This window comes from Leptosomus discolor, chromosome 21 (genome assembly GCF_034619465.1).
Source record: "Leptosomus discolor isolate bLepDis1 chromosome 21, bLepDis1.hap2, whole genome shotgun sequence".
Lineage (NCBI taxonomy): Eukaryota > Metazoa > Chordata > Aves > Leptosomiformes > Leptosomidae > Leptosomus > Leptosomus discolor.
In genome coordinates this window covers 7,496,315-7,564,172 of record NC_141411.1, presented here as the reverse complement: position 1 = coordinate 7,564,172, position 67,858 = coordinate 7,496,315, and the positions used below count along the sequence as shown (strand labels likewise).

Here is a 67,858-nt window from a genome sequence, read left to right as displayed (position 1 = left end):
GGTTTGCGAAGGGCACTGCCCTGGCCGGTCCCTGCCCGCCTGGGCAGAGCGACAGCACAAAAGATGCGGGGTGCAGCGTCAGAGACGGAGGGAGAGAGGATGGGTGCGGGGCCGTGCGCGCTGCTGCGGGTGTGCATGTGCGTGTGCACGCGTGTGTGTGCTCCAGGACACCTCCCGCTGCTGCCTGCCCGTCTTGGAAGCGGGCGGTGGTGATTTTCTGCCTTGCTCCGTTGGAGAGGCTTGAGAATCGGGGCCGGGCTGTGGTTCGAAAGGGTGGGGGAGCCGCAGGGAAGGTGACAGCAACCCCCGGTGCAGGTGCTGCTGGGGTGCTGCGCAGGGGCTGGGCTGGGCTGTGCCGAGGCGGGGGTGTCCGAGCCAGGACACTGACCCGGGAACCGAGTGATGCCGGTGGCCGGGGGTGGAGATTTCCTGCTGGCCGGACTCTTCCCGTCCTCCATCCTGCGTTTCTCTTGGGGTGAAGCCTTTTAACAAAAGGCCCAGCTCAAGGCCGAGATGCTTTTTGCCTGGGAGGTGGAGTGGGTGCTGCTGGGGTCGAGGACTGTCCAGTGCCCAGGGAGGGGATCATGACCAGGAGGTGACTTGATTATGCAGCATTGCAGTGGGGCTGGGGTGTGCCTGGCGAGGATACGGGGAGCTGGGGGGAGGTCCAACACTCCCCCACCCCTTCCTTGAGGGAGCCCGCTGGCACCCCACTGGGTGCAGCCGGTGGGTGCCGGGCAGCTGGGGCGATGCGGTGGCAGAGGTGAGGCGGCAGGACAAAGGAGGAGGGCTGGCAGCAAGGAGGCTGCGAGACAAAGCAGGCAGGTCGCAGCACCATGCAGGAAGGTGGCTCCTGAGGCTGGGCCGTGTTCCCTGCCGGCTGATGATGGGTCTCCTCCTGCCCTGGGCCGGGAGCAGAGCGAGGTTGTCCTTTGTGAGCACTCGTGACACCCCGCCGGTGGAGGAGTCTCCAAGATCCCCCCACCCTCCGAGCAAACCTGCCCGCAGACCCCACCTCCCTTGGCTATCAGAGCATGGAGGAGGCTGAATGCCTCCGGGGTGTGGCAGGACACGGATCAGAGCTCCCCTTGTGTCACTTTATAATGACATGAATGTGCCGGCTGTGCCATTTCTTCGGGCACAGTGTCTGTGCTGCTGGGAGGAGCGAGGTGGGACCCAGGGAAACGCTGGGGACACTGGGAAGCGATGGGGGCTTTGGAGGAAGGTGCCATGTGCTGCTGGGGTTAAACGGCTGGGTGATGGGGATGGTGCAGCTGATGGCAAGAGGTGCTGCAGCCACCAGACTGGTCTCTGGGGCCTCACAGAACCCTCAAGGGTGGGATGAGTGAGAGCAGAGGGGCAGGGATGGCGGGGCTGCGCTGTTCTTGCGGGGACCCCAGTTCCTGCTGGTTCTCCTGGCCTGTCGGGAGAGATGCTGTGGTGTTTCACTGTCAACTTCACAGGTTCCCATCTTCCCCTCGGGAGCCCCCCACTTGCCCTGCTGGCACCGGAGGTCCAAAGGACCTGGGTGCTGAGCCACTGGTTGGGGTGTGGTGGGGGCGAGTTTAGGCTTCTTGCAGGCCAGGAGTGAAATGGCTGGTACCTGCTGCAGCGCTGCTGCCGGTGGAGGGAAAAGCAGGCCCAGCGGCTGCTTCTGGCCCAGGGGCTGGTTTGTACCTGCACCTCGTACCTGCACCATCTGCCCCGACTCCCGCCCTCCCCGCAGGCAGGCTCTGCCTTCTTGCCCATCCACGCTAAGCCTGGCCTGTCACTTCACGGGCATGCCTGAGCTCGCTGGCTCCGGCAGACGCTGCTGGGGAGGGAGCGATGGGGCCGAGCTGCTGGCAGCTGTCGGTCGGGTTCGGTGCCCGTGCCCTGCACCGGCATAACGGTCTCAGCCGGGAAGCTGCCACCCGCTGTGATGGTGCTGAGCAGGGCACCTCGCCCCTTGCTGCTGGGGGTATTTCCTCAGAGACTGGAGAAGGCAACAACTGCCGTTTCCTTCTGTAGGTGACCTTCAAATGGGTGGCTGCGATGCAGGCAGCTCGGCAGCTCGCCACTCATGCCCTCCATCTGGGGGCACAGCTGTTGGTTGCAGGCTTGTGCCTCCCCTTGGGCCTCTGCGGCACCCCTCCCTGCGGCACCCCTCCCTGCGGCACCCCTCCCTGCGGCACCCCAGCTCGCCATCAGGTGCTGTCAGCTCTTGCAGCTGCAGGGAGCCAGGGGTGCAGTGAGGGAAGCGGGACTTGCTGCGCTGGTTGCAGGAGGTGGAACCCAGCCCCATTGCGCGCGAGTGGTTTTGCTGTGTCAGGAAGGGCTGCTGGCACGTATTGACCCAGAGGCCATTAAACTCCTTGGCCAGGGGAGGCCCGAGAAGCTGGGCTGGCTGCAGAAATGCTTCCTAAGGGCGCTTCCAACTTGTCCAGCTCATCAGAGAGCAAGTGGCACCCCTATGCCAGAGCTGCCCGCGGCACCCGAGTGCGCCTGGCTGGCTGCGGAGGCTCAGGAAACGGAGCTTGTGAAATTGGGGAAGGAAGTTGAGTCGGATTTCAAGTTTATTTAAACCCTGCAACCTCCAGTGCTCTGCTGCTCTCATAAACGCTCCTGCCATGATGCTCCGTGCTCCACACGGGCAGCCTGGTGCTGGCTGTCTCCTGCCCCGGGAAGCTGCTCCCACCTTCTCCTCAGGAAAAAGGCTGGGATGTGCCGCTTGGGATGCGACAGGCTCACGTGCCCTTCACTATGTGCCCTGGAGGGCCTCAGCTCAGCAAAGGCCAAGTGCCAGGATCAGCTGGGCTCCTGGCTGTGCCAGGGTTCTGGCACCTTTGCTGCCACGTGGCCGGGCCTCCTCTGCCCTCCTGTGCCTTCTGGGGTGGTTTCTGCAAACCTGAAGTGTCCAGGACTAGCTGGGACTGGTCCTCGAGGAGGTGGAGTTGCCCTTCCAAACCAGCTCCTCCCGGGACAGTTTTTGGGTCTGGGTGGAGAGCTGATGTGAGCCCAACTCGTGCCATGCCAGTGCACATGCTGCCCAGCATGGAGAGTGGTACAGCCTGGTACCCACTGCTGACCATCACCACGGTGCTGCTGCAGCTCTGAGCCCCTTTGGCGTGGTCCAGGGGGGTGCTGTGGGGTGGCTCGTGCGACACGAGCCAGGTCTGGCTGGTGTTGGGCTGGTTTTGTCACAGGGCCGCTCAGGGAAGAGAGGAGGCAAACTCACCCTGCTGCATGGGATGTGCCTGGATCCTGTGGTCATGGGGGGCACAGCCCAGCCCTGGGGTGCCCCATCTCCCATTTGTGGTGGCTGGAAGGCTCCCTGGCTCGCAGTCCTGATCCCAGAGAGGAAATCTCTCAGGAGGCTGCTGTAGTCTGGGGGTGCTGGGCAAGCAGAGCACCCCAAGATTCTTTCTAAACCTCTGCCTCCACCAAGGGCAGCTCAGCCATGGCTGTGGGGGCCCCCCCATGTCCTGTGGTTATTTTGCTGCTGTGCTGAACCCATCTGGGCGAGCTGCTGCTCTTTGGTTTCATTTTGAGGCTTCCCAGCCCCTGTCCGATGCAGGGGTGCGCATGCCCTCAGAGGTTAAATTGGCCTCCCGGGTCTGGAGAGGGATGTGGTGGGTGGGGGGCCCCACTGGGTCTCAGAGGGAAGCGCCGAGCCCAGGTGTGTGGGTGCAAGGGGTTTTTCTGCGCCTGGCTTCAATCAGGCGTGCGCTCGCTGGCTTTTACAGCGGAAATGTTAGAGAGGGGATGGAGACGGTGCTGGTGCGAGGGGGGAGCAGGGCTGCACCCTGCGGTCCCACGAAGACACGTCATTGCCTGCGGCATCTCTCGGAGCAAACCAGCTTTAAGAGGCTTTCTGTGCCTGCACCCATCACCCAGCAGCAAGGGGTTTAAGTGTGTCATGCCATGAAGTCTCAGGAACTTGGGAGGCTGGGATTGTCACTAAGGCAGAGGACAGAGCCAGCTGCAGGTTTCCTGCACCAGCAGTGAAATCAGGGGCAGGAGAAAATTGCAGGAGATGAAACCTTAAACAAAGCTGTCGGGAACATGGCTCCTGGCCCCCGGAGAGGGAAGGCGATACCCCCGCTGAGCCTGCCGCTAACCGAGGAGCCAGCCCTGGCTGGGCGGCTGTCATGCTGTTCCTGCTGGGAGCGGGGGACTGGCCCCGGTGGTCCCAGGGGGCTGTTTTGCGCCAGAGGATGTCAAAACAGTCCCTGTAACAGCCACAGGTTTGGGATGTGGTGGCTCGTGAGGGCAGCTGCCGCCAGGCTCTGCTGCAGGAGGTCAGCACGCTGCGGGGTGGCTCCCCGCCCTGGCTGGATGCTGGGGAGTTTTTGCCACCCCTTCCCCTCCAGGCGTGCTGGGAGCTGCTCCAGGGCTGCCCTGCCGTGTCCCCGTTGGCTCTGCACTGCTGTGAGGCCAGGGGTGACCAGCAGCTTTGTCCCACTTGCCACTGCCCCTCTGCCCTGCTCCATGTGGACACAGCACATGTCCCCATTTCCAAGTGAGGGTTCAGGGCTGAGGCCGACGTCCCAGGGATCCCAGCGAAATCCCTTCCCCTCCTCTGCAGCTCCCTGAGGCCAGGATGGGGGCGGGGGGGACGTTTCTTGTCACAGCTTGCTGTAGCTGAGCCTGGCCCCAAGCTCCACTGTCCCATGGTGTCCCCCACCCCATGTTACCCCATGGGGCTGTGAACCCCACCCCACCCATGCCTCTGTGGTGTCCTGGGAGGGTGGCTCAGCAGCCCCCTCCAAGCTCTGGGTCTGTACTCCCAGTGTCACCAGCCCCACATGTGGGCCAGCACCAAGGGCAAAGCTCTGGAGACTGATACTGGGGCGGCCCAAGGGGCAGGCTGCCCAGGGAGGTGGTCGATGCCCCATCCCTGGAAACATTCTCGGTCACGTTGGACAGGGCTCCGAGCAACCTGATCTGGTTGAAGATGTCCCTGCTCACTGCAGGGGGACTGGACTCGATGGCCTTTAAGGGTCCCTTCCAACACAAACTATTCAATGGTTCTATTCTATGATTCCTGCACCAGTCTGGCCCTCCCCAGGGCAGAAACATTTAATAAAGTTCCTTCTGCCCGCTACCCCCCGGGCCTTGCTGCAGCCGGGGTCCTGCAGGCTCTCAGCTCCCTCCCTGGAGAGTGGCGCAGCCTGACCTTGAGCACCAGGCACAAAACTGTCTCCAACTTCTTCCCAGGGCTCTTCCTTCCTCCTCCACCACAGCCTGGGGCACATCTGGGTGCTGGAGCCCAAGGACCCAGGTATGGGTGCTTGGGGGAGAGGGATGGAGGTGCTGGGGACAGGAGGGTCAGTGGGGCAGAGTGGGATGCACCGGGTCTGTTTGTCACTGTCTTTTCCAGAAGTTACAAAGGTCCTGTGATCTTCATGTGAGCTTCTGCGTGCTGCTTGGTTGGCAGGAGCGGGATGTCTCCATCCCTGTGCTGGTCTGGGAGGAGATGAGCGACGCTCGAAAAGGAGGAAAGGCGTCATGTCGGGGGAGAAACGCTGGAGCTGGGCTCCTGGTCCTTGCCTTTCTCTCTGCCCTCCAAGCACTAAGCAAGGGCCCTTCCTTGGCCCGGTGTGGCAGGGCTGGGAGGCACAATCTGGCCCCTGCCTGTGTTAGGAGTGGGGGTGTCTGCTTGCCTATTATTTAATGCCGCACCTGCCTGAGGAGGATGTTGGGGCAAAATGTGCCTGTTCCCTTCCCAGCTGTGGGACCAGGTTTGCTCCTGGGTGCTTCATAGCATCCCCTGTCCTGCTGGCTGAGGGCTTGGAGCTTTTGGGTGGGTTTTTTTTTTGTGGAGGGTGGAGAGGCACCTCTTTTGTGCCACCCACTGTCCTGTCTTGTGGGCCAGTTGCTCCAGATGTCCCCTGTGGGCCCTGGGGTTGCACCATCCTCTGCCAAGATCAGGCTGTTTTTCCAGTGGCAATCGGAGCGTGACTGGGTGTGGGGGGTGGGGCTGGGACATAAGGACCTCACAGGGGCACCTGGGAAAGGGAGAGACCTTGTGGGTGTGATTCACTGGCTTGGGAGGAAGTGGGAGCATCAGTATCGGGGTGCAGAATCGGGAAGGGGGAGCGTGTCCATCCGTCTGTCTCCGTTGGACCTGTGGCATCTCTATCTCCTCACAGGGTCAGGCCAATGGCCCATCAGGCCCAGAGTTTCCAGGCGAACGATGGTTTCCTATTGCTCTCCAGTAACTGCTGACGCTGCTGCTGAGCCGGTGGTTTTGTGGCCATTCCCGCGCAGTCAGAGGGGAGCGGGGCCTCTGCCGGGTTGTGCGTCGAGTCGCGTGTGTTGCCACACGCGTGTTTCCTTGTGCTGCCCATCCTGCCTGGGGTTTTGGGGCCCTGCACCCCTTTGTGGGTGTCTGTCATTTGCAGACATCCTCGTGGTGTTTCCCAGCCTCTTCTCCTGGGCAGGTCCAGCATGGAGCTGATGGCATTGCTGGTCACTTATGGGGGTGAAGGAGTTGTCCAGGGAGATCCCAAACTCAGTCCACACCTGCTCCCCTCTAGGCTGGGTAAAGCATGACCCTGTGCTTCCCCCAGGCCCCGCTGGTCTCTGTCTGCTGCCTTGGGCTGGGTGCCACAGCCACTGGGTCCCCATGTGGGCAGCGCATCCCTTGTCCCCGACCCACGGTGGGTCTTGGCACGGAGCAGATGGTGCGGCTTAGCGCCGGTGTGCTCCTGCCAGAGCTAATGAGCAGCACATGGCAGCTGCCAAGGCCTGATTTAAAGGTTTCCCTAAGCCTGGGAAAGCCTGGAGCAGGAGGATTAGGGGGACTCCGCGGGGTTCTGGGGTCCAAGGCGCCGGGATTTGCTCCACAGGGGAGCGGGCTGCACAGCCGGGAGCTGGGCACAGCCAGCACATCCCTGCAGAGCACCTGTATTGGGGTCGCTTCCTTGGGGGATGAATGTGGGGTGGAGGTGTGTCCCTCCACTGAGCCATGTCCAGCCCGTCTCCATGCACACCCCAGCTCTGTGGGGACCTGCGTGTTCCCAGGCTGCCCGACGCTGTGGGGGGATGGGGACCCAGCAGCCAGGGAGCTTCGGCTTGCCCCCGGTGCTGGTCCAGCCATGCTGGCCATGGCCCCCTCTGCTTTGGTGGCGTTTGGCTGGAGCGTAGGCAGCGAGTGCGTGGCGTGGGTGGCTCTGCAGGCAGGCTGAGCCCCTCATTTTCCCATGTTGGGCTCACTCCTGCTAGGAGGTGCCTTGCTATATCTCTTAATTGGAGCGCTCGCTGACCAGACCTGGCAGTCCCCAGGGAGCCTGATTCAATTTTCTCTGATTGCTGAGCCACTTCCCTGCTGCGGTAATTAAATGCTTAACTTTGTCTTGATTTGGGTCCAAATCAACCTGTGTGCAAACAGCCAGCCCTTGGCAGCCAGCCCTCTCCTGGGACCTCATGCTCAGGGGGGGAATGAGGCTGGGGGCATCCCTTCCCGAGCAAGGGGGCAGATCCTCCTCTGCAAGATCAAGGCATGTGAGCTGAGGCCTGGGAGCCACTGTCTGCTGGTGAGGATGGGCAGCCCCGCTCTTGCTGTGCTGGCCTGGAGATACGGGAAAACCTGGAGCACTTGGCTCTGATCTTACCGTGGTGATGCTGGCAGCACCCAACTGCCTGGGGAGCTGCTTGGCCAGGTTGAGTGCCCCGTACAGCACCACGCTGCACCCCAAGTGCCCCACACTGTCTTGCCTGCTGGGTTTGCAATGCCCGGGGTGTCCTTGACCTGTAGGATGGCCTGGGGGAGCACAGGATGCTGTTAGAGCTGCTCTCCTCCTGCCTGCCCTGTGCTCCTGCGTGGAATTGCAGGGCAGCAGCAAAGCATAGGGGGCAGGTTTGGGGAAGACAAGAGCGAATCACGGGGGGGAGCGAGGCTGGCAGATGGGCTACGTGCAAGTCTGGGCTGTCTGGCAGATGCTCCTGCAGCTCTGGTGCTGGGGATGCTGGAGGGAGTGTGAGCAGGGCGAGTGTGGGTGACGTGGGGATGGGGCAGTGGGGGAGTGGGGACGGGAGCAGGGTGAACACGGGGGATGCAGGGATGGGAGTGGAGCGAATGCAAGGTCACGTGGGGAGGGGAAATGGGGCGAATGTGGGTTATGTGGGGGGTGGAGTGATGCGGGAATGAGAGTGGGGTGAACGCAGGTGATGCAGGGAGTGGGGATGGGAGCAGGCTGAATGCGGGCAATGTCGGGAGTGGAGCCAGGCGCTGTCTGGGCTTGCTGAGGCCTCCTGTCTTGGCAGGAGCATCCACGGCAGCTGGGCGGCACGGCTGGTTGGGGTCTGCCAGCTCCAACCTCTGCCAGCCTGCACCGACAGAGCTGCCTCTGGCCGGCTGGGTGGCTGTGCCCCGGCCCCTCACCTGGTGCTGGAGCTGCCAGCACCGCAGCGGGCAGCCTTGCCCCTCGACCAGACAAGAGTGAGTGGCTCTGGGGCCTGGCACAGAGAGGGGAAAATGGAGTTTTCCACCCGGCTCTCTGGCTGGGCTCCCTGGGAAACCAGCCCTGCCTGGCTGGGCAGCCTCCTCTGCTCCTCAGGAGGGGAGAGGGACAGCTCCTTGAAGGGGGTCTGCAGGCAGGCACCCACCTTCCCTCCGAGGGTGGTCTCGGAGGGACGGGAGCTCCCTGCGGCGTTCTGCCCATCCACAGTTGCAAGGTTGTAAGAGGCAGCGAAAGGCAGCTGTGGCTGGGGGGTCGCCCGCACGCTCAGTCTGGAGGAGCTGCCCTGCCGACCCCTGCCGGAGCTGAGAAATGGGGGTGAGTGGGTGTGTGCTTGGCCTCTCTGGGGAGCTGGGACAGCCCCTGCTTGAGGTGGGTGATGCAGGGTGATGGGGCTGGGGGAGGCTGGATCCTCTCTGCCCCCATGCCCACCCTCTCCTGCTGGGTGGTGGCAGGTGGGACGGGTGCGCTGCCCCAGGGGTGCCTGAGTCTCGGCAGGGTGGTGCAGCCTGGAGGGAGGTCAGCGTGTGCCTGGCTGTGGGTGCAGGGAGTTTGGTGTGCAGGGATGTTGTAGCCCTCACTGTGGGCAGGAGAGCTGTGGGAGCATGTGCTGCCACAGCTTTGGCAGAGTGCTGGGGGCAAAGGATGCTCAGGAGCCCCTTGGGATTGCCATTGTGGTGGGCTGGGAGTGGGGAAACTGAGGTAGTTGGGTGAGGAGGCAGGGGGACACAAGGACATGAACCAGCAGTCCATGTCAGCCGAATTGAGCCTTCCTGTGCAAGGAAACAGCCTACCTTCAGTGCACAGAGGGAGGCTGGGTGGTGTGTGTCTGCTGCAGCCCTGACGTGGGGATACTGGCTGTGCCTGGTGTGGTGAACCCCATCCCCTCCACTGGTTGCAGAGCGTGAGATGCTGGGATGGGCAAGTCTTTCACCACGGCAGCTGCTCCTGCCGGGGTGGAGGGACCCCAGAGCTGACCCTGTGAGGGCTGCCTGTGGGAGCTGGCTGTCCCGCGGTGCCCATCCAGCGCTTGGCTCCCAGCCTTGCTCAGCTTCCCCCTCCCCGGACGAATGCTGGCATAGGGCAGTGGCACTGAACAACTCTGCCTTTGTGCTTTCCACCGAGCACCCCTCAGGGTGCGGGACCTGCTCCCCCCCTTCCTCCCAGATGCTCGCTCGCCCTGGCAGCCCAGCCGTGGAGACGGCGCTTTCACAGCCTGCCAGCCCAGCAGGGAAGAAGGAGAGCCATGGAGAGGCTCCCAGCTGAGATCCCCTTTGTGTCCCCATGTGGCTTCAGGCTCTCCCTGGCACACATGCCACTCGTGCTGCTGGGTTTGGATGCTGATGCTGGAGCAGGCAGGCTCCTGCCATGTCACCCGTCATCGCCCCAGCAAGAGCTGCCGGTTCGGGAAGGAGCTGTCTCCACCCCTGCCTGCGCCTCTGTCTGTCTGTGTGTCCATCTGCCCCCAACCCTGTGTTGGGTGCCTGGGGCTGGGAAGCAGCCAGGTTTGCTTGGCAGGAGCACTCAACCAAGAACCGTGCAGCTCCGTCCCTTCATGGTGAGCTGAGCATGGTGGGGACAGAGGTGGTGGCTGCTGTGGCCCTGCCGGCTCTCTCGTCCCTGAGTGTGTTGCCTGTGATGAGGCTGGTTTATCAGCATGGACAGGAAGGAGATGGGGCTGATGCCAATCATCTTGCTGGCCCCAGGACAGCCTGTGTCTTCCCCATGCCGGCTTTGAGCAGAAGCAGTCACCTGTGTCTGCGTGGGGATGGCTGGTGCAGGCTGCCCGGTGGAACTGGGGCTCTGATCCTCTCCTGCTGAGCTGCGGGGTGGCAAAACAGCACTCCACTGGTTAAGTGCTGGTTTATTTTGGTTGTTGCTTAGCAGATAAGTCCCTAATTGCCATGTAACCATAGAAGCCTGTGCTAAGGGCTCCCAGGGGGTCAGCCAGGCTCTCTGTGGGTGTCCCAGCCCTTTAGGACAGGGCACCCCAGTGTGTTTGGCTCTGCAATGGGTCCTGGTGCTGAGCACGAGCCGTCCTGGCTGGTGGCCCATGACCAGGCCCAGAGCAGGTTGGCTGACTGTGTCCAGATGCAGGCGAGGGAGTAGCTCCATCATCCCACAGGCTTGGGCCCTGATAGCATCTCACTCAGTTCTTGCAGACCCACGGACAGAGGACATGGCCGTCATCGCCTTTTTAATAGAGCTAGGGACAAGGAGTGCCAGAACGCACTCGCGTGGTGACTTTGACACTAGTGTTGCTGATCTCTGTTGCAGAGGAGGGAAACTTGAGGCAGAGCATGGCAAGTGCTGCCAGCTCCCCCAGTGCCAACTGGTGGGGATGAGGACAGGGCCAAGAAGAGCCCGTGCTGTTTCTGCAGATGCTTATGTCATGTTTGGCTGGAAAGCCGCCCAGTGGAAAACGGCCTGGGTGTATTGGTCAACAGTGGGCTGAACATGAGCCAGCAGTGTGCCCAGGTGGCCAAGAAGGCCAACAGCATCCTGGCCTGTATCAGGAATAGTGTGGCCAGCAGGAGCAGGAAGGTGATTGTCCCCGTGTTCAGTTTTGGGCCCTTCACCACGAGACAGACATTGAGATGCTGGAGCGTGTCCAGAGAAGGGCAGCGAAGCTGGCGAAGGGTCTGGAGAACAGGTCTGATGGGGAGCAGCTGAGGGAGCTGGGGGTGTTTAGTCTGGAGAAGAGGAGGCTGAGGGGAGACCTCATCACTCTCTACAACTACCTGAGAGGAGCTGCAGTGAGGTGGGTTTGGTCTCTTCTCCCAAGTAACAAGCGATAGGACGAGAGGAAATGTCCTCAAGTTGCGCCACGGGAGGTTTAGATTGGACATGAGAACAAATTTCTTCACAGAAGGGGTTGTTAAGCATCAGAACAGGCTGCCCAGGGAAGCGGTGGAGTCTCCATCCCTGGAGGTATTTAAAAGACATGTAGATGTGGTGCTGAGGGATGTGGCTCAGTGCTGGGCTTGGCAGTGCTGGGTTAACAGTTGGACCTGTTGATCTTAAAGGTCTTTTCCAACGTAACCGATTCTATGATTCTGTGTTTGGAGGAGGTGTCATGGTGCCTGGGCATGACTTGAACTACACATGAATGCTCACCTGGCCTGACCAGGGTGTGGCTTTGCCCAGTTCCTGGCATGGTGCTGCTCCTCTTGGGAAGGCAGGGATGGAACCCTCCGCTGTGGGAGAGCCGGGATAGTTGGACGCTGGGGAGCAGGAGGAGCAGCTGCACTGTCCTGGAGAAACCCTCTGTGATGTCTCTTGGTGGCCACGTAAATCTCCTGTGATGCTGGGTGACATTTCTGCACCATCCCAAGCAGAGTTGTGGCTGCTGGTGCTTGTCCCTGCCCTCCTGCTCCGCTTGCCCTGCTCTTGTAGCAGGGCTCCGTAGTATTTGCACACCAGCTGGCAGCAGCTCCCGAGGACTTCCCCCGGTGATGCTTGGCTGACTGCCTGGAGAGCAGGACCCTCTCCAGCCACCCTGGGAAGACGGGACAGCAGGGGGGAGCACATTGAGGACTGGCATCTGGGTCCCCTCCAGCCCCCACAGGTCCCCTGGCTGTGAGAGCCTGGGCGAGCAATGGGCAGCTCGGAGCTGGCTGGGCAGCGAGGTTTGGGGAGCAGGGGTTGGGGGGGACATCAATGTTGGTGGATGGACAGCTGGAACAGTCCAGCAGGACCGTGCTTGAGGTGTGTCCCCAGATGCCCTGTGGAAAACTTACGTGCGCACACCCCTCCAACGCTGCTGCTCATCCTCTCTTCTAAACCCATGTGCACATATTTAATCACCTTGGGGGAGCTGGGGGTAGGGGGGAGAAAGAAGTCTTTTGCTGAAAACCCCATTCTCATTTTTATTCAGAGGAAAAAAAAATTCCAAAAATACCATGGTCCCAGCTTGTTCCTCTGTCTGTTCCCTGGGGACAATGTCTCTGTGCATGTCTGGGGTGGGGAGGGAGGGAAGTGCATCACGTTGGTCAAAAAGTAATTAAAACTGGGGCTAATTTTCCTGGAGGAGGGTGGGACCCTGGGAAGGCGACGGTAGCGAGTCTAGGGCTGAGCACATCAGAGGCTGCTTTCTATTGTGGCTGCTGAGCTAAATATACCCGCGGATGCAAGTGGCTGTTCCCACACGTCTGCTGCGCAGGCAGGGGTGAGCAGGGTGCTCGCGCTGCCTCCCACCCCCCCGGGGACACCCTCTCTCCCCAAATATGGTGGGCTTTGGCCCTCCCAGGCTGTGTTTGCCGCCGGCCAGGCTGGCAAGGAGCAGTGGCTCATGCGGAGCCCCAACGCGCAAAGCGTCTGCTGCGGTGTCGGCGCTGGCTTGCCAGCGATGCGGCTTCGGAGGAATTAATAGCCGTGTTTACGAGGCACCCAGGGAGGGGAGATGTGTAGTCATTAGCTCTAATGAGAGCTGTTTGCCATGGCGCTTTGCTCTGTGCTCCCTCTTTCTCCACAAGTCCCCCGGGACCAGCCAGCTTCCCACAGCCAGCAGGCCAACCAGCTTCCCCACGTAGAGCCGTGCCTGTGTGGGTCCGGCTGTTCTGTACCCACATTTCTCGGGGAGGGGTTGAGTGCGGTGGTTGGGGATGCCGTGGGTCGGTGGTGGCTGCCACCAGAGCCAGGAGCCCGGCACAGCCTCGCCTGTCCCCATCTGCCGAGTCCACGGCTGGGGACAGCCACAGGGCTGGGTGGTGGTTTGGTTTAGATGGTTGTTTTGGCGGTGGCACTGTCTCGTCATGTTTTTGCATTTTTGCATTTCAAGCCTTTGTAACTGCAGTTTGATCTCGCTGCCTCTGAAGCGAGCGCGGCTGGCTGCAGCGCATCCCAGCTGCCCACCCACACTCTGGCAGTCCTCGTCAGGGCTGCTTCGATGTATTGATCGGTGTCTACGTGCAGTCCAGAGCTTGCTGCCCAGCTGGGGGCATCACGGTGAATGAGCCAGCGTAGGCACGGGGAGGCTGGCTGGCTCCATATGGGCTGTGCTGGGCCACATTTAGCTGTTGGCGCAAGAGCAGTTTGTAAGTGCAGGCTGCGTGTCATGACTGGGTCAGCCTGTGCCATGGTACCCAGCCCTGCCTGTCCCCTCTGCTGCGGAGGTGGCTGAAGGCATCGCTGTGGATGCACCGACCTCTTTTTATCAGCCGCAAATAGGCCAAGGTTGTCGCTGGGTGCAGGCGTTGAAGCATCCTCTGTGCTGTTTGTTGCACGCTGCAGGCAGAGATGCTGCTGGTTGCCTGCCCACAGCAGCCACCATTCCAGCATGGGCCACACTCGCACCCTCAGGGCCAGGCTTGTGTTCCTCACGACCGGGGTGAGCCTTGAGGCTGCCCTCAGCCTGCTCCTCTTCCTGCAGGATCCGTCCCCAGCTGTCCAAAGAGAAAATAGAGGGATGTCACATCTGTACCTCAGTGACACCCGGCGAGCCCCAGGTGCTGCTGGGGAAGGACAAGGCCTTCACCTACGACTTTGTCTTTGACCTGGACACATGGCAGGAGCAGATCTACACAACATGCGTGGGCAAGCTCATCGAAGGCTGCTTCGAGGGCTACAATGCCACCGTGCTGGCGTACGGCCAGGTGCGTGCTCTGCCTGCTCCCTGGCCTCTGGCAGGGACGTTGGGCTCTCCTGTGGCACTGGGTGCTGGGGATGCTGAGGTGGCACCTGCAGGGGTCAGGGAAGGTGGGGGGTATATCAGTTCCTGGGTGTGGAGGGGACAGAGGGTTGGGTGAGAGCTGGGGCAGGGGGTGGCCTTGGGTGGGAGGAGAGGGAGGCAGGGCTGGGCTGGGACCGTGGGAGCTGTTGTAGCAGTGGGGATCAGAGGGGCTCAGCAGAGGTGTTTAGGGAGGCTGGGGTGGCAGGGGGAGGTGTGGGGTGCAGCAGGCAGAGCTGAGCCTGGGAGGGCACAGCCAGCTCCCCCCTCGCTGCCTCCTCACAGACTGGCGCGGGGAAGACCTACACCATGGGCACCGGCTTCGACATGAACATCTCCGAGGACGAGCAGGGCATCATCCCGCGGGCCATCGGCCACCTCTTCAGCGGCATCGAGGAGCGCAAGCGGGCGGCGCAGAGTCAGGGCGTGGCAGCACCCGAGTTCAAAGTCAGCGCCCAGTTCCTGGAGGTAGGTGCCAGCAGGGCTGGGTGACACTGTGGCCCTGCCCTGTCCTTCACTCAGCTTCCGTGTCTCACGCTCCTCAAGTCCTCCGTATCCTGGCTGCTCCCCAGCTGAGCTGGACCCCGCAGCAGGCGTGTGGCCGGGGGTACGTGCTAGGGCAGATGAGACTTAAAGCACCTGAATGTTGTTGACCTCATGATGGCCACAAACTGGGGTGCCATTTTATTGGCTGCAGGGAACCCCTGCCATGGGGAAGGGGCTTATGCCTTGATCCCCTGGAGATTCAGGGGGCTCAGGTCTCGCTTACTCCTGTATGAGGTCAAGGATAGCGGCATACCTGCTCCCCTGGGTCTGGACCAGTGTTCCCAGTGAAACAAGGAGAGGAAAAAGTGCCATTCTTGTGGGGATTTGAGGGAGGGCTATGTTATTTCCCATGTCTTCTGCTGCATCTTTGACCTTGAAAATGCTTCATTGCGTCCTCTCCCGCCTCTGCTTTGGCCTCTCCATTTCAAAAGCCTCTTCTATTAACTGCTTCTTTCCCTGGAGAAGCTTGTCCCAGAAAGCCTGTAGACCTTGTGTGTCTGTGGTGACTTGCCTGGGGACTGGTCTTGGGGTGAAAGTGCCAAGAAGTTCAAAATGGGAATGGGTTTAAGGCCTTGGTGAGAAAACACAGGGTGGTGTTGAACAAAGCTCAGCTTCTGAACAAAGTTCACCTGGTTGGTGTCTGAATCTGGGGTACAGCCCAGAGGAGACAGGCAGGCAGAGAGAGAGGCCCCATGCTGTGATTTTTGCCTCCACGTGTCTTTGGTGGTCATCATGTCAGGATTCCTCCAGGTACAGATGGCCTAGAGAGGGGAAGAAGGGCCCAAAGTCACCTCCTAGCCTGGAGGGCTGACCTCCTTGTTGGAGAAGTCCTTCCCAATCAGCTTTCCATCTGCAGACCCCTTGTTAGCTCCCATGGTGCTGCCGTGCCTGGCCACATCCTTCCCTCCCCGCCACTCGGCCCGTCCGAGCTCCTGGCTGCCTTCCCACGCATCCTTGGCCTCATGGGGCTCTGCTCTGGGGAACCTGGGGGCTGGGATGGAAATGGGGACAATTTCCTGCCTGTTCTGAAATCACTCTGGGGGATAAACCTTGACAGGCGTTCCCCCACTGGAAAGTCCCCTAACCGTGTTGGGCCTGGGCATAGTCCTGCCTTCCCTGGGCTGTAGGATCGGATACTGACCTTCAGCCCAATGCATGTCCCCTCACCCTACGTGATACACTTTCCCTTCCCTTTCAGCCCAACGTATCTGCCCTCTAGGAGATCCTCTGCTGTCCAGCTGTATTTTCTCTTGCCTCAGTTTCTCCCACTCAGTTTGGGATGACCCGACAGTGCCCCAAGGAGCTGGGTGACCTGTTAGCTGGGGTTGGGACACGTGAAGGACGAACACTGGGAGGGGGATGCCTGTACTGCCTCTGTCCCAGGCCATCCTAGGAAGCACCTCTGCAGACCAAGAGGTCCAGCGCAACCCCAGAGGCACTTGGGGGTGATGGAGCAGTGGCCCTGCATGGGGTCACACCAGCTGCCATGGGGATTTCCTGCAGCCTTTCTCTTTCTTCGCCACCTCTGACCCCTGGTGGTTTTGGCTCTCAAAATAGCCTCAGATATGTTTGTCTGGTGGCTGCAGTGGAGGATGGGAACGAGACTTCCTCTGCTGTGTTTCAAAGCCACTCATGGTCACGATCCTCAGGCCAGCTGTGCCCAGCGGGACACTGGCAACTCCAAGGTGGGGGGGCTGTCTGCCAGCTGGTGGGGCGTGAAGGCTTTCAAGGGCCCTGTTATGTGTGGGTAGAGTAAAAACCCATTGCTTGATGGCCCAGGGACCAAGACTGTTGCAGCCTGTCAACAGCTTTACCCGGTGGTCCACCCTGCAGGCATGGACATCAAACCAGGAGCTCTTGTGCCAGCTGCGCTGAGACCTCTCCTACAGCCACCCTTATCCAGGCGACCCAGGGAGGGTTTTGTGGCAATAATGGCTCTCCTGTGCCAGCATGGGCACGTGGCTGCATCAGGCGCTGGTTTCCAACCCTGCTGTCCCAGCAGTGGTGCAGGATTTGGTTCTGCTGATCCCCATCCTGTGACTCTCCTCCTGGGCACAGGCAGTCAGAGTGGGGTTTAAACCCTCAGGGAGTCTGTTGGTACCTGGGGTGGCCAGGGACGGATTAGCCTGATCCACTCTGCTGGCCAGGAGCCTGTGGTCCTTGGGTGACCCTGCTCTCTGCACTGGGACGTGGGTGCGAGAGGGTGACTGTGGCATTGAGCGGTAGTGGCGGGGAGACAGACAGGCAGGGCTGTCCCTGTGTCCCAGTGTGACAGAGGATGCTGCAGAGTGGAGGTACAGATGAGGACATCCTCTGTCAGCTCTGGGTCCTCAGAGTTCTCCCTGCTTGTCCAGCACTCCCTGGTTCCCTCCCCCTTGTCCCTTTTCCACTCGGCAGAGTTGGCCTCAGGGAGCTGCGGTGGGAAAGGGGCTCCGCTGGCTCGTGTGGCCAGGGGGTCCCTGGGCGAACAGGGAAGGCTGGGGGATGTGTAGCTCCCGGGTGTCCACGCGGGCTCTGGGAACCGGACTCTGAAGGTCTCCTGGTTCCCACACAGCTGCTTGTGTGGGCCAGGGCCAGGACAGGGTCGGGCAGCTGGAACCAACCCAAACTGCAGCTCAGAGCCTCGCAGGGCAGGCAGGCACATGTATGCACACTGGTGCACATGCATGCATGCCTGTGCACACGTGTGCACACACACACCACCCTTGGGCATCCTGTCCTAGTGGGGTACCCGTGCATACATGTGCAGGTCAGAGCTTGTCTGTGCATCAGCTCCTATCTGCACACGCATGCTTGTGCGTCCTCTCCTGGTCAGCCTTGCCCAAGCACACACATGTGCACATACATGTAAACACAGACCCATCTCCAGCGGTGTGGCCTGTCCTCCTGGCTCTCAGGACAGCGGCAGCAGGGTGGCAGACGGCAATTCCCATCAGTCCCACTGTGCCGGGCTCTGGCATCCTCCTGCTTCCTACTGTTAACTTCTGCCCTGCTCAGCTCTACAATGAGGAGATCCTGGACCTGTTTGACAGTGCCCGCGACCCTGACGCACGCCACCGCAAATCCAACATCAAAATCCATGAGGATGCCAGCGGGAGCATCTACACCACGGGGGTCACGTCGCGCCTCATCAGCTCGCAGGACGAGGTAGGTGCAGGATGGGGCAGACATGGAGGAGGGACGGCAGCTGGGTGCCCACTGGCCAGGGATGTGCTACGTGAGGACATCCAGGCAGGGGAGGGTTCTCGCCCGGGATGGGACAGAGCAGCCCTGGGGTGATGCTGGGGTGCCTGCTGGGCTGCAGCAGGGTGCTGTCCTGCCTCCCTAGGAGCATGCTTCAAGGTTTCATTCTTCCCTGCCCTGTGTCGTTATAGCTGATCCAGTGCCTAAAACAGGGGGCTCTTTCCCGCACCACCGCCAGCACCCAGATGAACGTGCAGAGCTCCCGGTCCCATGCCATCTTCACCATCCACCTGTGCCAGATGAGAGTGTGCACCCGCCCGGAGCTGGTGAGACATGCTCCTGCCTCATGGCTCTTCCTGGGTCTGGTACCCAGGTGGTGTGGGTGGGTCCCGTGGAAAGGGGAGAGGATTTGAAGTCTTGCAAAGAGAGGCAGGGCTTTGTCGTCTTCTCAGTCGTAGCCAGCGTTACTACTTAATGGGAGCTGAGGTCTGCCTTGGAGTAGCCCCATCCAAGGCAGGGATGGTCTGGCCCAAGGGATGTCCCAGAGCAAGCTGCTGTTGGGATCCTCTCTCCCATCCTTGAGTGGCTGGACGCAGAGTGTGAATGCTCAGGTGTTTGCTGACGTCTGAGTGCGGCCAAGGGCACTCCCACCCGCTCTGGGTCTGTGGCGGTGACCCTCTCCATCTGTGCCTGGCCGCAGGTGAATGGGGAGGTGACCAGCCTCCTGGACGGAGCCCAGCCCACCACCGAGTACGAGACCCTCACGGCCAAGTTTCACTTCGTAGACCTGGCTGGTTCAGAGAGGCTGAAGCGAACGGGTGCTACTGGCGAGAGAGCAAAGGAAGGCATCTCCATCAACTGTGGGCTGGTACGGCCCTGGGCACCAGTGTGCAAGGGGAGGGGGGAAGCAGGGCCTGCCTGGGGGAGTGTGGGACACCTTTGGGTCCTGCTTGGAGCCGCTCTGGGCTGTTGGGGTTGCTGCTGTCTCTGCTGGGGTTTATGCTGCCTGGCCCTGTAAGGGAGGATATGCATAATCCAAAGTACCAGTGGTGAGGGCACAGCTCTGCTGCTGTGGGGAGAGGTTACAGCTGGACACAAGGGTGCAAGTCCTCCAAAGGTCAAAGGCTGCTAACTGGAGCTTAAAGAAATATCTAGGGCTTGATGCTGCCCCTCAGTGCACGTGGGAGAAATGCACAGCCCAGGGAAGGGGGGTGAATGCTGAGACTGGCAAGGGAAGCCCCATGCCTCCCCCTCTTGCACCCCAAACCTGTGCCACAGCACATGCCCCAGGCCTGACATGGTGGCTACGTGACAGCTGAGGCTGAATTTGGCGGGGGCCTTTCCTTTGTGTTGGTAGCTGGCCTTGGGGAACGTCATTAGTGCCCTCGGAGACCAGAGCAAGAAAGTTGTGCACGTGCCCTACCGTGACTCCAAGCTCACCCGCCTGCTGCAGGATTCCCTCGGGGGCAACAGGTAAGGGGGGTCCCAGGCTAAGGCTGAGCCCTGGGAGAGGCCTGCAGGGGCTGTCCCCCTGCAAATAGGGCTGAGGGTTTATGGAGCCATGGAGGAGCTATTTCAGGACTCAGATGCCTTTTGGGTTGCCTGGTGGGGAGGAGATGCCTCCTGGCAGGCAGTGCATGACGTTGCAGATATAAAGACCTTGGCTTCTAAGTCCCAGGTGCAATTAGCCAGCTTTGGCAGCATTAGCTGGTGCAAAACACTCTGGAGCCCTTGCAGGTCTGGGACTTGGCAGGTGGTGTTGCCCAGCAGGAGGTGGATTGAATTCCCTGCCTGCTTTGGGGGTACTTCTCTGAAGAGCCCGTTCTTCTGCAGCAATCCTGGCATGTGTGGGCTGGCTGGTGGAGGTTGGCTTTGCTCAGTGCTGTGTGATGTGTTGCTTGTGGGGTCTTACTGGTGCTCTGGCTGTGGGAGGGACTGAGCCCAGTTTATACCTAGGTTATAAAACACAGAAGGGGCTAGGATGGATGTCTGGGGGCACGTGGCCTGTGCTGAGTCCCAGATTTCCAGGTGCGGTGTTGGTGCAGGGTGGGAGAAACTGTCCTTTCATCCTCACCTTCACCTCCCCAAGCCAAACCATCATGATCGCCTGCGTGAGCCCATCCGACCGGGACTTCATGGAGACCCTGAACACGCTCAAGTATGCCAACCGGGCTCGCAACATCAAGAACAAGGTGGTGGTGAACCAGGACAAGACAAGTCAGCAGATCAGTGCCCTGCGGGCTGAGATTGCCCGCCTGCAGATGGAGCTGATGGAGTACAAGGCGGTAGGTGGCCCAGCAAGCCTGCAGAGGTGGGATGGAGGCAGGAGCAGAATGCCTCCTCCTCATGTTTGAATTGGGGTGGGTTTATCAGGAAAGACCCTCCTGCCTACCATGCTCTGCCCCTGTTCATAGGGGTAATTGCTAGGAGAGGTCAGGGGGCTTAAGAGATGGGGGCTCAGCTCCTACCCTGCTACAGGCAGGACCTTGGGCAAATGTCTTGGGGATGCTAAGGCAGGGAGAGGCCTTGAAGCATCTCTTACCCTCTGCCTGTTGAGCTCAGGCCTTCCTAGTCCATAGACTTGTCCCGCCCCTGCTTTGGTGGCTGGGGCTGTCCCCAGGGATGCAGTGGTGGGCCCTCATGTCCCAGTTTGCCCTGCACTCAAGGACTCTCCTCTTATCCACACAGGGCAAGCGGGTCATTGGGGAGGATGGCTCAGAGGGCTACAGCGACCTTTTCCGTGAGAACGCCATGCTGCAGAAGGAGAACAGCGCCCTGCGCATGCGGGTGAAGGCCATGCAGGAGGCCATCGATGCTATCAACAGCAGGGTCACTCATCTCATGAGCCAGGAGGCCAATCTGATGCTGGCCAAGGCAGGTGAGGCTGGGCTAGTGCGTGGCGTGGTGGGTCAGTCTGGCCAGTGTAGCTGGGATGGGTGCTGCGGTATAGCCCGTGTCTTGCCTTGGTCCACCCGTGCCTCTGCTCCTCCAGGTGACGGGAATGAAGCCATTGGCGCCCTCATCCAGAACTACATCCGGGAGATCGAAGAGCTGAGGTGAGCTGGGCATGGGGGCTGGTGAGTCACCTGGGTCCCTGGGCCAGCAGGTGCAATGGTGGGGTCTGAGCCCACGTGTGGCTCGCAGCTCCGTGCCCCCAGCATCACTGGGGTGAGTGGTAGGCCCTGATGGAGAAGCAGCTGACTGCATCGCAGCTACGCTGGGCCTGTAGGAGTCCAAGCGTTGGTGCTGGGCAGTGCTTTGGCCATTGTCATCCTCTGTGTGGCCTTTGAGGGAGGGGGAAATCCCAGGGACTGCTGGCACCTCAAAGCTGGGTCCATCCCAGTCTCTTGCGTGATCCTAGGACCTGCCTTGCAGCATCCTGACCTTTTGACCCAACGTAAATGGGAATGGCTTTGTGGTGACTCTGTCCCTGGCTCACACCATCCTAAAACCAGGCAACATTCCCTCCTCTGAGGACAGTGGGATGTCCCCTCTTTGACCACATCCCATCTCCACTCCCTAGGACGAAGCTCCTGGAGAGCGAGTCCATGAATGAGTCTCTGCGTCGCAGCCTCTCGCGTGTCTCTGCCCGCCCCCCCTACTCTGTGGGCTCGTCCCCAGCGTCTGGCTTGGCTGGGCTGTGCAGCCCTGCTGCTCCCGTGGAGACCGAGGCCTCCGATGTCCTCCGGCGGGCCAAGCAGGACCTGGAGCGCCTGAAAAAGAAAGAGAGGAGGCAGCGGAGGAAAAGGTGAAGGCAGCTGCTGTGTTATGTTGGGAAGGGAGAGGCTGTGTGTCTGTCCCTGTCCGTCCTTGTGGGGTCGGGTATCCTGCTTCCCCCATGCGTGCGAAAGCCAGAGCACTGAGACAGAGCCCAGAGGTCTGGGTTCTCCTCCCAGCACTGCCTTGCCCTTGGTCTCTTTTTCACCCACCACGTGATCCTGGAGGCTGTTTTCCCCAAAGGGTCCAAAAGCAGGAGTGGCGGGGGGGGCCGTCAGGACCTGTCCCTGGGCTTCCCCACGCTGGGACTCACCAGCACCTTGCTGCTCTCCCCCAGCCCAGAGAAAGAAGCATTTAAGAAGCGGCAGAAATTGCAGCAGGACAACGGGGAGGAAACAGATGAGAATGAAGTGGAAGAGGTGAGTGGGCTTCGTGTTCATACTGAGGGGGTTGTTTGGGTGTGGAGCATTGTCATCGCCCCACATGGGAGAGGGACCAAGCCCAGCCTGGCCCTGAAAGGAGGTTGGAGGTGTTATGGAGCAGAGGACTCCATGCTGGAGTGTGAGGCAGCTGGATGCTCCCCAGCCAGCCCCGCTGTGGAGAAAGGAGCCTGCATCTTTTGGGGCTTGGTTTCAGTAAGTGTAGGGGAAGGGGATTGGATGATGGAGTGTTATTCAGCTGAGAGGAGGTGGATGAAGGATGGATGGGACACAGAGATGCTCATCTCAACAGTGGGTGTCCAGAAATGGTGCTGCAGCTTCTGGGCATCTTGTGTGGGAGGGTGAGTTCCGTTGTGGGGGCTGCAGCCCATCATTTTGGAGTGAGCTGAGGTTTGGAGGAGAGGATCGCTGCAGAGAGAAGGCCAAGGCCATGCTGCAAGCTGAGGTTAGGCACTTGTCTCTTAGGAGGAGGAGGAGCAGGACGAGAGCGGCTGTGAGGAAGAGGATGGACGTGAGGATGAAGATGAGGACTCTGGCAGTGAAGAGAGCCTGGTGGACTCAGACTCGGATGCAGAGGAGAAGGGTAAAGTGTGGAGCCACACATGCAGCCCAGGGTATGGGGGTGCATTTGCTGATGTCTCCTGGCACTGAGCTCTGGTCCTGGGAAGGGAGAGTCCTCTGGGATGCCCCAGCTGTGTCTCCTATGGGGGGCTTGGAAAAGCACCGGGGTTGCTGCAGGGAGTCTCCAACGCTCTTTGGGGTGCTCTCACTCTCCAGCGATGTGGGTTCCCATCGGCTCCCTCTGCCCTCTTCTTGTGCTGTGGCTCAGTGGGGCCGTGGGAGCGATGCTCCTCCATTCATCCCAGCCTGACTGTCCCCCACCGGCCTCCAGCCGTGAATTTCCAGGCCGACCTGGCGGATCTGACTTGCGAGATAGAGATCAAGCAAAAGCTGATTGATGAGCTGGAGAACAGCCAGCGACGCCTGCAGACCCTCAAGCACCAGTATGAAGAGAAGCTGATCCTGCTGCAGAACAAGATTCGGGACACACAACTGGAGCGGGACCGGGTCCTGCAGAACCTCAGTGAGAACGGCCTTGCCTGTGGGATCCCACCCCTGCAGTGTTGGGCCCCAGTCCCCGCTCCTGCCCAGCTGACTTAGACCCAAAACGTCCACCCCCTGCATGCAAATCTGCCTCTGGTAGAGCTTTGCCATCCCCCTGCCTCTGCTTGAGCCCCTGGGACCCCCAACACCCTGCTTGTCTTGTCATGGGAGCGGGACTAGTCAGTTGAAGAGCTCCTGACCCTGCTGGTGCTGGAGAGGTGACTGGAAAGGATGGCAAGGCAATGCCTCTTCTAACCTTGAACACCACTTCATGACATGTGGGAACACTTGGGGAGACTGAGGTGCTAGAGACCTCGTGGTGTAGCTAGCTGATCTCTGGGCTCAGCAGGGCAGGATCAGCCATGCACATGGCTGTAGCTCTAGGTCTGCGGCTCCTCTCAGCCCAGCTACTGTGCTGTTAACCCACTGTCCCCACGCTGCACTGAGCCTTAACCCATCTCTTCCAGTGGGTCCCCCAGGCAGACCCCAGCCTGTGATAGGGCCAGAGCAGAGGAATGAGGAAGAGGAGTCTGGCAGGATGGGGAGGGAGCAGTGCCTGGTGCCTCCAGGCAGGGTGTGTAGGTGCAGGAGGAGGCCGGGGGGGCTGCGTGGCCGTGGCAAGCCCTCTCCTCACTCCCCCAGGCACCATGGAGTGCTACACAGAGGAGAAAGCCAACAAGATCAAAGCAGACTATGAGAAGCGGCTGAAGGAGATGAACAGGGACCTGCAGAAGCTCCAGGCAGCCCAGAAGGAGCATGCTCGCCTGCTCAAGAACCAGTCCCGCTACGAGCGAGAGCTGAGGAAGCTGCAGGCAGAGGTGGCTGAGATGAAGAAGGCAAAGGTACCTGGACATGATAGGGCAAGGAAGGTATCCCCTGGTCAAGTCTGGCCCCCTGCTCAGAGGCGATATTTTCCAATCCTGGTGGCAACTGCAAGGACATCTGCCTGTTTGCTGGGTGGGTGCCCTGGGACAGTGCACTGACAGGTGGTACCTTCACATCCCAGGTCGCACTGATGAAGCAGATGCGTGAGGAGCAGCAGCGGAGGCGGCTGGCAGAGACGAAGAGGAATCGGGAGATCGCGCAGCTCAAGAAGGAGCAGCGGCGGCAGGAGGTGAGAGCCCAGCCCACCTGTGCGCCACTGGGCGTCCCAGTCCAGGGGGGAGCTGGGCTGGTTGGGGGTGGGTGTTTGTCCTGCTCTGGCACTTCAAAGTGCTCATAAATCTTAGTTGGTGAAGCTCGGGGTCCTGTTGCACCCATGGCCTTGCCAGGGGCCATGCAGCCCCAGCAGAGCACACCTGGCTGAATGGCTCCCCAGGGCTTCCCGCAGCTCCTAGTGTGGTTGTAGAAGATGCTGTGAGCTCCTCGCCATGCTCAGGGGGGCAATGTGCCATCAGGGCCAGTCTTGAGCCTGGGAGCCTACTCGCTGTTAAAATCAGGAGTGAGGTTATTCGTGCAAAAGTAACTGCCCCAAGCTGTGGGGATGGGAGCCCTGGGACTGTGACTCTAGCTGGGGTGTCTGGGCAGGACCCCAGGGGAGTCTCTCTCTTGTACAGTTTCAGATCCGGGCTCTGGAGTCTCAGAAACGGCAGCAAGAAATAGTGCTTCGGAGGAAAACCCAGGAGGTGAGGGCCAGGGGGTGGATGTTTGCCTCCACGTAGCTCCCAGCCCCCATGGGGGTCCTGGCACCCGCGCTTGGCTCAGAGACACACCATCCTCCAGCCAGTGCCAGCTCTCGGAATGGGGTGCCCAAAAGGGTGGGAGGATTTTTATGGCTCATCAACTAGATGGGAGATGGTTGCAGGCAGCAGAGGAATTACCCATCTTGCGGGGCGGCTGAGCCTGGTGGCAGGGGATGGGCTACAAAGGAGAAGGGGGAAACCCATGATGCACAAATGGCCCCGGGGCTTTGTATCTCCAGAGCTGCCACTCTTGGTCCTGCGGGGACCTGGGGGTGACAGTGGCAGGTTTGGGCTGGTGATGCCCATTTGACACCCTCTTCTCTGCCCCTCCTCTGGGCAGGTCTCGGCGCTGCGCCGTCTCGCCAAGCCCATGTCAGACCGGGTTGCGGGCAGGACAAGTCAGAAGCCAGCCATGCTGGACTCAGGCGCAGAGGTCTCGGCCAGCACCACTTCCTCCGAGCCCGAGTCTGGTGCTCGATCCGTCTCCAGCATCGTGCGCCAATGGAACAGGAAAATCAACAACTTCCTGGGAGACCCCTCATCCTCCGTGAACGGGGCTCGGCCAGCCAGGTCAGGGCAGAGGCTGTGTGGCTGGGTGATGAGGCATCCCAGGACTCCCATGTCTGGCTTTTGGCTGGTGGTGAAGGTTGAAAGCCAGCTTCTGATTGTGCATTTGGCCCGTGTTAAACCACTGACCCAGTGACAGGCTGTGCTGGCAGAGTGTGAATGACTGTCACCTGGGCTTGAGCCCAGTGCTGGCCTTCCACGAGCATTAAATGCCATGGCACAAACCCTGCTGGGCTCATCTCTTGTCCCTCTGTTTGCTATGGGGTGATGGAAAAGCTGGACAATTTGGAAACAATGCAGATGCCTCCTCTGCTCCTGGCCAGCCAGAGCCCAGGCGTCCTGCTGGGGCATGCACAGCTTTCCAGGCATGGTGCGGCCGATTGCCCAAGTGCTGCTTCTTCACTCTGGCTGTAGGAAGAAGTTCCCCAAGAAGGGGGCAAGCCAGACCTTCAGCAAAGCCGCCCGCCTCAAGTGGCAGTCGTTGGAGCGGCGCATCTTTGACATTGTCATGCAGAGGATGACCATCGTCAATCTGGAGGCTGACATGGAGCGGCTCATCAAGGTGACCATGGCGCTGGGGACAGAGAGGGCTGGGTAGTGGGTGCGAGGCAGGGGGACAGTCATGCCAACAGTGCCAATCCCCCTCCCTTTTCCCCCAGAAACGCGAGGAGCTGTCACTGCTGCAGGAAGCATTGCTGAGCAAGAGGGCAAAACTGCAGGCAGAGAGCCCCAGGGAGCAGAAGGGGCTGCAGGAGCTGAACGAGGAGATTGAGGTGCTGGGGGCCAACATTGACTACATCAATGACAGCATTTCTGACTGCCAGGCCACCATCATGCAGATCGAGGAGACCAAGGTGGGTGGCTGGACTGAGCCCAGCTGGCAGGGAGAGAGCAGGAGCATCCCTGGGAGGTAAGGGCGTCCTTGGGCACAACCAGGCTTGGCACCCCAGAGTCCTCCTCTGAGCTGTCACACACTCAGTGGGGGCTGTACCCACACAGTCACTTATGAGATGGCTAATTGTGGAGGGGAGCGCTGCCAAGTCCTTGCACATCCACGGACAGGCTGTTGGTGCCCTGCGCCCCACTGCTTTGGGATTATAGGGAAGCTGCAGCTCTCATCCTGCCCGTGGGGCTGGCAGTCACTTGTCCCCGTGGGAGCTTCATGTGCTGGAGACATCCCGGGGAGGACTGGCTTTCTTTTCTGGCATTAACCTTGCAGATTTTGTGTCCAGTTTTGATGCTGGGCATACCACAGAGATGCTGTGCAGCTCCCGGCTTCCCTCTAGTGGTTGCAGCCCGGGCTGGAGGCTGTGTGTTGTCCTTGGCTTGTCCTCAGCCATCACCTAGATTGGTGGGGAAGAAGGGGCTCTTGTTAACTGACACTAGACTTTGGGCCAATGACCTGATCTGCTGTGGTTTCAGGTGAGGCTGGTACCTGCAGATTAGTGACCAATTCAGTGTTGGCACCAGGATTTCTGTAGCAACACAGGAGCCCTTCAGGTTGTGTTGGCCACCTCCATGGCCAGATCTCCCCAGTAGCCACTTGGGCAGACTAGAGAGCGAGTGTTGGGACTGGACAGTGCTGGCAGGGCGATGGAGGTGCTGTGCTGGCCAGAGATGGGAATTCTGCCCATCCCATGCCCAGTGGCAAAGCTTCCCTGTGGCATCCAATGCCCGTCCCTCCGCTTTTCAGGAGGAGCTGGACTCCACAGACACCTCGGTGGTGATCAGCTCCTGTTCCCTGGCTGAAGCCCGGCTCCTGCTGGACAACTTCTTGAAGGCCTCCATCGACAAGGTGCGGGGCCAAGATGGGACCTGGATGCATGATGGGATTTCTCGCAGTTGGAGAGGGAAGCAGGGTGCCAGGATGGGGACCTGGTGGTAGGGACCCCAGGCACCTGCCTGACGTCTGGCATGGCCATCCTTCCCCAGGGGCTGCAGGTGGCACAGAAGGAGGCCCAGATCCGCCTGCTAGAGGGGCGCCTGCGGCAGACGGACATGGCCAGCTCCTCGCAGAACCACGCCTTCCTGGACGCCCTGCGGGAGAAGGCCGAGTCACACCCCGAGCTGCAGGCCCTGATCCACAACGTCCAGCAAGGTGAGACCCAGGGCTGGGGCATCCTTGGGCCAGGCATGCTGCCTGTGGGGCGAGGTGCCCACCCATGCCAGCCCCCTGAGAAGCACCTGGAGGTGCCATGGCTGGGACTAGCATGCCCAGGGCTGCCCCGACGGTGGTGCTGGGTGGGGACATGTGCTCCAGCCACCACACAACAGGCACGAGGACCAGGTCCCCTGCCAGCAATGGCCTGGGCTGCGCACTCTGCCATGCGGTTCAGATGGGCCTCCATACAATGGGGTCCCCTCTGCGCTGCTGATGTGCTGTCTCCCTCCTGCACAGAGAACGGCTACACCAGCACAGATGAGGAGGTCTCAGAGTTCAGCCTGGCTTCAGATGGGAGGTGAGCACCTGGCCTGGCGCTGCCTGAGCTGGTGGCGGCTGGGAAGGCGACAGGTGGGGTGGGATGTCCAGTGCCACTCATGGGACCTCACAGATGGACATAGACAAACAAAGCCCCACCTAAGCTTTCCTGTGGTGCCCAGCCCTCGGGGAGGGTAGCAGAGATGACTTTTAGACACCAGCAGGGAGTGCAGACTAGGTCATCCCCTGGAGAAAGGGTGCTGGGGAGCACCCAAGGAGTCTGGTGTGTTGGTGGCAACCAGCTCTTTGAAAGAAGCTTGGCACTGAAGATCCATCTTTTCTCTCCTCTCCTTGCAGCATCTCCCAGTCTTTCACCATGAAAGGCTCAGCAAGCCAGGATGACTTCAAGTTCAAGGTTAGTTGGCCTTTCTGTGTGGCCTCATCACAGGGAATGGGAGGAGGGATGGTGGGGCATGTTGTTCAGTGATGATCCAGGCATTTGCTCTGTAGTCTGACCTTTGGAGGGACAGACTTGGTATAGGACCATGTGGCTGGTCTCTGGGTGGGGTCAGCGCTAAGGAAGGGGGAACCAAGGCCTCCTGGTACTGTGGTCGTCTGAAGCACCAGAGACTTAGGAAACATCCACCACATTAGCCAATACCCTCCAGATTTGAGTGGGCACCAAGGAGGTCCCTGTGCAGTGGGCAAAGGTGGAAGAAAGTGCACGTTCTGCACAGGCTGTCACATTTGCTTAGAGCATCGAGAGCTGGCACTGTGATGGGCATTCCACCATGATACAGGGGGAACTCAACCTCCTGTGGCCAGAGAGCACAAGCTTTTCCATGTCACAGCTCTCTGGCTGCTCCTGCTCTCCTCCCCCATGCTACCTGTGCCCTCTGCCCTGCTCTAGGGAGAGCCCAAGCTCTCAGGGCAGATGAAGGCAGTGTCAGCTGAGTGTCTAGGACCCACGCTGGATGTCTCCACCAAGAACATCACCAAGTCCTTGGCATCCCTTATGGAGATCAAAGAGGATGGGATCAGCTTCTCCATCCGAGATTCCTATTACAAGGAGAAGGTGTCGCGCACCATCAGCCTGCCCACGCGAGGAAGCACCTTGTGAGCATGGGGTGATGGGTCTCTGGGCATTGGGAGGCTCATGGAGGCATGGGCCAGCAGGCGGGAAGCTGTGCCCTGGCTGTGCAGTTGCAGAGTGGTGAGGGTGACCCCAGTCCTGCATCTATCCAGGCTTGTCTGCAGCAAGTAGTGGTGGATTTCTCCAGCGGGACTTGGAGAGTGTCTAAGAGTATGTTGGTATCCTCTACAGATGGAGAGAAGGGTACTCCAGGAGGAGGGAAAGAAGGGGGGCGTGCAAGGGTCCCTGACTCACTGCCCTAGGTTATCAGCCTTCTTGAAGGCTTCTTGGGTTGCCAAAAGCCTCCACGCTCATGGGATGACTCAAGGCATCCTCAGAGCTTGTGATTGTGACTCCAGGGCAGCCCAACTTCTCGATTTAGTCTGCTGGGGAAGGACATGGGCATTCAGCATGGAGGATCCCAGCAAGGGGGCAGGCACCCACTGTGCTCTGTTTCACTTGCTTTAGTCCCAGGCAATCTCGTGGCTCAGACACTTCGCCTCTGACAAGGAGGAAATCCTATGACCGTGGACAACCTGCCAGGTGAGTTTGGGAGCTGGAGAAATGGTGACATGGGCAGGGAGAGGCTGAGCGTTCCAGACGACTGGGGAGAGATGCTGGCTGGACCAGCACTTGCTGGTGTGCCGGGCAGCTGCCGGGTGAGCTGTTCCCAAGTCATGTGTCCCTCTAATCCTTCCTGGCTCAGGCCTCCAGATGTTGGCTTCACACCTCCCTCATCCCCACCCACCCGTCCACGCAACGACCGCAATGTCTTCTCTCGTCTCACAAGCAACCAGAGCCAGGGGTCTGCCTTGGATAAGTAAGTCCTGGTGGGGCGGGAGGGTCTGAGTGAGGGGGACCCATACGATAACAGCAAATGCCATGTACCAGGTCCCACGGTGGAGTGTAGAAGCGTAGGACCTGGGTCGGCTCAGCCAGCCTCCTGCCACCATTTTCACTCGCTGCTCCTCTCCGTGAGGGAGCAGATGCTCTGCAAGGGCCGTGCTGAACCCTTGCCCTGTCCTGCCTGCTGTGTGTCCCCTCCGAGCTTGCTGTCCTCGCCGCTGGCTAAGTCCTACTTGGAGAGAGGGCAATGCCAGGCTTGGACCACTGGAAAAGGATATGGAGCAGGATGGGGGCTCACAGGAAGCTGATGGACTGCCACCAACCCACAAATGCTGCTCCAGCCTCCCCCAGCCTGCAGCAGGTTGGGTAGCTGCCCTCAACTTGGAGCATTGCTAGCACCGCTGACGTTCCCTGATGGAGACCTGCTGTCTGATCCTCACATACCCTCCTGCGCCTCTGCTCTCTCCCCTGGTTCTCCACGTGTGCTTCTCTTTCTCCCTCCCCTCCTCCTTCTCTCTGTCCTACACTGGCTTGGATGCAATAACAATCCTCCACCTCTGACTCCTCTGCTGCCTCTTCTAGTCTGGGTTTTCTCTCCCATAATCCTGCTAATTTTCTGCCCCTAGGTCTGATGACAGCGATTCCTCTGTCTCGGAGGTGCTGAGGTATAGACAACTTTCTATTTATTATCCCTTCCTCCTCTCCTCCTTCTCTCTGTCTCACGAGTCTGCTCTCCCTTGTCCCTGCATGCTCCACCTGCACCTTGCTGCTCTCCCCCACCTCCCAGCTTGTGTGTGCTGTCCCCTCTCAGCATGCCACCTCCAGTGTCTGGTGCTGTTCCCTCGGTTGCAAGTTCGAACCATTCTTGCTCTGATTAGCCCTTAGAAATATGGCACTCGGCTCACCTACGGGCACTGACTGGTTTGGGGTGGCAGCATGTTCTCCTCCAGCTCTGATGGGCCCTTATCAGCATGACACTACCATGTCCCATATGGTTTCCCAGCTCTCCAGCAGGACGGTGTGATGCTGGGGCAGGGGGCAAGCAGCCCTGCATGCTCCCAGTGTGTCCTCCGTACAAGCAACTTCCAGGCAAATATCTCCAGGTGCTCCCCACACCTGGTTGTGCTTCCCTGGTGCTGGGTGGTGGGTAGGTAGATCTCTTTCCCAAAGAAACCAAGCCAGACTGTGGTGCAGAGCACAGCCTTGGGGTTAAGGTGCTCCTGGGCTTGTCCCACTGCACCCTCCTGCCTATGAACATTTCCCAACATGAGGGCCACCTTTTCCCCATCCTTTGGGAACATCAGCCCTCCAGCACCCGGGTGTCCCCTCACACCTGAGTTCACGCAGGTGCCCAGTCACTGAAGAGGTGGCACCAGAGGAGTCTGTGCTGGAGCCTCTGTCAGTTTGTCACCTCGGGCAGTTTGCAGTCAGGCAGCAATGCAAAGTCCATCGATAACATCTCACCCTGGGGAGCCAGGATTTCTGTTTAGATTCAGTGTCACCTAAAGGCTGGTAGGAACACCAGGGGTCAGGGAAGGACTGTTTAACTTGAGTTTGTAAGCACAACTGCTGAGAAAGAAAGATCACGTGATCAGGTGATTTCCAAACCCAAATAATGAGTCTGTGTTTGTCCTCACAAGTAACACAAACCTTACGTGGCCTCGGGCCTGCCCTTCTCCAGCCCCGTGCCTCAGTTTCCCTGCCTATAAGAAGAGACTAGCACAGCCCAGGGCCCCACAGCCATGGGGAGGCTGTGCTTTGTGGTGCCAGCTGGAAGGAGCTGTTGGTGGCCGTGCACGCTCAAGTCTGGAAGGGTAATGGCTGTCGGTCCTTGGCACCCCGAGCACTGCTGAAAAGGAGAGGATTGTCAGATGCTGTGTCCAGAGGGACAGGCAGCAGGTGTCCCTGGGAGGAAGATTTGGAGCCCAGAGCCAGTGGTGGGTGCAGGGCTTCCACAGCCATTGCAACAGGGACACTGAGTGCAAAAGCCGGGACTTTTGTTACCCTTCTGTAAAGGAGCGTGGTCCTGCCTCTGAATGTCACCAGCCACAGGCTGACAGCCTCGGAGGAACTGGGGTGTTGGATATTGGTACCCTGAAACATTTATCCTAGCAGAGCTTCAGGCTGGAGAAGGTGCAGTTTGTCCCAAGCAGACCTGAGGAGCTGGGCCTCCTGGCTCCTCGGGTCTGCACTGGTCAGGCATGAGAGGTTCAGCAGGAGAGCAGAGGCCACCATGCAGCGCCCCCCTTTCCTAGTCTGTATTGCTGGGGTAGAGGCAGTAGGCAGGGATTGCTTCTGGGGAGGGAGATTCCTGGGGTTTCCATGAAGACCTTTGCTCAGACGTGCTGCATTCAGATGGAGGGGCCCATTGCACTACCAGGCGGTGGTAGGTGCTTGGGGTGAGCTCTCCCGTGCCCCTGGGACGTTGCAGTGCGGTGCCTTTCCACACACACCCCACCGTGCTTGTTCTTTCTTTTCTACGCAAGGGGCATCATTAACCCGGTGGGTGGCACCAAGAATGCCCGGACAGCCCCGCTGCAGTGTGTCTCCATGGCAGAAGGACACACCAAGCCTGTGCTCTGCCTGGATGCCACCGATGAGCTGCTTTTCACTGGGTCCAAAGGTGCGTGATGGACAGAGAGGATGTGGGGGTTGCTGGCCTGCAGAGACTATGGGGGCAGGTTGGCACAGGGGGATACATGAAGTGCCAGACATCGCGGGGATGGTTCCTTCTGAGCCTCTTTCCTGTCCTCGGTTTTGAGCCTTGCCCTGCGCTGCCCTGGCTCTGGGGCTGGCTGGCTCCTTTCCTCTGGCCCTGTGGGTGGGGGGAGGCAATGCTGAGAAGATTATGGCCCTCAAGCCATCATGCCCTCGGAGGGAGACATACACACGCACACACACAAACACCCACACGCACACGCACACCCCCGCAGCCTGACACTCCTGGGCACGTTCTTCCTCCTGCAGACCGGAGCTGCAAAATGTGGAACCTGGTGACGGGCCAAGAAATTGCTTCCCTCAAGGGTCACCCAAACAACGTGGTTTCCATCAAGTACTGCAGCCACACGGGACTGGTGTTCACTGTGTCTACGTCATACATCAAAGTGTGGGACATACGGGATTCGGCCCGGTGCATCCGCACCCTCACGTACGTGGCAGGCAGGAGCAGCCGTGGGGGACCGTGCCCTCTCTGGGCATCTCTGGCTTTGCAGAAGCCAGTCCCAGGATCTACTGGGGCTGGAAGGTCAAGGACTAGCTACCTCAGTGCCAGTTAGCAGTGCTGCATCCTCAGGGAGCAGGGAGACTGGGAGAGAGTTTGGGGTGAGGGTACCCGTGGGGACCTCCTGCAGCGAAAGCTGAGGGTAAAGAGCTTTGCAGAGATTTGCAGCCACTTCTGGGCATGGCCACGAGAGCCAGCAGCTCTGTAGAGAAGGCACAGCCCCTAGCAGCATTATGGCTGAGTAAATCACAGGCTTTGCAGTGGGAAACTCAGATTTTTAGGAGGAGTTTGGGGACAAGAAGAGAGCATGGGCCAGGCTGTAGCTGTGGTCTGCCAGTCTGGAGCAGAGCTCCAATGATAGAAGAGTATGGCAGGCCAGGGTTACCAGCTCACTCCAGCCCAGAGCTCCTTCTCCATCCAGCCTCAGCTCATCTACCTTGTCTTGAAGGTGCTTCTCCCTTGGTGCAGAGGCCAATTACCTCTGCCTCCCTGTGCTGGCTGCCAGCACTAGCCAGCTCTCCTGCAGAAAGCAAAGAGGAATGGGAGGAGAGAAGAGCAGCCCTCAAACAGAAACCAGGGCAGGATGCTCCGTGTCATGTACACACCTGGCACCCTTGGCTCCCTCTGCAAGCAAGGCACTGGCCATGGGGACAGAAGCCTTGTTGAGCCCATTGTGGCCAGAGAGATGATGATACCTCTATGGCCTTTCCCCAGTGCAGGACCCACCTGTGCCAGCCTGGAGCCAACAGCCCTGTGTGGTTCTTCAGTGACTCTGATCTCTGCTCATCCTCCCCCCTTGGCTTCTCTTTCCCTTAGATCTTCCGGACAGGTGATCTCCGGGGATGCATGTGCTGGGACCACCACCCGCACTGTCACCAGCGTGCAGGGGGAGCACCAGATCAACCAGATCGCTCTCAATCCCACTGGCACCATGCTCTATGCTGCCACGGGTAACTCCGTCCGCATCTGGGAGCTGAGCAGGTGAGGGGGTAGTGCTGGGGTGGGCAGGACAGCTTACAGATGCTGAGTGGACACTGCCTGCTCAGAGCGGCCTGAAATTGCTCCCCCCAGGGAAAGTTAAAGCCTTTTTAGCAACGGAAGTTGCCTGGAATAAGGACTTTCAGGACCTTTTCCTGTGGGACCGAAGCAGTGATGAACAGCAACGGAGCTACTGGGGGTGGAGGGGTTTGTCTGTGAGCTGGGCAGAGCTTAGGAGAAGGGGAAAGACATGTGGCGTGAGCAGCAGTACCCCCCTGGTTTGGCTGTTGCCCCCCTCCCTGCCAGGTGGACACTGGGCTGCTGACCCCTTGCTGCAGCCTGGGCCATGTGGCCAGATGTTGGCGTGCCCCGAGGCTGCCTTCCTTCCACAGCATCACTAGGAATCACTAGGAAGAGAGGTGTCCCTGCTCACAGTCCTCCGAAAGGAGCAACCCCTATGGGGGAGCTCCAGGGCCTGGGAGAGCCCCTTGGAGGAGCTTCAGCCCTTGGAAAGGGGCTGGCTGACCCGTATTATTGAACTCAGGTTGCAGCCCATCGGGAAGCTGAGTGGCCATATCGGGCCTGTGATGTGTCTCACGGTAAACCAGACGGCGAGCAACCACGACCTGGTGGTCACAGGCTCCAAAGATCACTACGTCAAGGTACTCTTCTCCTTAGAGAGCAGAGCCCTCTATCCCAAGGGAAGCCCAGATGTTGGCAACCCCTAAGGTCTCTTCTCTCCTCCTGACATCTGAGCCCAGTTCTCCTCGCCAATACAGATGCTTTGTGCCTGCTCATTCACGACTCCAGCACAGCAAGAGCTTGCTCCTCCCTTTTAGGTTTCTGCTGGTTTTTAGCAAGTTGAATTGGAGCTGGCACCAGGGGAGTGAAGAGGGGTGGTGAGATAATGAGGGAGGCAGGATCCTGGTCTGGCTGCTGCAAGCTGTTAGCTTGGCTCCTGGAGGTGTGTGAAAGCTCACCTTGAATAAAAATGCAGCAGAATGGGGGCTGCCTCTGGAGGCAGACCTCCACTGATGGTGGCAGGACCCCTAGAGAGACTTTGGCCCCCAAAAAAGCTTCCACTAGACAATGCCCACTTCTCTTTCCAGCATCACTCTGGGTGCCCTGAGCCTAGAAAACAGTGTGTGATGCTCTCCAAGAGAGAGTCCACTCTGTTTCCAGTGCCATCTGGGATCTTTCACCCCCTATTCTTCCCCCAGGTGTTTGAGATTGCTGAGGGCATGGTGGGCAATATTAGCCCCACTCACAATTTTGAGCCCCCTCACTACGACGGCATCGAGTGCCTGGCCATCCAGGGAGACATCCTCTTCAGCGGATCCAGGGACAATGGCATAAAGAAGTGGGATCTGGAGCAGCAGGAACTTATCCAGGTCTGGAGGGGAGCATACGGCACAGGTCCTCGGGGTAACAAGGGGTGGGGAAGTATTGCTGCTGGGGGTCTGGGGGGACCGTTGTTCAGGGACCTGGTGCCAATGTCCTGCCCTGAGCTAACCAGGGAAGGCACTCCCATTCCTGGGAATCTGGCAGTGCATGTGTGAGGTGGTTCTGTACCCTCTAAGTTTGTGCTGTAGGGCACTCGGGATTGCCAGCTCCCCACCTGGCACACAGGTTGCGGCATCAGCTGCAGAGCTGGGTGTTGTCTCCTGCTGGGTTCCTCTCTGAAGGCAGGATTGTTGTCTCCTGCCCCAGAGACAAATCAAGCCCAGACTTTTGAATCTATCCCTTTGGCCTCCTAACTTTGCATAACTAGCCCCATGATCCAGATCAGCCCTGGGGCAGCAGTGAGGGTCTGAGCCTCCCAGGTTGGCTGCCTGAGGTGGTGGTGCTGCAGATGAGGTTGGTCATGATCTCTGCTCTGTGCCTGTACCTACAGCAAATCCCTAATGCCCACAAAGACTGGGTCTGTGCCCTGGCCTTCATCCCTGGCCGCCCCATGGTGCTGAGTGCTTGCCGAGGAGGCATGATCAAAGTCTGGAACGTAGACAACTTCACCCCCGTTGGGGAGATCAAAGGGCACGACAGCCCTATCAATGCCATCTGCACCAACTCAAAGCACATCTTCACTGCCTCCAGGTGAGCCCTGGGCTTTCTGTTCCCCAGAGCCCCTGGGAGGTGGGAGAACCCTGGGTTGAACTTTCATCCCTGGGCCTGGGTGGGTTTGGTCTGAGTGGACAGAGGGCAGGGAGGGAGGGAAGGGGGGTCTCTCACAGCTTTCTAGTCTGTCCTCTCCTTCATCTCATCTTGCCCACCTTAGCCCGCCCCATGACACGGCCTGCCCACTGCAGTGCCAGGAGCTGTTCCCCCAGCCATCCCCTACCCATATTCTGGTGATGCCCTGGGATATCCCCCACGCAGGGACCCCTCTCCCCCGGGGCTGGTCACCCTCTGCTGCTCTTGGGGAGCTCTTTGGCAGCAAGACTCTGATGTCCTCTTTTCGCCCATGTCCCTTTTCTCCCTTCCTTTTTCTCTGTCTCTCTCTATCTCCTCTCCTCCCCACCTCCCATCTGTGCCACAGCGACTGCCGGGTAAAGTTATGGAATTACGTGCCTGGGCTCACCCCTTGCCTTCCACGACGCGTCCTTGCCATAAAGGGCCGTGCTACTAGTCTGCCTTGACCCTCCTGCTCTTTCTGACTGTCTTGCTCATGCACTCTTCTTCTGTCTTTTCTTTCTTTTTCTCTTTTTCTCCATCTCTTTTTCCCTCTGTCTTTCTCTCTGTTGCTTGCTTGTGCTTCTTTCTCTCTCTTTTTCTTTCTTTCTTTCTCTCTGGTCTGAGCTGCTCCTTCACGGTATGAAACTATTTTGCGTTTTTCCCACTTGTTAAATCTTTGCTAGAAGTGACTTGCCCCTTTGTCCCAGCCATACCACCACGTTGTTTTGGTTTGCCTTTTTTTTTTTTTTTTTTTTTTTTTTCTCTTGCCAAGTGCCCACATCTACTGTGGCAGCTCCGTGGAAGTTGTGACCTGCCTGCACCCTTGCATGGATGGTGGGACGGGAGTCAGCAGCCACCCCTGAAGCAGCCCATGCCCTGGGGAGACCAAGCATAGCAGCTCCCTGCGGTGTCAACCCGTTGACCTAGCTAGAGCTCATTCAAGGGATGCAGGCATCCTGTTGTTGGGGTCAGCCCTGGAGGTCACCATTTCCCTTTGTCCCCAACTGCGCCAGTGGGGTGAGCTGGAGGCTGAGCCCCATTGGGCCTTGCCTGCTCCCCAAAACAGATTGGGAAACCTCCTGTCAAGGGAAAAGGGCCTGGATGTTTTGTGGGCTGCATGCTGCCACGGGCTGGGGGTGGGGAGCGTTTCTTCTCGCGGTGCAGCGGGCTCCTCTGCAGCACGTCTGCGGGGCTCCTGCAGGAGCCCGTGGCTCACACCATCCCTCTCGCCTTTGTTTCTCAGTGACTTGACAGTGAAGCTTTGGAGCGGGAGGAGGTTACCCACGGGGTCGAACTAGGAACTGCAAGAAGACTGGAAGACTTGACAGGAGGGTGAAAGTCAGGTTACCTCTCCCTTGCTATCAAGACCTGGTCATCTATAGGAGCTCAGCCCAGGGACAGGGATTTCTTTGTGCCTGACATGACAGCGTGGATGATGTCCCACCTGGTACTTTGAGCACTGCCAGCTCCTGTGAGGAGGCAGCTCCATGGGGCACCGTCAGCTCCACCTTCCCTCCTGCTGAGATTTCTTGATGGTTTTCCAGTGACCAGGAAATGTTTCATCTGTCTTCTCACCCACCCTGCTGTAACACCTGCCGGGACTTCTGGGGGTCAGAGCTTCTTGTCTCCTTCTGAGAGACACTCAATTCCCTCCTGCCACTGTGGGCTCATGTGGCCTCCACCCTGATGTCCTCCTTCTGTCCCTGTTGGCTCCGGGGCTGGTTCCTGCAGGAGTCTTTCTCCACTCCATGGCCACAAGGAGTTTTGGTGTCTGATGGACAGGACCACAGCATAGAGGGGCTGCTTCTTTGGAGATGTTACTCGTGGGACAGCCTCTCTGCTGTGGAGGGTCTCCAGAAGGATTTCCAGGTAATCCCATCGTTCCCCATCCTCAGTCTACCTGTCCTCAGCCGTTGGAGGTGTGCATCTCTGAGCTCCTTTGCCATGTCCCAGCTCTGGAGGCACAGCAAGCCTGGGAAGATCTCAGTCAGGCAACTTCCAGACTAACTGACTGCAGTTCCTTTTGATGTTCTCCAAACCCCAGTTGTAAACTCAGCTGAGCCGTGGCTCTTGGGCTCTTCCCTGTGTGCCCACCCTGCTCTGCAGTGGAGAAGGGAAGGGCTGGTTAGTCCTGCTATTGACACCTTGGCCCTCAGCAGGGGTTTTGAGGTGGGTTCCTGCAGTACATTAACCTCCTTGAGATGGAGAAACAAAGCAAGAATGGAGGTTACAAGGCAAAGAAGCCAGGGCTTAATTGGTCACCCTGCACCTGTGGCCCATCTTGTTTTGCCATCGCTGGAAGCTGTAAATCCTTCCCCCAGGCTCAGCTCTCAGCCCCTCTGCCTGGGAGGGGGCTAGCTCAGGTTTGGCCCCTCGGCCCCTGTGAATCTGGGAGCCAGAGAGGGCCCAGCAAGACATGGAGCAGCTTGAGAACAGGCCAGGTTGGAGTCAGTTGTGCCAGGAACAGGGTGAGGAAGGGGTTGCACACACTGGTCTCACACAAGTCCCCTGATTCACCCCATGCTTGAAGGACAATCCTGCAGTGGATGATCTTGCACAGTCCAATCTCCATGAAAGTCTGGGGGCTCCATCCGGGAGTCTTTCCTTAAGGATGCAGATTCTCCAGGCTCCCTCTCTCCTGTTCAAGGGGTTGGCAAGGCCTGGTCTTACACTGGAGCTTTTCTCCATCTCTCCTGTGGCCCGTTGGACTATCTCGTGCCCTGTCCAGGCAGGGCTTCTCATGGGGTGGCTGAGGAGACCCTGGGACTGGTGCTCTTGCCTCATATGCTTTCACTTCCCCTCGGTCACAGAAGAAGCAGTGTTTGAACTCAAATTTAAGGACTTTTCCACGTGATCCCACTAGCACTGAACTGGGATCTCCAAGGCCAGGGGCTCCAGGACCTGCCCTATAAAGCACGGACCGTTTTCCCTCTGCTTTCTCCAGCCACGGTGACTTGTGGACCAGCCCCAGATCATTTGCCACCAGCCCTTGTTAAAACCATTCTAGGTGGAGCATGGGAATTCCTCCACATCCTGAAAGACAGGACCATCTCTATTGATTTTGATGGGGAGGTTGCCGGGGGGGGGGGGGGGGAGGGGGGGGGAGGGGGGAGAAAACCCATCCTAGTGGCGTGTCTTGGTGGAGGGCATGGTGGTATGTGTAGGTGTGGCCCCGCCCAGGACAGTAATCTGTCCCTTGTCATTGTGGCCGAGCCCTGCAGAGCCTGGGACCAGTGGCTGCATGGAGGCGAGGAGCCGGCAGCTCTGGGCTGTGGGGCTGGAGGGGGCAAATAAAAATGCACTGAGCACCTCCACGCGCACGTGTGGGGGGAGCGGGAGGTGTTGCCCTCGAAGCCTTGTCTTGGAGAGGGTTCCCTGTGTTCCTCAGCCAGTTTAACCTTTGCTTGGCAGGGGTGCAGGTGCGTTTGTCTCTAGGTAGGTGTGCCACACGCAGCGGTGTCTGCACCAAGATCTGCCAGTGCCTGACCTGGAATCTCCCGCTGCTCCCTGCTGAAGCTCTTGAGGGGCTTGGGGTCAGACCTGCCTTGCCTTTTGCCACCAGTTTCCTCCTGCGTGCAGGCTGCAGTTGCTGCTTAATTTCCCAGGGCTGAGTGGCCAGTCCTGGGTGATGTTGAGCATCCACCTCCCTGCTACATCTGACAGCACGTTGAGGGGGCTTCAAGGCTTTCGCAGCCCGCAGGTGGAGGGAGCTGGGTGCTGTGGCACAGCAGCAAGCATCTGGAAAGGGAGGTCTTTGATGTGAGGGGTGACTGTGATGCCATAACTCTGTGTGTGTCTGTGTGTGTGTGTTTGTACGTCTCAGTGTCTGTGTGGGTTGGTATTTCCCACACAGGACAGCATTTCTCGGGTGTTGATCTGGTTTAGCTACCTCACGGTGCAAGCTGGGTGCTGTCGTCATCGGGTTTCGTTTTGGGGATGGGGTGGGGAGTTTGTGTTTTCAGTTTTTTCTTCTCTTAATTATTGTTACAGTTTTGACACTTGAATTTGTCCTGGGGACATGTGGCCTCACCCCCACCTTGCTGCATGTCTGAGCCGCCTCTCATGTCCCCCCTCCATGCGTCCTCCTGGGCAGCACAGTAGGACCAGCATCCTGCTCTCCCCTGTGCTCCCAGCTCTCACCTCTGTAGTAGGATCCCCCAGCTGAGTCACAACACTGAGATTTTGCTCCCGTTGCTGGTGGGATGCTTGGACTGAGGCTCGGCATTGTTGCCGTTAGTTTTTAGCTTGATTTGCAGCCTGGAAGTGGTCACTCTTGTCCCTTTAAAGGGTGGAAAGAGACCTCTGAATGGCTCAGCTCAACCGGTGTTCCTGCCCCTGCTCTCACAGATAGTCTTTGTGGATGTAGTGAAGCCCTTCTTGTCTGGGAAATGTCCATGCAAAGCACATCACTGGAATGGGCTGGTCCTAGTTTCCAGAGCCTGCTGTAATTTGGTGGCAGCCTGGAGCAGAAGGGAACTGGTGCTGTAATAGCCTCTGTGCAGGGTGGGGGCAGTCTGTGAGAGAAATTGATTCTCATGTGTGATGTTTGATTTTTTTTTTTTTTTTTTTCACCCCCAAAACATAGTTGAATCTAGATCCTGTCCCACGCACTAAACATAAACCAGGATGACCCTGGAGCCCCCAGACTAACCCCTATTTGGGGCAGGATAAGGCCTGCAGGATAAGTGTCTGCTCGCCTGGCACAATGGGGTTGGGGAAGGGGCTCGCACCTCTGAGCCACACTGTCAGTTTTGGGGGGGGTGGGACAGGTTCCCCCAAACACTAAAGCACAAGGTCCCAACATGCAGGTGGTCTAGCATGTGTAGCCCCTTGGACGCTGGTCCTTCAGAGTACGGCTGTGGACAACCCTGGTGGCGGTGGGGCTGGGGGTGATGGTGGGGGCTGTGTGCCTGCCTGGGGAAGCAGGTGAGCTGTTTCGTCCTTTTGCGCTGTGCTGAGGTGCTCCCCTGGCGCTCGGGGCTTGCACGGCTGCATAGCTTAAGTCCCTTTTTGTGGTCCCTGAGCCCCTCTGCCAGTCCCTCCATTGCAGGGACAGTTTGGAGCTGCCTTCACACCATGCACCTCATTTTGCTTTGCCCCTGGGTGCCTTGGTTTGTGCCAAGGGTATGATGGTACCTGCAGACCAGGGAGGTCCTTCCCTTCCTCAAATCACAGGGTGCTGCTTTTGTCCCTGGGCCCTGCCTCTTGCTCCGTGGGTCTTCTCCCTCCAGCACACAGGGGCCAGCTCCAGCCTCTGCTGAGGGTGTAGTGCTGGCCTAGCGCTGAGCTTTGCACATGAGGGGTGGAGATGACTCAGGACCCCAAAAGTACTGGGCCCCTGAACCACTGTGAGCCCCCCCAGGGTGCCTGGGCACTGCCCTCTCCCTGGCACCCACAGCTCTTATAGCACAAAAGGACAGGTGGTGGTGCAGCTCCCAGTCCAGCCAGCTGTGAGCAGCTGGAGCACCAGGGTTCTGTCCTCCCCCAGTACCTCCCAGCACAGCTTTTTTGGGGTCTTAGATGCTGCCTCCTGCCTTGGTACTGCAGAACCAGTGCCTGCTCCCTAGGGTGCTCTCTCACTGCCCCTGTCCCAGTCCTTCTGTCCTGTGCTGGATGGGGTCCAGGTACGACCCCTGCAGAGCACAGGGCTCCTGCTTGCTTTTCAGCAGGCTTACTGGAGCTTTGCTTCATCCTGCGGGCTGCCTGCCCTCCGCAGCCCTCTTCACCCTCCTGGGGAGGGAAGGGGATCCCTGACCCCTCCACCTGCTGCATGGTGCTCCAGCTGTAACTGGGAGGGAGCCCTGCACAGCCCTGACTCCCCAGGCCCTGACCTGGCCTCCTGAGCCTCACCCCCAGAAAAGCACAGCCCTGCACCTTCCTCCTGCCCCAGGGGCTTGTCCCCTCATCCATAACAGCTCTGTCCCTGGTACCTGCTAGCTGTCTGCATCCCCCAGGTCCTGGGACCACCCAGTACCCTCTGGTCCAGCCCTGCACCAGGGCTCGGGCAGCTGCAGCGTCATGTCGCCTGCTCCATCACCCCTTCCCGCTGCACAAGCGTCGCAAATAGCAGGTGCCTTTTCTTGCTTGGAGCTGTTTTCTAGAGGCCAACTCTTCTGAAGGCTTTTTTTTTTTTTTTCTCTCTGCTGAGTCGTGCGGCCCAACCCAGCGGTCTGGGTTTGTCAGAGGACAAGGTGTGTACATATATTTTATACCTCGATGTGTTCCTGTAAATAGTGTAAGTTATTTCGGTCTCATGATGTACATGGTTTTTCAATGGCTGTGTTTGTTCCTTGCCTTTTTGTCTTCACAAATAAAATGTACGGAGATGAAGTGACAGAGCAGAGATGACTTTGAAGAGGGAACAAGCACAGCCAGGAACTGCCCCTCCCGCCCTGATGAACCTGGCAAAGGGGCTGGAGGAAAGGCTGGGAGACCTGATGCTGCGTGTAGTGAGAAGGTGACCGGCGTCCTTACAGGCACCGGGTCCTCGGGCAGGGCAGATGTGATGGCCCTGGGGGAACTTAAGGGGCCGAGGTGGAGGAATCACAGACCCAGCCGGGCTGGCTCTGCCCCTCTCCTGGCGAGGAGGAGGAGGGGAGAAAGGCGTCCAACCGGGCAGTCTCAAGCCAGAACCAACCCCCGCAGAAATCAGAGCATCCCAACCCGGCAGCATCGCATCACACACCCACACACATCCCCACCCCGAGGGGTCCCCAGGTCCCCCGGCTGGCAGGGCCCTGGGGCTGCCAGAAGGCGCTGTGGGGCAGGGGCTCTGTCGCCTCCTGCCCTCGGTGGTTGCCCACACGCCTGCCCGGTCGCACGCCCCTCGGCTCTCCTGGGGCTGGGAGTCTTCGGGGACAAGGACTCCCTGCGGTCGCCAGGCGTCCGCCCCTGCCGTGCTGAGGGGCGCGGTGGCCTTGGGAACAGCCAGCAGGTGGCAGCGCCGGCTGCGTGACAGGGGAGCCCGGGGCTGGGCAGAGCTGCTGGAGTTGGGTGCAGGGGGGAACCCCCGCCCCGGGCTGCGCCGTGGGGGACGCTGGGGTGGGGGATGCAGGTGTGTGGGTGGGGTGTGACCCCGGTGCCAGCGTGTGGTGCCCGCTGAGCGCCCAGAGGTGACCGGTGGTGGCACCCACCCGTGCCCCCCCCCAGACGCTGGGCTGCCAACCTGCCCCAACCCCAGCTGCTGCAGGGCGGTGAGGGGGGCAGCGAACTGTACCCCCAACTCAGCAGGGCAGGGCCTCAGCCCCAGCAACCTCCACTTTCTCTTTCCCAGCTAGCCTGCACTGGTTAAACTGGTCGGACAGAGCCGCTGAGCGGGGAGCCGCCAGCCACAGGCTGTGCCCGCACCGACCACCCCAAACGCACATGGGGCACCCCACACCCCGCTGCTGCCACAGAGTGGGAGCTGGGGACCCTTCCCCGGCCCCGGGCTCAAAACACGCCTCGCACTGCTCATCCCCAGAGCGGTGGCGGTCCAGCCCGAACGGTGTCTCTAGACGGCTGCTGGTGCCCAGAGCCATACCAGTGCCAGAACTGTGTCCTGTGTCACCCTCTGCCTGTGCCATGGCTTGTCTCGATGAGATGCTCGGTACCCACAGCCACACCACGGTGCTGCCAGGGCAAACAGGATCTGTGGGGCAATAAATGTGGGGGTATCATGGGCCAAATTACTCCTGGCAGGGCAGGTGACATCAGTAACATCCCCCTCCCACCTGGTGTCCCAGCCGCTCTCTGCACCACAGACACCTTTTCTTGCTGGCCCTCGTGTCACCAACTCACTCCAAACTCATGACCACCTCTTGTCTTTGCAGCAAGACACCAAGCCTGGGCTGGCAGCACCCAGTGCCGTGCTTCCCACATGCCTGAAAGTGCCCTGGGAGCTTGGACCAGCAGCAAGGGGAGAGCAGGGACACATCCCTGGGAGTCACTGGCTCTGGTAATGAGATTGTGGCAGCCTTCTGCCACCCATCCTCAGGCTCAAAGAGTTGCCCTGAGCTCATCAGTGCTGTGGCTCCTCCCCAGCAGTGGAGGGTACCATGGACGCCATCCAGCAGTTTGCTGGTGTCCTGTGGCTCTGGGGAGGGCATGCAGACATCCCAGGAGAGGCTTGTGCTCTCCCATGCTCCCAGCACAGTGTCTCAGCATCCTTAGGGAGTGATCTTCTCCCCACAGACTATTAGAGGGCCTGGGCTGTGGCACATTGGTCGGGCAGATGGGCAGGAAGGTCTGTTTCTCCAGGTCAGTAAAGCTGGAGGGTGCCTGCAGGGTGTTGGGGAGGATTGCTCAGGTTTGCTGGCCTCCTGGCTCTCAAGCACAAGGGGAAGGAAGGGGGCAGGCTGGGTCCCAGGAGAACCTGGAGGGCTCCCAGCATGTCAGGCACACGTAACGGGCTGGGGGGTGTCACCCACTGAGCGCACCTCTCCCATTGGTAGTGTAGCCGGGTGCATGGACTGAACATGGCACTTCCCCAGCATCTGCTGTGCGTCTGCAGAGAAGGGAGACCTGGGAAAGGGGATGCTCAATGTGGTTCATGACACAGAGCCCCATCAGGCACCCAATCAAATCCCCCGGGGTGAAGGAGAGCCATGGGTGGGCTGGGCAGGACATAGAGAGGAGACTCCTAAATGCTACGTGTCCTCCCCATCATCTCTTGGCTTGTGGCCCAGGGTACAGCGCAGAGCTGTCATGTCCCACTCTGCTCCGGAGATATCTGCATTTCAGCAGTGAGTGGAAAAAGCTTCCCCAGGGGCAGATTTCTAACCACAAGCCCTGGAAGCCCAGCCAGGTGACCACAGTGGAGCTCTGGGCTCAGCACCCACCTTGAACACGGGCTTAAGGCTCTGTGCCTGCCCAGCACCAGTGTTTTCCCAGGTGGGCTTGGCTTGCCCCTTGACAGCAGTGGCAGGGGCCGCTGCCGGGTGTCCCTGTGAGCTGTGGGGTGCTGTGCCCAGGACACAAAAGGGCCTGGCAGCACCCAGCACTTGTGACTGTGCCACGGAGGAATGAAGCTGGGGCAGGTGATCAGCTAGCGTGACCCAGTGCCTCCTGGCTGGCACGCTGGCCCTGCCTGCCCTGGGGCCACAGCATGGCATGGCATGCCAGGGTGACGTGGCAAGGGGGATGGGGCACACAGCCACCCTGCCCTTGCTGGCCCATGGTCCAAGGTAGAGCATCCATGTTAGCCATAGTCTGTCACCACCTTGTTACATGAGATGATTTGTCGCCAGGCACTAGTTTGATGTGACAGGGACCTAGAGGTGACTGTGTGATGCCAGGGTCTGCCCTGTTCACACAGTGCCCTGCGTTTGTGCCAGCCCATGTGTGGCATGGATGTGGCTGGCTTGGCAAAGTACCAGCACTGGGTAAATGGGTGCCAAGTTGTTGGCTTGGACTGGCCTGGGGCCCCTCTGCCAGCACAGGGCTAAAATCAGCAGGAACATATCCAGACAGGGTCCCAAGCACCCCTGCCCAAGAGCCAGAGGGGCAAGAGCCACCAGAAGGTAATTCCTCAAATGCATCCCACAGCCCTGCCTTGCCCCTTGCCCCTGTGCCAGGCGCTTGTGAAATGCCAGGGAATGGGCCATCACAGCTCTGCAGCCTGTCCCAGACGACCCCCCAGGCAAAAATCCACCCATGCCAACAGAGAGCAGCAACACTCGGGCACCTCCTTGTCCTCTGTTCCATCCCTGCCTGAGTCCCGTTCCCAGCATCTGCCCAGCTTGGCCAGCGGGTCCTTCCTCCCGCCCTTGGAGAAGCTGCGCCTGTGCCAGACCAGGGAGTGACTGAGCCTGCGCTCCAGCCGTGGCCAAGGCACCCATGCAAGCACCCGCTGGCTGCCGGGGCTGGCCTGCCCTCCTAAGCAAGGGGGATGCCACATACGGCCGGGTGGGTGCCCAGGGCAGCGTTCCCGGCCCCTTTGCCGAGGGCAGAGCCCTGGGGACGGATAAGCAGCCCCCGGGGCTCGCTCCGGCCCCGCTGGGTGTGTTTGCTTGGCAGCGGGAGGAGAGTGAACCTGCTGCTGCGAGCAAACAAACACAACCTGGGCAAACGGCGGGGAAGAAAACACCCCGCGGAGCCGGTGTGGGTGAAACTGTGGGCACCGGCCGGGCAAGGGCTCTGACAATGATTAAACTGGCCAACCCAGATTTCCCGGCAAGGCAGCGCTGGGCTGGGGCCCGGTGGTTCATATTATGCAAATCACCTGGATCTGGGAGCATGAACGTTTCGGGCTGGAATTCCCCTCGGGCCGCCAGATCGCGTTACGCCGCCCTCGCTATAAAAGCGGCGGCGGGGCAGGGCTGGCCCATCGGCCCCAGCCTCCCCGGGCCCAGGAGCGGCGGCTGCCGGCCGGGCAGGGCGCTCCGTCTCCCCTCGCCGCTCTCTGGATTAGCCGCTCCCCCTGGGACTGCCACCGCGGAAGGTACCCAAGCTTTTTCGTCCGGGGCCTGTTGACGGCCCCCGGCCCAGGACGGCCGCTTTGCTCCCCCCGCCCGCGCATCTTTGCGCTCCCCGGCGGATGCGCTTGGCCCTTTCTCGCCGCTCGCCTGTTCTGCCACCGAAGCTGCCAGCCCTTTGGGGGGGCCCCAGCGAGGTCTGGAGGGCCCCCCAGGTTTTGTCAAGCGAACGGCAAGATTTGGCTCTTCTGCGAGGGCCAGGCAGGGGCTTGGCCCCCTCCCGCCTGCAGAGTGACTGGGATGCGCTTCTTGCGACTGGTGGAGAGGACCGGAGCTGCCGGCCCCGGCGGGCAGAGGGGCAGCGGGGCTGCGCCGGGCCCGGCCCTGCTGCGGGGCTGGGGGAGCGCTCGACGGCTGAGACCCCCGCAGCGCCCGTCCCCACGGAGGGGCCCTTCCCTGCCAGCCACCTGCCCGCCGCCCCTCCGCGCCGGCCGCCACCGGCGGGGCCAGGCCGCTGGGGACGGGCCCTCCCGCACGCAGGGGCCACGCCGTGTCCCCGGGTGGCGCCAGCCCAGCCTCCCTCGCTCCCGGCCCCCGGGGCGGCGGTGAGTCAGGCCCCAGCCCCGGCCGGCGGGCGCTGGGCGGGTGTTTCTGCAGAAGTGACCCGAGAGGGGACGGAGGGTGGCGGGAGGGAGCGCCCGGCCCCACCCAGCCCGGCCCCGGGAGCGCTGCGGGATAAAGTGTCCCCCCGCGCTGCCTCCACGGGGCCAGGGCTCACTGTCGTCTCTTGGCACAGAGCGTGATGGCGGGATCTTGTGAGATCAGCAACATCTTCTCTAACTACATCAGCGCCATGTACCAGCCAGAGGAGGTGCAGCCGCCCCTGGACGTGCTGGGACACCTTGGGGACGACGGCACCCTGGGGCTGAGCCTCCCCACCAGCCAGCCCCCGGCCCAGGGCACAGGTAGGACTGGGGGAGCTGGTGGCTGCACAGGGGAGGCAGCACGCAAGGCAGCACGCAAGGCAGCAGCAAGGCAGTGCAGCTGGCTTGGAAGAGCGTTGTGAGGTCCTGGCCCCACCTGGGGCAGGTCAACAGCTTGCACCAGGCCTCAGTGTCCCCAGGGGTGTGTTGGGTACAGTGTTGCTGGAGTAGACCCTGGGTGGCACAAGGCTTGGCTGCTTGGAGCATATCAGATGTGTACGTGGAAAGAGGGACTCACTGGTCTCCTCCCTGAGCACATCCCAGGGGGCGGGCTGCCAGGGCTTATCAGGAGAGTGGTGTGGAAGTGCAGTCCTGGCACCGAGGGTCCCGCTCCACTGGTGGAACCATCACGGGGTGGCCCTGCGGGAGGCATGGGGAACACACCAGCAGGGTGGATCCCAGGTTGGATGGGACAAATGGCACCGAAACCAGCGTGGGAGGGGAGGCATCAGGTCGTTGCTGTACCCCAGGACAGGAGCAGGGCAGAGCGAGGCCAGTGACTTGGGAGCAGGCACTAAGCCTGGTAGTCCCATAACCCTCCAAGCCGAGGGCCCTGTGTGATCGCCATGGAACTGGACCTGGTGCCCAACTGCACCCAGCGCTGGCACACCCTGAGCCCCGCTCTCTGTCCCTTGCAGACAAGCCGGAGTGGTTCAGTGAGCTCCCGTACTTCTGGACCAAGGTGCAGGTGCTGGAGTGGATCAGCTATCACGTGGAGAAGAACAAGTATGATGCCAGCGCCATCGACTTCTCCTGCTGCAACATGGATGGGCACACGCTCTGCCACTGCACCAGAGACCAGATGCGCCTCATCTTTGGGCCCTTGGGGGACGAGCTCTACGACCGCCTGCACGAGATCAGTGAGTGTCCCAACGTCCCCTCCTTCCCCAGGCCTGGCAGCTTGAAGCATGAGGCTGAGAACTGCCCCCTCCACCAGCCCAGGACCTGCTGCTTCCCAGGCAGGAGGGCTGCCTGGTGAATGCTGCACTCGGGAGGCTGCACAGGGGGACATGGGGGCACAGACCAGAGCCTAGGCAGGGCTGGGCTCAGCTCCCAGTATACACTGTTCCCTTCCATACCAAATAGGCGTCGCTAACCCCAGTCCCCCCACCCCTGCAGCCTCCGATGAGCTGAACTGGATCATTGACTTGCTGGAAAAAGAGGATGTGACTTCCCAAGAGACCTCCCTGGACTCCAGCCACCTGGGTAAGAGAGGGGCCCTGGCCAAGCCTTTTCCCCATGGATGAAGTGCTGGTGCAGGCAGACCTGAGCCCTTCTTCCCATCTCTGCCCCTTCCAGAGCTGGGAAATCCCTGTGCCAAGGACTCCTTGGAGGACATGAAGCCCACACACCCTTTCCTATCCACAGACTTCACCTACTTGCCTGCTGCCGTGTCCCCAGGCAGCTCCGATATCTCAGGTCAGTATTTTGCCCTGCAAAAAGCTCCCTCTGCTTGTACTGATCTGGGAGATCAGTGGGGAACTGCCCCACTGCCAAGGGGCCTGGGGTGGGGGGAAGCGGGGAAGATCCCAGGGGGACACATCTCCAGACACCAGCAGCTGGTGGTCTGAGCCCTGTTCCTTTGCCTCTCAGGGCCTGTGATGTCCCACAGCCCCAACTCTCAGGACTCCGGTGGAAGTGACCTTGACCTCGACCCTGTGGAAGCAAAGCTGTTCCCTGATGGTGAGTTGTTTGCTTCCCACGGGGAGCTGGGAGACGAGGGCTGGCTCCTGGGGACTTCCAGCAGCTGCAGAGAACATCCCATCTGGCAGTGGTGTAGGGACAACACCTGAACATCCATCCCCACACTGGGAAGGAGGGAGGGGACTGGTTTTCTGTGCGCTATGGGTCTGTTTCTCCATGTTGAGCATGGTGATGGTGGAGGCTCTGGGGCAGAGCTGGGGTAGCGAGGGCAGCAGTGAGCTTGGTGGCAAGGGGTAGGTGGTGGCGGCTGCGTGAGGGCTGCAGCCAGAGATCCTGGGCACTGGAAGCTGTGTCCAGTATTGATCCCAGCTGGTGATGATACTGGGGACATTGGGAGTGCAAGGAAGCAGTAAGGTTTGGGGAACAAACAGCGTGCTGCCCTAAGCGTGGTGGCATGGATGAGGGTGGGACAAGGCTGGAGGGAATGGGGAGACCCTGCTTTCAGGGGATGGTTCCCTGGTACCTGGGCCTGAAAAGAGGGCGCAGCCCCTGATCTCTCCCCCTGCCCCAACCAGCTCTCTCCTGATTTCTCCTGCTCCTCCTGGGGAGGGCATCTCTGTGCCCAGGAAAGGGGGACCTGACACGCAGCAGGCTCTGCACAGCATGACATGTCCCCTTATCTGTGTGCACAGATGGCTTTGCAGGGAGCAAGAAAGGGGACAGCAAACATGGCAAGCGGAAACGGGGACGGCCCCGAAAACTCGGCAAGGAGAGCAGAGACTGCCTGGAGAGCCGGAAGAGCAAGCACTGTACGTGGACCCTCCAGCCTGGGAGCGGGGACTGCCTCCCCTGAGCTTGGCTCCGTGGGGGGAGATGGGAGGAAGGGCCATGTCTGCTGGCCATGCCCCTTGGCAGGGGGCTTTAGGGAGATCCAAAGTGCAGGGACCTGCAGGATCTTTCCTGCTACAAAGCTTGTTCTCCTCTTCCAGCCCCGAGAGGTACCCACCTGTGGGAGTTCATCCGGGACATCCTGATCCACCCTGAGCTGAATGAGGGGCTGATGAAGTGGGAGGACCGGCGCGAGGGCGTCTTCAAGTTCCTGCGCTCAGAGGCAGTGGCTCAGCTCTGGGGCCAAAAGAAGAAAAACAGCAGCATGACCTACGAAAAGCTGAGCCGAGCCATGCGGTGAGTGCCCTCCCCTGTCCCCAGAGGGGGACCTGCCCCACGGGGCTGGGTCAGACCCACCAGGGCTCAGCCTTGATCCACCACAGCAGCTCCCCAGCATGCAGGGCTGCATCCAGAGCCCTGATTCCACCTCCATCTCCTCCAGATACTACTACAAACGAGAGATCCTGGAGAGAGTTGATGGCCGACGACTGGTGTACAAGTTTGGGAAGAACTCCAGCGGCTGGAAGGAGGAGGAGGTGCTCAACAGGAACAAGGAGCTGTAGGAGTCCTGGTTGAGCCGGGGTCTGACAAGCCCCTTGGGGACAGCCCCGAGCTGGACTCCTTGGCAGGAAGCTTTGCCTGCAGCCATATCTGGAAGCTGCTGCCCTGTGCAGCGTGTGAAACTCCGACCCGAGCATGGGCACGCTCATGTGTGCTGGTGACTTCCAGCACTGAAGTGTTTAAAGCTAATATTTTGGCTCCAGTAGGTTGTTGTAAACCGTTATTTCCCTTGCTGGATTCGTACCTCTGACTCGAGTCACAGCGACTTTGGCTGTTTCAAAGCCTGGACAAATGCAAAGGGGAAGAGAAGTTCAAGTGGCAGCTGGCACTGCAGTGAGAACCCAGCAGGTCTCCTGCTGTCACCCACCCCCTGCCCAGGCAGAGGGGCAGCACCACCGTCTCACCGTGGTCAGACTTTGTCCCAGCTACGGGATCCTCCCCCATCACTGCTTGCACTGTGCTGAAGGCGCCCACCATCCTGTTTGCTCCGCGTGGGATGGGTGAGGCCTCTCAAGTGCAGCAGCTTCTCAGTGTGGCACCTGCTAAGAGAAGATGGGAACGTTGTGGAGCTTTACCTGGCGCCAGAGAGCCCTCAGCAGGGAGAGGACTGGGGACAGCAGGGCCTCTGCATTTCCACCCCAGCTGCCTGTATCTGGAAACAGGCCTTTTCCCCCAAAGTAGCTTCTAATTTATGTAAGAGAAAAAAAAAAAGCACAGAATGAATGTACAGATATATTTTTTCATGAGTAAGATGTTCCCATGTGCGAGTGTGCATTGTAGCGCACGCATGTGTCTTGTGGTAGGTGGTGATGCTCAGCTGGTCTGAAGTGATGTCACGGGGGCACAGACTGGCTCTGTGTCAGCCACAGGAGGGGGATGCCAGCCCAGCCAGGCACTCAGCAGGTGCATGGGGGTTCCTCCTTTTCAGATGGGAACATGAGAGGAATAAATTGTTGTTTTGTTGGGTTTTTTGTACCTCTGTCATTTTGCTTGTTTTTCTTAAAGACAGGGTGGAGGTCAGATTCGTGTTACATGGGATGTCCCATTGTGTGAACTCTGTCTGCCACCACCCCTCCTGCCTAGACTTGCCTGATCACCCTGGTTTCAGGGTCACCAGGGTTTCGGAGTCTTCCTTAGGATGAGGTGATCTGCTTGTCTCTGGGCTGGTGGGAGGGAGGTCTGGAGGCCTTGTCTCAAAGCCAGCCATGCAGGGGCATCTTACACCCGCTTTGCATCCTCAGCCCTTCTGAGGACACTCCAGAAATTCAGCCCTAGCATCTGCCTTTGCAGGAGGGCTTTCCAGAGCCGTCTGCTGTGGTCTCGGGGCAGGGGGGGGGGCGGGGTGTGTGTCTCTCTCAGCTCCCTCTGCATTAAAGTCCCCAGCCTGGCTGGGGGTCACAGGCTGTAGCAGGACTTCCAGCCCCTCTCTGGCCATTGCTCTCTTCTGAGGCATGAAGGGACACAAAGAAGCAGCACAGGCACTGCAATGTATTTAAGGCTTGCTCATCTTCCAGTCTGGCTCTTTGGGAGCCTCTCCTAGGACCTGGGTGCCTCTCAAGAACCACATATTCAGGAGGGGGGACTGCTAAGGCCAACACACCATCTGCCCCTTCTTGTTCAATGGCCACATCAGCCTTCCCCAGGTAGCCCAGCCATGAGGAGGCTGGGACAGTGCCCCAAGCCTGCTGGGAGGATCTCTCTGCCCCACAGGATATGTCTGTGGGGCAGCAAGAAGGAATTCATGGGGTTGTAGGCCAGCCAGGTTCTCAGATGTGTTCCTGCCACAAACTTGATGGTCCATGCATCGCTCCTGGCTGGTGTGCATTGCCTGCATTTCATGACGAGTCTTTCTGAATACTGCTGGGCACCAGAGGGTCTTGTTGCTACTCTAAAACCTCTTGCTAGTGCACAGGACCTTGCTGAATGTGAGCATGCAGGGGATAGCACAGCTCAGCTCCTGTTCACCCTCAAAGGGAAAGGCCCTGAGACTCCTCCTCTGAGCTTGGAGCTTGACCAGGTCTGGCAAAAGCAATGCCACATCCTTCTGAATGGTTTCAGCCAGTGCCTGTAGTGACTAAGGAGGGAAGCCAGCTGGCCAGTGAGGGGGTGAGGGGAGGTTTTCGGATGTCCTAAGGAGTAACGGTGCCTTGCAAAGCCTGAGATGACTTTTTGGCAGGACCACCCAGCCATTGTTCCCTGACTGCCCTTCATTACTGCTGGAGAGGTGGTACAGTTAAAAATCACCCATCCCACACTTGCAAGAGTGTGACCTGATGCAAAAGAGTGAGAAATAAGTCCTTCAAAGCAAGGTCTGGCATGGAACACCTGTGCTGTCTCCCCTCAGCTGTCCTGGCTGCAGCAGTAGGAACTGTCCCCAGTCTGCTTGAGAGTGAGGCTTCCCCGCTGCTGAGCCCCTGTGCTGCCGGGGGGAGCCTGGGCCCCTGCTTCACCAGGATGTGGATAACAGGAGATGGGTCCAAGGGCTGGGGGAACCACAGACCCTGCTGCAAGTCTCCCATTTCACTTTCAAACTCCTGATGGCTGTGGCCCTGGGCACCCTACTTCTCTGCTGGCAGCCCCCAGGCTGTGGGCTCAGTGGCAGCTGAAGGACCTCCTGGAGATGCTGCAGTGGCATGGAGGGCAGGGCCCACCTGCTCTGCCAGGGGCAGAAGGTGCCCATGGACCTGGTCTGATCTCTTTTGTGTGGGTTCAACTGCTGTTTACGTTAAGAATTGTCCTGCTGGTGCAGCTGGGATGCCTGGTCTACTGTGGCCGTACCATGCCCGCTCTTGCAATTCACCAGTGGGGTCTGCAGTCATCCAAAATCCCAGGGATGACAAAATCTGATGAAAGACTTTCATCCCTTGTCTTCTAGCGTGCTGGGCTGAAGTTGTACTGCTCCCAGATCCACATGCTGAGATGAGGCCATCAAGGTTGCCCTGTGGTGCAAGAAGAGGTCCCAGTCCCTGGGTGTGAACCAGGAGCCAGTCCGTGGTCTGGGTTGCAGCCAGACTTCCGTCACGTTCCTTGCGCAACCTTCCCCAGGGAACAGGTTTTCCCAGCTGGCGTCTGCTGGCTCCAGCAAGCGGAGGGTGCTCCAGGCCCATCCCTGACCTCCCAGAGCTGCTGCAAGGAGCAGGCTGGACAGGGTATGGGCGGAACAACGCCTACATGCTCAGGCGGCCCACGCAAGTGACATGGGCGCAAGGGGGCCGGGGTGGTGCTTGGTGGCAATCAGCACGTTTGGGGAGAGGACAGGCAAGCAGGGCAAGCCCAGCCCCAGGCCAGGTCTCCCAGGAGCCGTCTGTGCTCCTGGCTGCTGTCCCTCTGAGTTTGGGGTTGTGGGCGAGGTGTTTATTCTCCGTCAATAGATAACCCTGGCAGGTTGGCAGGGAGAGGGGAGCACTTTGTCACGCAGCCGGCTGCCCTGCCAAGCGCACTTTGTTTGCTCATGCAATTTCATTTCTTTCTCGCTGCGGTTTGTGTTACCTAACTGGCCAGGGACAATGTTTAACCAGCTCTAGCAGCAGCAGGGAACCTGTCTGCTTCGCCTCCTGTGCCCCCAGTGCTCCCACTGCCTGGCACCGCCACCCCACTGCCATCGCCAAGCAGGGGGGCACGCCAGGTGGGAGGCTTGGGGCAGAGGTGGGGGGGGCCGTAGCCCCCTCAGCTGTATAGACACCATGTGCCAGAGGAGAAAGAAGCATGGGTGCATGGGCACGGGCTGGGGGACCAGATCCTACAGCCTCCTGTGAAGTCTGCGTGGGTCTGTGGAGCGAAGAGCCAGGGAGGACAGGAGGAGGGCAAGCAAGGCCAGACACACACACGTGCACACCCCACCACACATGCATACACCAGCACACACTCACAATAACCCCTACAGTGACCTCCAGGCCTGCATTGAGCCAACCCAGTAGAGCCTCCCAGCACGTTGGCATGAAAAAGGGATGATTTATTTGTTTTCTTAATCTCCCTGGAGGTGCCTGGGTTTTATGGCTGTGGCAAACCACGGCAGAAAATGGAGAAAAAGAGGATTTTCCTCCAAAACAACCTCCCCTCACACATTTACACTGGGGTCTGCTGAGGGACCTTTCCCACCAGGTAGTCCCAGGTTGAACATGTTTCTGGCACACAGTTCCCATGGGAATATCTTGGTCGCCCTTCAGGTTTGAGCGTTAAAGTTGCTTTTCTCTCCACCAAGACCCTCCAAAGGGACACAGGGGCCATTGCTGAGCCCTGATCCAAATTAGGGAAGAAAAGAGCAGTTTGCCTTGGCCAGCCTGGGACTTGTGGACCCAAAGTAGGCTACTGTGGCTGAAATGGAGCAACTGGGAGCAGTGAAATGGGGTGAGGGGAGAGGTTTCGGCTGGGCCAGCAAGAAGGTGTCCAATATCCCACATGCCAGACCATGAACTGCCCCTGAGCACAACGACATGACCTGATTTTCCAGCTGAGCCAGGCTGTGGCCTTCCTTGCAGTGGATCAGGGCGGACAGGAATGTGGTGGGAATGGGGGCAGCCTGTGGGAGGCAGAGACCAACTCTCTGGGACCCCCTGCTCTCCTTCCCACACCCACTGTCTTTTCTTCAAGGTCCCTGCAGTCCCTACTGGCTTTCACCCTTTCTTACCCTCCTGCCTCTGGCTCAGCATGATCAGGGAGCAGGACTGAACCCCATACTGGGGGTGTGGGGTCCCGGCTGCCTTCCCATTGCCACGTGCAAGGGACAGCCCAGTAGCACAAGAACGGAGACTGGCCCCAACTCCACAGAGAGGGCAGGAGGAGACAGCCTAGGTCTGAAGCCAAGGTGGCACCTGAGCCATAAGGAATGTTGGCTCAAAATACCCAGTGTCTTCTTTCCTCAGGGGAAACATTTCTTTGCTGGGGCACTTCTTTGGTGTGTTTCTCTTGAGACTACCTGGTCCAGGTGGGAATCAGCCCTTCAGAATCTGGCACACGCCTGCTGAAAGAAAGAAACGTGTGTAAATTGTTTGGTCTGGTCCTCCTAAAAACATCCATGGGGGGAAAAGTCTTGGAAGCCTGTGGGAGATGTTTACTGCAGCTGGACTTCTGCAGCTGTGACAAGAAACCCTCTCGTGACTGGATTTCACCTGGCATGACCCTTGCTAGTCCCTGACTAGCCCTGGGCTTGCTTCATGCCACCCAGACTAATATCTCCCAGTTTTCAGGACTGTCTGTACCTGAAGGAGGTATGAAGGATTCGTCATGAACAGAAACAGGCTCCAAAGTATCTGGACTCTACCTTGTTAGAGAGCGAAAATGTCAAGCAGTTTGGGCTGCCCAACTGTTTTGAGTGCTTTTCCAGTGGTGGGCCAGATCAATGATCAGCTGGCATAAATATGCCTGGAGAAGCATTCTCCTGATGGGCCACTCCATCCGCATAGAACCATAGAATCGGTTAGGTTGGAAAAGACCTTTAAGGTCATCAAGTCAAGCCATTAACCCAGCACTGCCAAGTCTGTCACTAAAACACGTGCCTAAGCACCACATCTACACATCTTTTAAATACCTCCAGGGATGGTGACTCAACCATTTCCCTGGGCAGCCTGGTCCAATACTTGACAGCTCTTTCAGTGAAGAAATTTTTCCTAATCTCCAATCTAAACCTCCCCTGGCACAACTTGAGGACATTTCCTCTTGTCCTGTTACTTGTAACTTGGGAGAAGAGACTGATCCCCACCTCACCACAACCTCCTTTCAGGTAGCTGTAGAGAGTGATGAGGTCTCCCCTCAGCCTCTTCTTCTCCAGACTAAACAGCCCCAGTTCCCTCAGCTGCTTCTCACAGGACTTGTGCTCCAGACCCTTCACCAGCTTCGCTGCCCTTCCTGGGAGCAGCCGAGGTTAGTGCCCAGGGATGACAGGGCACGGCAGCCACCATTGCAAGAGGGGCTGTCCTCTGGGGACAGACACCCACTGAACTGGGGACTAGGTACACCTCGGGGACCAAGGGCACCGCAAGGGAGGGGATCTTCCTGCTGCTCGACGTGGGGAGTGAAGGGTGCGGGGCAGGTTGCACAGCCACGGGTTGCAGCCGTGGGAGGGGTCTCATGGATGGAGCTTTAGGGGCTGTGCTGGGGTGGGAAGGCAAATGCTGCTGAGGGACATGCTGTAAGGGATGGGGGTGTTATATACCTGCACTTCTGGAAGCTGAATTATTTGAGGGGCAGATTGTTGCTCAGGTGGGATATGGAGGGCAGTTATTGCCCAGAGGCTCCGTATCACACAGGAGCTGGGAAGGATGGTGCTGCCAGGGGTTTGTAGGCACCCACGGCAGGCTCAAACCCAGCCCAGTTTCAGGGCTGGGCTGGCATGCCTGAGGCTGGGCAGGCCCCCCAGGGCTGCGTCCTTCTTCCCGGGGTAACAGCAGTTACCCGGGCTCCCAGACAACGCTCCCGCTGCCTTGAAGCCCAACAGTTTCTTTGATAATTGCTTGCAGAAGTAGCTGCCCCGGGGGTGTCTGCCTCATCCGGGAGAGCTCCCTGCCGATGGTAACTCACTTGTTAAAACCGTGGGCTGTTTGGTTGTTAAAGAGAGCGGCTGTTCCTGCTGTAGGAGCGGGGAAGCCGCTGCAGTGTCTGCCTGGAACCAGAGCGAGCAGGCAGCCAGCGGGCATGGGCACCCCAGGGCACAGGGGTAACACCCTGGGGCACGCCACACGCTTCAGCCTGCCCGTGCCCATCTTCCCCTTTCCCTGTGGTCAGCCCTGCATTCAAGCTTCTGCATCCTACCCAGCCCTTGCCTCCAGCCAGAGCTCCTAGGATTCTGTACTAGGAGGTCCTCTGCTTGCCACTCTGGCATGCCAGCCCATCCAGGATAGGGCTGGAGGGTTCAGGCTCCCCAGAAATCTGGCTCCTGGTTGCCCCCACGGCGATTCAGCACCAGGCATTTTTCCCGCAGCCTGGGTGCAAAGCAGAAGCTGGCTGATCACCCATGAGGAGGGACTGCGCCAGCCCCATCCGTCCTGCGCTGTGCTTGCAGCTTCTCTGGGACCAGGGCTCTGCACGTGGCTTGGCCTTGCTGCACATGTGTGGCTGCCACTGGCCACATTGGCTGGTCCATGATTCTCGGGAACAGACTTGAGGTCCTGCTCCCAGCCCAAAGCTTTATTCCTACCCAGGTCTGACAAAGCTGTGTCTCTGCACCCTCCCCAGCTTGTGCTCCCTGTGCAGATGCTTCCCCTCCTGCAGAAAATGCCAGATCCCAGACTGCCCGGGTCAGGATAGATGTTCAGCCCTTGGTCTCTGGCACCCTCAAAAGGGTGGCAGTGGTGGGTCTTCTTGAGAGGGTGTCTCCCACCTTCCTCTCTTCTCCTTCCTTCACCACTGCCACAAAAAATCCCAGTCCTGTTTCATTGTGAAACAAAAAGAAATGTTCATCGCATTCTTGTTTCCTGGCCAACTCTACCCTTTGTTATCCACCAAACATGGCACGGAGCCTGGCATTGCACCAGTTTGCAAACGGAGTCACCGGGCAGAGAGCACTAGCTGGAAAGTCTAGGAATGAGAGAGCATGAACTGAAGGTCCCGACTGAGCTCACGGCATCAGCAGCAGGTTGCCAGATGCCGAAGAGGCTGCTCAGGGTTACTGCAGCCCAACTCCCATCACACATACATTTCCCTTCGATGGGCCAATGCCTCCTGAGCTCTCCTACGTTCTCACAAGTGATCACACACCTCTAGCTCTTCTTCCTGTGTCCTGCTGAGCAGACCATGTGGAAACAAACCCAGAAGCCCTCTGCCAAACCATCAGGATGTGTGGTCCTGAAAGCCCTGTGTCCTGGAAAAGCTTCCTTCAGGGTTCGTGGTGAAAGCATATGGGGATGGGGACAGCTGCAGACACTGCAGCTGTGGGATGTGGGGGACAGAGCTGTTAACTCATGGGCTGCAGCTCCCATCTGGTATTTTCTTTCCTTCAGCTTGTGCAGATTAATTTCACAGTGAGGCCTCCGGTAGCCCTGATCTCCTCTATTTGTTGCTCACCTTCCCGCCCAGCCATGGCCGCATGCTCACTTTTCAGTTTTCAGCTGAAAATCCAGGTAGTAAATTAAGGTGTTTGAGCCCACCAAACTATTTTGGGTACATTCTGTCCTCAGTTCAGCAAGGCACTGATCGTTGAACCACTCTTTGAAAGCCCCAATTTTGAAAGCCAATGTGTCCAGGACATTCCTCCTGGCCTGGCCTGCCTTGCTGCAGCATGGAGGTGTATGAGCAAGTCTGTCCTAGCTCCGTGCCTTCCCCTGCTGGAGCACTGCAGCACCCCAGGACAGAGCAAGTGAACACGTGCAGTCAGAGATGAAGGAAGAAGAGGGGAGTGAGGTGGTGGAGAGGAAAGGAAGATGAGAACCGCTGGTGTCTGAAATGCCTGAGAGAAGATGCAAGGGAGTGGTGGGAACTGGAAGACCAAAGCTGATCACCCCACTGCAGTGACACGTTCCTGAGTGCCTGAAGAAGCCAGACACGTGGGGAACCTTTTGCTGAGCATTTTGTTGTGTCCATCAGGCCTGGATGGAGAGTGCAATCTCTCTCTGAGTGCTCCAAGAAGAGTTCTGGGGCATTCTTGGCCTCCAGCACCAAGTATGGCATGAGGGCTGCTGATGGCTGAAGAGCACCTTGGGGGGGAAACACGGAAACCATTCCACAGTCAGTGTGTCACTCTGCAGTGGGCCGGGGAGGGCAGGACTGCCATGGCAATGGATGAGAGTGTCAAACTCCTCCTGTGTCTATTTCTGTCAGGGTTCAAGTGGTTGGTGAGCAGAGGTGGAAGGCGTGTATAATGAAATGTCCAGCCTCCTGTTCTGTATGTTATGGTATGGTATGGTACGGTATGGTATGGTACGGTATGGTATTTGCTGGATTTTCCTGCCTGCTGGCCCCTGAAGTGGATGGCTGGGCTAGTGGGTACATCCCCCAGCCCAATCTCTTCCAAAGCTCCTGGAAAAGTACAGCACCAGAGAGCGTAGCTGTGCCACAGGGCAGGGTGACCCCTGCCAGCCCAAGTGATGTATCCTGTCATTGGCCACAAACAGAAGTTTCCAGCTGCCTGGTGTGTCCATACTGCAGGGACAGGGATGGCGGTGCCCTGCTGAACCGCGGGCACACCCGCTGAGCACGAGACATGCTCTTGCGTCAGCGGTGCTCTCCTCCAGAGCCCCAGGGCAAAGGTCTGCTTGGGGTGGAGGTGGCAGAGCTCCCTCCATTTCCAAAGGATGCGGTGAGCCAGGGAGATGAAGATCTTGGCTGAGATGAGCTGTGGATCTAGTCCTGGCCATCCCAACACCAAGTGTTTGAGGATACCCCTTTACATTGATCTGGCTGGGGGGCAAATCACCTTGATTAGGCTTTCTTCATTCAGGGGACTGACCCCTAAGTTGGCAGGGTCTTTGATCTCACAATGCATCCCAGGGCAAGGTGACCCCCATCTGCTGGCAAGGTCTGGTGGCCCCAGTGTCCAGGCCACAGACACCAGTCTCAGCGGGGGCGCATGCAGCTGGCCGAGGCGCTGTCATCATGGAGTAACGTGGTGGCAGCTCCTGTGGGATCTTCAGGCTCTCCAGAGAGCTGGCGCTCCTCTAGTTTTTGCCTTCAGGACTGCAGGTGAGCAAGTCCGGGCCTGAGCCTGCTTTCAGGCAAAGGGTGGGTCCTACCAGAGGATCTCATGGCTCCAGGCCTTTCTAAAATGAGCTGAGTTTCAGAGCATGCTTTGTGGGAGCCATCTCCAACACTGCCATTACATAAGACATGTTTTAGGGGGCCAGCAGACCGAACTGATAAGAAGCCCAGTGCGTGAGCCATAGGGAGGTGCTGCTGAGCTCGAGGTGGGGACGGGGCCTTTGGGGCCAAGTCCTGTGGGATGAGACCATAGAGCATGTTCACCAGCTGCACTGTCCCCATGAGATCAGCATGCCTTAGCACTGCACCCCACCAGGAGGATCTCTGCACCTGCACTAAGTCTCTACGTTAGTGGCACCAAGCCCCTTCTGGTGCATGATCAGCATCTGATACAGTGGCCACAGGATGGCTACTGCCCGTCAGGTGATCTACACAGGCTTCCAGATGTGGAGATACCAGAGCTGCTGGGTGTCCCAGTTTTCTTCCCTGTACATTTGTGGTGTACACAGCTGAGCACAGCAAGACCTGGCTCCTTGTCAGGAGCCAGGGGCAGAGCAGGCAGCAGGTCCACCAGGATAGACAGAAAGTGACTGGCCCCAAGTCAGCTTCTGCTAGTGGCCAGGATGGTCTAGAGGAGCAGATGTGCCCTGACTTCCCTGGGGCACGTGGTGTCCAAGTGCAGGAGACTCTGTTCCAGCCATGGGACTGGGATGGAGGGGGTCCTGGGATGTGCCTCAGCACAGCAGGAGAGGAAAGGAGCTGAACGTCTGTGGGCTGCAGTCCTCTCTCCTTGGGCATGCTCCAGCCTTGAGGCTTTCCAGGGTCCCTGGTGCTGCGAGCCCTTCCCAAGCCACCCCAAGGAGCAGGTCCCAAGAGTTGTTCTAGCTGCGGGCAGGTCCCCAGCCTTTGTGCCGAGACCCATCCCTCCTGCATCCTCCCTTCCCAGAAGTGACGGTGGCAGGCGGTGGCAGGCGGCCAGCCCCACCTGTCTGACAGGTAGAGCAAGGGTGGGGGTAGCTGCTGGCACCCTCTGCCTGCATGCCTGCCCCAACCTGCCGGGGCAATGCCAGGGATCGCCCCTGGCCAGCAGTGCCACCCTGCAGGGGTAGCACAGCTCTGCCCCTGCCACAGAGGGACATTGGAGGCAACACACGACTGGGTGGGGATATCCTGCGCTGTGGCACGTTACCCACAAGCACGCTCAGTTGCACACACGTGGCCACCCATGCAGTGGGTTACGTAGTGACAGACACACTTGCACACGTATGGTTACGGGTGCATACAGATGCATGCAGACTGTGTTACACTGGTAAATACTCACAAATGTAGATACACGCACAGTGTGACGGTGACAGACACCTGCAGTCACACACAGACACGCACAGTGTGTGAGTGAGTTGCAGGCGTACACGCAGACACACGCAGTTACATGCTGCGTTACTCAGGCATGGAAGCACTTACTCACATGCAGTTACTCACGCAAGTCCCCGCACCAGTCCTCACCCGTGGGCACACCCCCCCCCCCCCCTCAGACAGGTTGCACCCAGCATGGTGGCAGCCCAGGTTGCATTCGTGTCCCATTCCCACCACCTGCAGAAACAGCCCAGGTGTGCCCCAGCCCCTCGCCCCGCTGTGGCCAGCTCCTCGCTCCCCAGCCTGACCTCTTGCTCCCAGCTCCCTGTGTTGGGAAGGGCTTTGGGATGGGCAGAGATCCCTGCGGGGTGCTGATGGGGCCAAGGAATCACCGTGGTGTGTCATACCCTGCTCCAGCCTGGGGCCAGCTGGAAGCAACAGGCAAGGGCACCTGAGGACACAGGGTGAGTGCTCCCTGTTTTGGGGCAGCAGGAACCCCCAACATTTAGGAGCCAACCCCTAGGCCTGCCTGGTGAAGGTGCAAGCAGATCATGGGTGACCTTTCACACAACCCTGCTATTTTGGCAAGAGGTAGCAATGCCAGGCCTGTACCTGTGGGAGTGCTGGCCAGCAGCCTGCCTGCTCTGGCACCCATCCACCCAGCGTGTCCCCAGCAGGGACCACGAGGGTGCATTTGGGGCATGGCTGGGCAGTGTCCAAGGGCTGTGTGATCACACACTGTTTATTTCCCTAGTTTCAGTCCTGAGGGACCTATTGGTGACCTGAATTCAGAGCTGCAGGGACAGACTTGCCTGGGGTCAGAGACCTCTAGTGCTCACTGCCTCTCAGCAGCTGAGGGTCACAAACAGCCTCCAGGATCCAGCTGAGCCACTCCAGCCCCAGGTGATGAGCCTCAGCATCTTGCCTAGCCACCTGCACACAAGTCAAACAGCTCAAGGTCTCCCAGACTGGCCGCAGACATCTTGACCCCCTTACAAACAAAGCAGAGGTGTGGGCTGTGCCTCTCTCCTCCAGGCAGAAGGAGGGTCCCATGTCCTCTTGCTACTCCTGCTTGTGAGATGCAGCCCAAAGATCCCAAGATCCCATTGGGTCTACGCCTGACACACCAAGCCTCCACCTCACCTGCCTGTAGGGTGCTGCTGAAGCTGTTCCAGCTCCCTGGGTGCCCCACAGGCTGGGGTGAGAGTGCCATGCTGCTGTCAGGACAGAGAGGTAAGTGGGCACCCCTCTGCCCCAGCGAGCTGACCACAGTGGTTCATTCACACACCAGGCCAACCGACCGGTATTTATCTCAATTTGCCCAGGTGAAGGCCACCGAGCATCTCTGGGGCTGTGGGGTGAGCAGGACATGTGGGTCCCAGAAAGCAGGGGTAGGGTGTTGGAACTTACTTGGATGAAAGCAGCAATCAGGTCTATCATGAGGCAGATGCACTGGCCAGGGTTCAAAGAAAATGCCTGCAGCTGGGAGGTGAGGAAGGCTGAGGGTGCAGCACAGCGGGAAGTGACTTGGCACCATGCAGACACCCAGGCTAAACTGCTGGTGCACAGGGCAGTGGGGAGACCAGATGCTCACCCTGGATCTACATTTCAGGAACCTAGAGACAGAGCCTGCAACACTGTCTAGCTTGATGCCCCTCTGTCTCCAAACAGTGAGAACAAATCCCATTTATCCCAAGGAAACGTGAATCTAACACAGGGGGTTCCATAGAGAAAGCTGGATGGGGAAGGGTCCTGAGCCTGTGATTGTCCCACACTGTCCCTGGGGTGGTGATGAGCTCATTCCACTGCGGTTACCCTCCTCACTGCATGCCAGGTGCTTTGTCATGAGGCAAGAGGAGGAGTGGGAACAGGTTATTCAAGGTCCACGGGGCCCAGGGCAAGCACAGGTGAGCGCAGGAGCTGGGGGTGTCTGGGACCGCCAGAGCAGGGCAGTCAGGCAGGGTGCAGCCCCTTTCTCTTCCCACAGGAGTTCTGGGGAGATGGGGGCTCAGGACCCCGGTGCCAAGCACCATGGTATCGCCACGGGGCACGGATGGGGGGAGCAGCAGACTTTGCCCCCGACTACAAGGTGTGGCAGAGAGGCTGAACAGTCTGCAGGGCATAATTATCATCATCAAGGCCGGAAAAGGCGGGTTGGGGTCAGGACGGGTCACATTTGGGTCAGATCAGGAGGCCTGACCTGGATGGGATCAACAGAAACCCCCTGTGACGGGTTTTGCAGCATGACGACAGCATCCCTCTGCTGTCTGGGACAGGGCCTCCTTCCTTGGCAGTCCATATGTCCCTCACTGTCATCTTCCCAGCCTGAGAACTAGTGGCTCCAGATGGACCAGAACATTTTCCACAGCCCCAGGAGCCCCCTCCTGCCCTCACCAGGCTCTCCTTTGCCACTTGATCACCAAACTGGGAAAACTCCTTTTGGTGGGGCCACAACCCTTCAGGGCACAGGGACCAGGCACAACAGCCCTTCTGGTCTGCCATCGCAAGGCATTGGACCCCCTGGGCACCTTGGAGACACAGCAGTGCTTCACAGGAACCTGATCCTCCTCTTCCTCTCCAACAGCTGCTTTTCCCGCTGGGATGTGCCATGGCCACAGCCCCTGTGGACCCTGTGCCCACCCCACATGCCACTGGGGAGGCTGCAGCGTTGACCCCTCTTCCCCTGCACCATACACCACCCTCTGCCCACACAGGCCCCTCGCTCCTGTCATGCACACCCTAGCCCTGCACACATGTACTCCCCATCCTCACACCCATCGTCTCTGTGTGCCTATGTGCGCACACACACGTGCCGGTCCCTGGGACTGCCTGGCTTTTCTCCCCATTTTGCTTTTGGAATCCCATAAACACGATGAACCTGCAAACACCCATCTTCTTTCCCCGGGGTGTGAACCAGCATGGTGGGGGGGGATCCAGCCCTAGGCAGTATAGCTCAAAGCACAGGTCTGCAGGTTTCAGCAAGCCCGAAGCTCTTCTCTGAAAAAAAACCCTAAAGGAAAGGGAGGGAAAAAGCATCCACAGTGCCCCTCCACCCATGTCCCTCCCTGCTCTACCCTTTAGGCTGGTGGTTCAGGTGTTGGAGGGGGTCTTGGCTGCTGACCCAAAAGGTCCCCTTGGAGGGGTCAAGGCTGGAAACCTGGTACCACATGTGGTCTGTACAGAGAAGAACTGGCCTCAGACAAAGCCTTCTGGAAACAGAAGGGGCCGGTGAAGTACAGTGAGAGTTGAGGATGCTCCTGGGGTCCACAGGCCCTGCACTGCCCCAGGGCTGCCCACGGCTGCAGAGCCAGCCCTGCCACCAGCATGCAGCTGGGCTGCAGCGAAGGGCTGCTCTGGCCATACTGCCCTTGGCTCCATCTGCAGCCTGGGGCAGGGGGCCAGCAGGGACCTCTGTCCTGGACGCTGAGGGACCCCATGGGTCCCCCTTCTTGTGGACAGGTCAAGCGTTGCCTTAACACCACGTCTGGTCCTTGCTCCAGCCGCTGGCCTGGCAGATGATTACAGCTCCTTCCTGCCGTGATGATGGTTGGATATTTTCTCTTTTCCAACTGAAATATGGGTGCAGACACTGTTGTACTTTCACTTCTCCTCGTGTGACCTCTGTCCATAGCCAAAAGAGCTGTCCTCCACTCCCGTGAGCCTTTGTGAGTCCATCAGACAGGGATGCAAGATCTGGGGAAGAGGGGGGATGGCAAATCCTGGGGACAACTGCCCTGCTTGTGGGCAGGGGGACGCCCTGGGGAGAGATGACCTCATACAGAGAGCTCGCAGGGCACCAGACCAGTGAGAAGGGTGTGTAAGCAGCACGAAGGAGAGAGGGTTTGGGAGAGCTGCAAAACTGACCTCCCTCCAGGGGCACAGCCAGGCACGGCTGAGCTGCGTGATGCCCCATGGAGCCAGTGCCAGAGTTGGTCCCTCCCTGCCCGACCTTGTGAGCAGAGAGACCCACCTGCAACCTCACACCACCACTGATCTGGGGCTGGTGTAACCAAAATGCTGTTTGTGTTGTGGGAGGTGTGTGTGTGTGTGTGTGTGCGTGCACGCGCATGTATGTTTGGGCAGGGCCCCCGAGCATGGAGCTGAGCGAGGATGTCACGTCAGCCAGGGGTGCGGCACCGCCCAGACATTCATTTTGCAAACAGACATGGGGTCATGAACTACATAATGGGCAAATGTGGGTTCTGCCGGTGCCCGGGCTGAACCGCACCTCCCTCATCCAGGTCACCCCGGGAGAGCAGAGCAGCGGCAGGGCACAGCGGGTGGAGGGAGGACACAGCAAAACCCTTTGCCATGGGGCAAATAAAGCACCCCACCAACTCACGTGAAACTTAAATGCTTTGGGACAGAGGGTTCCCCCCAGCCAAGTGCCTGGCGGGTTTGTAACAGCAGGGACTGCATTCCTGCTCGCCTCCCCAAGCAATGGGCACGGGGACCTGGGGGTCATTGCCTGCTGGCTGGACTCCCAGCTGGACTCCTGGCAGAGATGTGGGAAGCCAGGAGGTTCCCGGCACCCACCCAGATCTCCAGGGCAGCTGGAGATCTTTTAATCCTGCTCGGTCTCCCAGCGCTGCTGAGGGCGGCCAGGCTTTTAGCTCAGCTTAGCCATAGTTGGCCCCAGCACCACTTACTTGTTCCTTGGTGCAGCAGCAAAAGCCAGGGGCTGGATGTCCCAGCTGAGGCACCCCTGCCTGCCCTGGCTTTAGGAGCACAGCTCCTTCCCTGCCCTCACCACAGGCTGTGGCCACAGCGGCTGGGGACACCGGTCTCTGCTATTCTGCCTTCCCATCCCAGCTGTCTTGCAGCAGGGGACATCAGGGCACAGCACGGGGAGAACCCAGGCCACCTCGTCAGCCTGAGCGGGGCTGTGTCAGCCCTGTCACAACCCTGCTCCTCCAGCAGCTCTGGAAGGTCTTTTAGCTGCAGAAGGCGTTTAGGGTGCAGAGGTGGCTCTGTGCCTGGCCGTGGCTCAGGTCGGACAGACTGATGGGACCCTGTGGAGCCAGGGCAGACCCCTGCCAGCAGAACAGCTGCAGGGCCAGGGCTGCAGGCTCCAGGAAGCTCTGTTTCTTTTCGGACATGCACTTTCTTGAAACTTGTTTGCCTGCAGATCTTTTGCTCATAGAAATAAAAAGTTACCCTGAGAGTGGCAGTGGAGACCCCAAACCTGTTTTGAAAGCCCTCCTTTCTTCCCCAGCCTGGAGCCCTGTGATCCTGCTCTTGCACCGTGCTCGCCTGCCTTTTGCCTTCAGCTGTGGCACAGAGCCTGTGCATCCCCTGGAGAGCAGATCTAGGGCTTAGCAAGTGTGGCAGAGCCACTTACTCCTTTTAACAGAGGACTGGATGAGATATCCACCCAGATGAAGGCAGCACTTTACCCTGCTTCCCCAGAGAAAGGACAGTCTTGCAGGGAAGGGAAGGGCTGCAGGACCCTCTGAACTTCACTCCCATCTTCTTAGGATCAGGGTGGTTTGTACGGCACCCTTGGGCAGGAGCCCTGCAGCCTTTCAGGCTTTGCCTCACGCTGCTACACATGCCATGGAGTTTGCAGGCTTGTCCCCAGCCCTGCACCTTGCTGCCCGTGCCACTGACTCACAGCCCGACCTTGGGCTGGCCGTGTCTCCCTGTGGCACTGGGCTCCCCAAGGAGCAGGCTCGGCTCAGCTTCTGCCTGCCTGGCCGTGGAATTTCCCCACCTCCCTCCCATGCCCAGGACCTGCTCTGCCCCGGCACCCCAAGGGCTCTGCCCCCGGCCAGCCCCCACGCTCTCCCCAGCGCATCTCTCGCCCTGGAGAACAGCCCAAGCCCTGACTTCGCAAAACCCCGGGGCCGCGGGAATGTGCAAGCCTTGACAGCGCCGGAGGAGGAGCCTGGCTGGAAACACTGGCGTCTTTGTAAAGGCTGGGAGCAGGCGAGTGCCAGGCTCCTGGTATTTATTTATTTATGGAGGTGAACGCTAACAGCTTGTTTGAAAGGAAAACGTGCCCCTCGGGGCCCTGTGGGCAGCCGCTCCTGCCCTGCGCCTGCAGCCCTGGCCCCTGCCATGGCCAAACCCAGGGACCCCACACCATGCTCCCCAGCCAGGGCTGCACACATGCCCTGGAGGGTGGGAAGGGCTCAGAGCACTCAAGTCTCACCCACTCCTCAGCCCAGAGGTGGTGGCCCACCTTGGCCCCCCTGTGGGCTTTTTGGGAAGGGTGAGATTGCAGCAAGGAGAAGTGAAGGAGAGCAAAAGACCAGAGCCCAGGGTCCAAGCAGCACTGTCCCATGACC

At 59.3% G+C, this 67,858-nt stretch overlaps 2 protein-coding genes across 3 annotated transcripts; both read left to right on the top strand.

Annotated features, from left to right (window-relative positions):
- The first annotated feature begins 10,623 nt into the window (after nt 1-10,623).
- Nucleotides 10,624-37,416, top strand: KIF21B (kinesin family member 21B). The gene is made up of 38 exons (XM_086476527.1): nt 10,624-10,747; nt 11,592-11,734; nt 11,841-11,896; nt 13,262-13,405; nt 13,816-14,038; nt 14,398-14,580; nt 17,656-17,805; nt 18,033-18,167; nt 18,542-18,709; nt 19,199-19,314; nt 19,931-20,126; nt 20,530-20,719; nt 20,834-20,897; nt 21,365-21,589; nt 21,896-21,977; nt 22,464-22,581; nt 22,891-23,082; nt 23,745-23,944; nt 24,109-24,216; nt 24,659-24,727; nt 25,125-25,354; nt 25,766-25,913; nt 26,011-26,205; nt 27,045-27,146; nt 27,284-27,449; nt 27,750-27,810; nt 28,128-28,185; nt 28,681-28,886; nt 29,371-29,445; nt 29,609-29,722; nt 30,375-30,413; nt 32,235-32,371; nt 32,716-32,896; nt 33,785-33,949; nt 34,491-34,608; nt 35,167-35,337; nt 35,841-36,040; nt 37,362-37,416. The coding sequence occupies exons 1-38, from the start codon at nt 10,624-10,626 to the stop codon at nt 37,414-37,416; spliced, it is 5,307 nt and encodes a 1,768-aa protein (XP_086332653.1).
- A 9,898-nt stretch (nt 37,417-47,314) lies between these two features.
- Nucleotides 47,315-50,590, top strand: ELF3 (E74 like ETS transcription factor 3). 2 transcript variants are annotated; one of them, XM_086476588.1, is made up of 9 exons: nt 47,315-47,477; nt 48,134-48,355; nt 48,615-48,701; nt 48,795-48,914; nt 49,055-49,057; nt 49,089-49,178; nt 49,844-49,948; nt 50,129-50,324; nt 50,470-50,590. In XM_086476588.1, exons 1-9 carry the CDS (start codon nt 47,315-47,317, stop codon nt 50,588-50,590), a joined length of 1,107 nt encoding a protein of 368 aa, XP_086332714.1. The 2 variants fall into 2 exon arrangements, with proteins under 2 accessions (XP_086332714.1, XP_009956526.1); XM_009958224.2 differs by lacking the exon at nt 49,055-49,057 and having other exon boundaries at nt 49,832-49,948.
- The last annotated feature ends 17,268 nt before the right edge of the window (nt 50,591-67,858 follow it).

What these genes read in the sequence shown, in the direction of transcription:
- KIF21B (XM_086476527.1), top strand. Translation starts at nt 10,624, where the DNA reads ATGGCCGTCATCGCCTTTTTAATAGAGCTAGGGACAAGGAGTGCCAGA. An exon ending in GAAACTTGAGGCAGAGCATG is followed by an intron (nt 10,748 to 11,591) that starts GCAAGTGCTGCC and finishes GGCTTTGCCCAG; the next exon opens with TTCCTGGCATGGTGCTGCTC. An exon ending in TGATGTCTCTTGGTGGCCAC is followed by an intron (nt 11,735 to 11,840) that starts GTAAATCTCCTG and finishes CTGCTCTTGTAG; the next exon opens with CAGGGCTCCGTAGTATTTGC.
- ELF3 (XM_009958224.2), top strand. Translation starts at nt 47,315, where the DNA reads ATGGCGGGATCTTGTGAGATCAGCAACATCTTCTCTAACTACATCAGC. An exon ending in CGACCGCCTGCACGAGATCA is followed by an intron (nt 48,356 to 48,614) that starts GTGAGTGTCCCA and finishes CCACCCCTGCAG; the next exon opens with CCTCCGATGAGCTGAACTGG. An exon ending in AAGCTGAGCCGAGCCATGCG is followed by an intron (nt 50,325 to 50,469) that starts GTGAGTGCCCTC and finishes CATCTCCTCCAG; the next exon opens with ATACTACTACAAACGAGAGA.